General features: G+C 41.3%; 1 protein-coding gene and 2 long non-coding RNA genes across 3 annotated transcripts; 1 reads left to right on the forward strand and 2 right to left on the reverse strand.

Moving 5' to 3' along the window:
• Positions 1 to 11,956: 11,956 nt before the first annotated feature.
• On the reverse strand, positions 11,957 to 13,518 carry LOC116675974 (uncharacterized). Its single transcript, XR_004328571.1, has 3 exons — positions 13,452 to 13,518; positions 12,989 to 13,159; positions 11,957 to 12,465 (listed from the first exon to the last, which is right to left on the reverse strand). It is a non-coding gene; the product is annotated as an uncharacterized LOC116675974 (long non-coding RNA).
• Positions 13,519 to 14,672: 1,154 nt separating this feature from the next.
• On the forward strand, positions 14,673 to 30,501 carry LOC116675975 (uncharacterized). Its single transcript, XR_004328572.1, has 3 exons — positions 14,673 to 14,683; positions 26,725 to 26,728; positions 30,448 to 30,501. It is a non-coding gene; the product is annotated as an uncharacterized LOC116675975 (long non-coding RNA).
• On the reverse strand, positions 16,987 to 47,823 carry LOC116675973 (laminin subunit alpha-5). The gene is made up of 3 exons (XM_032507420.1): positions 47,249 to 47,823; positions 35,287 to 35,439; positions 16,987 to 17,615 (listed from the first exon to the last, which is right to left on the reverse strand). Exons 1-3 carry the CDS (start codon positions 47,552 to 47,554, stop codon positions 17,529 to 17,531), a joined length of 546 nt encoding a protein of 181 aa, XP_032363311.1. The 5' UTR covers positions 47,555 to 47,823; the 3' UTR covers positions 16,987 to 17,528.
• Positions 47,824 to 72,089: the final 24,266 nt, after the last annotated feature.

Raw genomic sequence — 72,089 nt, forward strand, 5'->3', positions numbered from 1 at the left:
TTCCTGTGCCTAAGAAAACGAGTGCCAATTGTATGAATGATTTTAAATGTAAATGTAAATGTGCTGTATTTATATAGCGCTTTTCCAGTCTAACAACTGCTCAAAGCGCTTTTTACATCTACAGGATACATTCACCATTCACACACATTCATACACTGTGGCCGGGGCTGCCGTACAAGGTTCCACCTGCACATCAGATAAACACCCATAGCATTGACTTCTGTGATGATAAAGTGTTTTGAACAACTTGTGAAAACATATATCAACAACAGCATACCTGTCTCTATTGATCCATTAAAATTTGCATATAGATCAAATAGGCTGTGGATGATGCTGTATCCTTGGCATTACATACTGTGTGTCAACATCTAGAGGGCAGGGATAAATATGTCAGGATGCTTTTTGTTGATTATAGTAAATGTAAATGTGCTGTATTTATATAGCGCTTTTCCAGTCTTAACAACTGCTCAAAGCGCTTTTACATCTACAGGAAACATTCACCATTCACACACATTCATACACTGTGGCCGGGGCTGCCGTACAAGGTGCCACCTGCTCATCAGATAAACATTCATACACATTCACACTCCGATGCGCAGCACCGGGGGCAACTCGGGGTTCAATGTCTTGCCCAAGGACACTTCGACAATGACTGCAGGGGCGGGGATCAAACCACCAACCTTCCAATTGGCAGGCAACCGCTCTACCACTGAGCCACAGCCACCCCTATAGTAGTGCTTTTAACACCATCAGACCCTCTATCTTAACATCTAAGCTGTTAGACCTGGGCCTCTGCAATTCCATCTGCAAGTGGATACAGGATTTTCTAACAGGTCGCCCCCAGATAGTTAGAGTTGGCACTACATACTCAGGCTGTATAGTGCTAAACACCGGAGCACCCCAAGGCTGCTGTCTCAGTCCCTTATTATATAGTCTGTACACTATGACTGTAGGGCAAAACATCCCACTAATAGTGTTGTGAAATTTGCAGACGACACTACTTTGATAGACTCATTGACAGCAATAATGAAACTGCCTACAGGGATGAGGTGTGTAATTTGATCAAGTGGTGCCGTAAAAATAATTTGTCCCTTAATGGGAGAAAACTAAGGAGGTCTTCATAGATTTTAGGAAGAACAAATCACACATACACAGGTCTATATTAACAACTCTCCTGTTGAAATTGTCAACACGTTTAAATTCTTAGGCATCCATATCTCAGACTCCTCACATGTTCGTTTCATATCAGATGTGCCATTAGAAGGCACATCAGAGGCTATATTTTTTGAGGTGTCTTAAGAAATATGGTATGTCTCTTAATATTCTACAGAAATTCTACCGTTGTACAATTGAGAGTATATTGACAGGTAACATTGTAGTGTGGTTTGGTAGGACTACTTCACATGATCGTAATCTTCTGACAAAGGTGGTCAAACTGCGTCTAAAATCATCGGCGTTCCACTTGAACCATTGCAACATATTTACTGGAAATAGTACTAAGAAGGCACGTAGTATTATGCAAGATTCTAATCATCCTGCACACAACCTCTTCTCCCACCTTCCATCAGGGAGACGGTTGCAGAGTATCCCAACGCGCACATCATGTTTTAGGGATAGTTTTATCCTCACGTAATCAGGTTGTGAATGATAGCGCAGCAGGAAGGAGGCTGGGGTCTGTATTTAGTTACTTAGCCACTGTTTATTGTGGTGGTTAAATGGTTTATGTTTTTAAACTATATTATTGTTATTGATTGTTACTGTTGACTGGTGCTGAGAGAGTGCATAGGGCATACTGTATTCATTGCTGTGGTACTTGTACTAAAGTGCATATGACAATAAATTTGAACTTGAACTTGAACTAGTCATTGATAAAGATAAAAAAATGAATAAATAATATCAACTCTAGTAAAAAGGATTAATGAAAAAAATCACAATTTAATTTGATTATGTATTTCTCCACCACTGATAAAAAACATGTCCTGTGGGACACGAGGTAGACTGGTCCGATGCATCCTGGAGTTTTTCTTCTTCTGTGGCATAATGCAGATTTTGCTATTGTTTGCATTCGGAATGCTACATTTCAGCCAGATCAGCACAAACTGCTACCAAAGTAGACAGTTTGAATACAGCCATTGTTGTGTTCAAGGCCAACACTGAGGCTGTCTAAGCAGCAGAGACACAGGTGTAACAGGGTCCTGGAACTAGCTAAACTAAATGGTATGCAACCTTCGTTAATGTTATTAATCACATCTTTGTGACACGTATAGATATCTGCTGGCAACAAGGTCTTGTACACCGGACAAATGTTGTATGTCAACTGAGGAAACATGTCATCTACTGAGGAAACAGTTATTACATTAGCGAGACATTTTCTCTGACATACGGTGTCCATCATGTAGACAGACAGAAATGTTCTCTACCACGCCAAATATTCCCAGTAGGTGTCCCAGGGTGAGGCTGGACGTTAATGGGGACTGGGAGGCCTGAGGCTGCCCAGCTGTTGGCTCTAATGGAGCCAGTCCCAGCTGCTGCAGCTCTCAGCTTGTTTCCCTAAGTAGCTAATGAACACCTGTCTGTCTGTCTGTCTGTCTGTCTGTCTTTCTGTATCACAGGGTAACAAGTTTAATCCCTGCTAGCCGCTGGATGTGTCCCATTAATGTTTCTAAGTTTGGTGCTTTTTAGAGAGATGTGTGACGATGTGGATAGAAATACACTCATATCTTCTGCCTCTCTATCTCAACATGCGCACACGTACACACATGCACACACACACACATACACACACACACACACACACACACACACACACAACACACACACACACACACACACACACACACACAACGCTCTCTTTCAAGCTGTCGCCTTGGTTTCTCAGTATGATGAGGTTTTAAATGTTGACTTTGCCCTGTGAAGCGTGTCAGTCACAGTCTTTCAACTCTGACTGAGCTTCATAAAGCCACTGTTGGCTGCTAGCTGTTGGCTGCTAGCTGTTGGCTGCTAGCTGTTGGCTGCTAGCTGTTGGCTGTTAGCTGCTAGCCGTTAGCTGAGCTGGACTCACACAAATGCACACATTTAGCTGATGTGCTTCTTTTACCGTAAGATATTCAAAGGAGATTTACATAATGCTTCTGAAATGAGCTTGTCAGGGTGTGATGAGTGAGTGCTGCAGTCCAAACTATTAGAAAGCCCTTTTCTGCTACCAATCCATATATACACACACACACACACACACACACACACACACACACACACACACAAACACACACACACACACACACAAACAATCTCAAACAAACACACACAATCACACACTCACACCAGATATGCACGCACGCACGCGCACGCACACACACAACCTGGCCTTCCCTCCTTCATGTCAAACACATCAACCCCCACAACACACAAACACACCTCCATTCCACTCCCATTCACCATTTTATGAGTTTACTATGGGAAAGCACTCTCTTGTGTTTGCTGTCCTCCCCTTCTTCTCTCTGTATCGACTCATCCCTTCATCCCCCACTTTCTACTCTCTCCCTGTTTGTACGAGGCATTCCTGCAGCTACACAACTGTAAAAGGCCAGATTCAAAAGGACAGCACTGCATCAAAAAACATGTTTCTCCTTCATTTCAAGGAGATCAATGCATTGGTACCAGGGATGACAGTTTTGATTTTTTTTCCTTTTTTGACTTTACACAGCACGCCCTTCTATACGTCTATATCGACATATTTTCAGCCAGATGTCCGTCCCCGTCCTCTGTCTCTGCATTGGCGTTCTAACCTCCGTCCCCATCCTCTGTCTCTGTGTCGCTGTTCTAACCTCTGGTGGATTTATGAAGACTATGGTTACCTGCGCCTCAGATCTCTGCAGGGTAAATCCAGACAGCTAGCTAGACTATCTGTCCAATCAGAGTTTTCTGTTGACGACTAAAACTATTTCTGAACGTACACATGTTACACCAAAACAACTTCCTTCCTGAGACTATTTAGCAGAGACACCGTGGCTCCGTCCGGAGCTTAGCCCCACCCACAATGATTGTGATTGGTTTAAAGAGATGCTAATAAACCAGAGCACGTTTTCCTCCCATCCTAGAATGCTGTGTGGACTAGCCAGACCCTCCTCCACAGGGACATCTGGCAGCACTTGAATAATCCTGGAAATGAAACGTAGTGGCTATAGACCAGTTACCAAAAAATGCAAAGAAGCGCACTAAACCAGCAAGTTCGTCTGTCTGAGTGAGACTCCCATACACAAAACATCTATCAACATCAGTCAAAGTAAAGGTATTTCGGTTTCCTCTGGTTCACCAGGCGTCAAGGTTTGAACAATGAGATCTTGAGCAGGACCTTGCCCTGGATTAAATCAAATCCCTGAAAATACCGTATGTGATATGTGATTTAGAAATGATGCTTAAAAGATGAATGTTGAACCTGCTGCTTATCATGATGTTGAACATGAACACATGGTGTTCATTAGGAATCATTAGAAATGTCAAATAAGATGAACTTTAACTCAGTGACCTATACTTCCTCTTATCTCCCCCCCCCCCCCCGCTCTTTTGTGCCATTGAAAAGCAAAGAAAGTCAAACAATCCGCCGGAGTCGACCTGCTTAAACCCAATATTTACTGTCCCATTAAGGGGAGCAAACCTGCCTCTTTGTCTCCTCCTCACACTCTGCTGCTTCCATGCCCTGTTTCTTCCCATTTTATCATATGTGTGCCTGCCACTCTTTTTCACTTCATGGAAAACGCTGATAAGTGAAGTCTGGGAAAATAACAGATAACTGAGTACTGAAGACAGTTTTGGCAAACTACATTCCTGCAACTTTTAACAAGAGACTAGGAGAGAGGGGAAGAGGAACTCTGGCTTAAACACAGTGCTAGGGAAAAGTAACAGGAATGATGGGGATAGACTGAGCTTCTTCAGGTTTCTCTTTGAGGTATTAAGCAAAGAAAACCACTATATAAACTTCATTAATTTATAAGATCCCCTGTAGTCACTGCTAATGATGAAGTTAAACTTACTGACTGCAAACTAAAACAAGATAGAAAACTGAACAACACTGCAGAATAAATGGCCAGCCTATGATTGGATCAGTGCCTTAAAGACAGACAAAGATGTAAAAATACCCGCTGGTATATTCAGTTTTGACATGAGATCCAAAATGCCTAAAAGACCCAGAATCTATTTCTCACTAACTTGTCAAATGCAGTTCTTCTATCACACTAAATGAGCTCATTGTTTGACAGCAGGCAGATATTAGCATCAAGCTATTCTTAGTCTGGCTTGGCAGAGAAGGGAGAAACTGGTGTCCTTCAGGGAGGACGAGGCTGGCACCCAAAGTGTTTTTCTGTCTGGGTTTTGTTTGAGGAGGAAGCTGCACACACTCCTCACACACTGCAGCTGGGCATCTTTCACATGAGCAATACAGGACTAACTTGATATTTACATGATGGTTGAAAATCTAGTCAGTTTCAATTCAATTTTATGTATAGTGTCAGATCATAACAGGAGTTATCTCAGGACACTTGACAGATAGAGCAGGTCTAGACTACACCCAAGAGAAAGCATTTATGGGACAGTGGCGGGGAAAAACTCCCTTTAAGCAGACAGAAACCTTTGGCAGAACCAGGCTCTGGTGGGCGGCCGTCTGTCACTGCCGGTTGGGAAACATACAGATATAAATCAGAAATCAGATTTTTCTATGTCCGTATCTGCGTTAAGAATTGAATAGTCTGAAATCTGTGGGGGGAAGCTTATTTGCTTTCACTTGTTAGATGACAACTTTGATATGAACATAATTAAAACTCGGTGGGGAGTGTGTTTAGCCTAGCTTAGCACAGAGACTGTAGGCAGGGGAAATTAAAAGCATAGCTCCAACTTTTCCAAAGCTGTCTAATTTACACATTGCATGTGGATATATAACACATTTAGCAATGTTTTGTTTTATCAAGCTAGTTTACACATTTCTTAGTCTTGCAACCTGCCCATAACACGATATAAAATGTAACTGAAACCATTTTTGAGCTACTGGAAGGAGTTCTTTTGCCTCTTTTGACGCAGACAAAACTGTCACAAAATGTCTTATCAGCCCTAACGTCACAACAACAATCCACACTGCTCCATCTCAACTCTAACCGCCAGCGGACTAAAAGTGGATTTAAGGCGTGTTTGTGTGAAGGACGATGGTCTGATATGGTTTGGCCCACTGAGAATGTGTCAAGAGCTCTTAAAAAGCTAAAACGTCATTAGAATACCATAAGACTGAGTTTGTACTTCTCCATGGAAAGATCACCTGTCCTTAAAAAGAAAGGGTCTCTTCCTTCCTCAGTGTAAGAGAACTGAATACATGGAGTCGAAATAAAGGTATGCTGTTTGTGTGAATGCACCTCAAGTGACAGATTAATTAATCTAATTTCCATTAATTAATTTCCTATTGAATCTCCTTTCCTCTGTCTGTAAAAGATCTAAGACACTTCAGTGGTATTCACAGCCAACTGTTTCCTCCATGTTTGTTCACCGAGCCAAACACTCTCAGTGACACAAAGGTGTGATAAAGAGCCCATTGAGAAGTATTCGGAATGCTAAGTCATTGGGAGGGTTCAGGACCACTGCTGCATCAAAAGGAGATTGTGAGGGCGTGCAAACACTGCAAGACAATGGGACGGCGCTGAATGGACGCTCGGCTGGGAGGAGACGGCCAACCTGTCTGAACCAGATTGCAGAGTAGATGTTTCCCTACAGCCTAGAATGTCTTGTGTTATCGAGTTTGAAACTGAATCAAAATACAGGGACACAAGATCAATTCCCTTATATCACTGATTAAACTGTGGATTCTTTTTAGATTTTTAGATTTTGCCTTCAGCTATCAGGCTCTTCTCCTGTGGAACCAGCTCCCAGTCTGGGTCTGGGGACCAGAGCCTTCAGCTATAAGGCTCCTCTCCTGTGGAACCAGCTCCCAGTCTGGGTTTGGGGGGCAGACACTGTCTCCACATTTGGGAGTAAGCTTAAAACTCTGCTTTAAAGCTCATAGTCTGGGCTGGCTCAGGTTCACCTTGGACCAACTCCAAGTTCTGCTGTTATAGGTTTATACTGCCGGGACACACACTCTGACTCACTGAGCTCCTCGCTACTCCCTTTTTCCATCTGCGTGTATTCATGTTCCAGTAATGCTTGTTTGTAACTACAACTGGATTGGAGTGGCACCTGGATCGTGGTTGCAGCTGCTGCTGTGGTCCTGCTCCATGCCCTGCTACGCCCTGCACTGCTACTATTATTGCTAGTCATACTTCTATTATCTTTATTGATACTGAAATTGCAACTGTGCGTCTTACCAACTGCTATAATTATTTATGCTATAGTTACTTAATTTGAAACTTTTTGTTAATTGATATTGGTCAAGAGCACCTTGGCAGCGCCCAGGAGGTGAACTGGCACCTCTGCAGCTACCAGTCTACACTTTGTACTTAGGTCTGTGTGGAGACTTGACATTGTAAATTTGAGTTTGGTCTAGACCTACTCTATCTGTAAGTAGTTTCATGGGGATATCTATTAGTCATGAAATACAAATATACTCTGTTTCTACAATACTTCGTATTGCAATGGGATTAACTGGGAGTAATAAGAAAATTGGCAAAAACAGATTTCTCTTTCTTGTTTTTTCAAACATTTACATCATTTGATTTCTTAGCATGTTTTCATTGAGTAGAGCCAGAGTTTTACCTCCTTCCATTACTGTTGTTCACTTTTCTTTACGAGTCCATCCATCTCAGTCAGTTTATCTGTCTTTTCACTCTTCACCCTCCAAGAGGAACCCAAGCTGTCTTTCTCAGTGATTACTGGGCTACAAGAAGAAGATATGGAAGGAAAGGAAAGAGGGGATGGATGGAAGGATGGGTAGCGCAGACAAGATAGAAGAAAGAATAGGTGGGTGGGAAATATGAGTGGACAAATAAAAGGGTGAGAGAAAGAAAGAGGAAATGAGGAGGGTTTAGTGAGAGACAAGGTGATATATGTTATATAAGATAAGTTGCAGGGCAGCGAACGGGTAAGACACAGCGAGGAAGCAATGTGTACAAATTGGGGCCAGTTAATGAGTTCAAAGTAGCGGGGAGGACCGAACTGGAGAGCCTGGTAATGACCTTTGACCTGTAACGGATCAACAGGTTGGAACAGACATCAAGCATGACGAGGGAGGGACACACAATGCACCAACATGACTATTAACTAATCAAATCAGATGCAACTGCTGTTGGAGGACTCACACTACAGAGTAAGCATTATTACAAATTTGAAGAACATGCACACACACACAAACACACAGACAAAAGCCAAACCACTAAAGGGCAGCAACAAATGTAAATGTGCTGTATTTATATAGCGCTTTTCTAGTCTTAACGACTACTCAAAGCTCTTTTAAATCATACAGGAAACATTCACCATTCACACACATTCATACACTGGGGCCGAGGTTGCCATACAAGGTGCCACCTGTTCATTAGATAAACACTCACACTCATTCACACTCCGATGTGCAGCATCGGGGGCAACTTGGGGTTCAGTGCCTTGCCCAAGGACACTTCGACATGGGACTGCAGGGCCAGGATTGAACCCCCAACCTTCCGATTGGCAGACAACCGCACAACCACTGAGCCACAGCCGCGAGGGAGGTGCCCTTTTATAATCACTTCCTTTGCTTTGATAATGGCTGGCACGCACGCGCACGCGCGCACACACGCACACGCACGCGCACGCGCACACGCGCACACGCACACGCACACGCACACGCACACGCACACGCACACGCACACACACATTGACATTTCAATCAAAGATATTATGAATGGCTTCTTTTTCTGTCATCCCCAGCTGGAGTCCTTTTCTAGTTTCCTCTCAACCTTCCTGTCCTCCTCTTCCTCTTCTTCCTCTTCTTCTTCCTTCTACATTTTTTTTTCTCGTTCACTCGCTCCCTAATTCTCATTTTAATCTCTCCAGTTATCTATTAAGTTAACTTTTTTTCTCTCTCTTTGCAAGAGGATGGAAAGTAGTTTTTTTATCAGAGTACCAGGACTGTATAAGCACTGCAGAATCTCATTTCAACACAATAGCGTAATACAGGGGAGTTTTGGAATTAAGTTTTACGCTACTATCATTGAAGACTGCTGTGCTGTCTTTTAGGGAATTTCGAATTAGTAAAATTAAGTTTTTAGGCTGGGATTTTAAAACAATATACAGTATTGGTTTTAGGCCACTATATGTGGGCTACAGCATCTATGTTTTGGGTCACTATACATTACTGTCCAGTTAGTATATTTGCATTTGAGGCAACTTTAAACTCTCGGGCTGGGAGCGCTGGTGAGCTACGACGTATGTGGGCATGTTTGTAAAGCTACTGAACTGGAACTGTTACCATATGTGAATTGGAGACACCTAAAGTACATTTCAGGGTAACTGTTCAGACGTTTAAGACTATTACACTGGACATTTTTGCATGCAACATTTTCTAACATTTAATAGAAAGTAAAGCTGCAGATGATTGACCATAATCACATTATGAAAAGCTGTAGTTCATTGTCAAAGTAAAAGTTAAGTCAAAGTTTTTGCATTGGGCAGAGGTGAAAACATGAAGTTGTTTAAATAATAGCTGAAAGAGAAGATATTTCAACAGTAAATTCATTATTAAGTATGAAGAAATCCTACAATGGATTAATAAACTCCAAAACAAGGCAGACATACGTATGTTCCATTTATTTCAGCATATTGAAGTGTGAAGTGTGTACAAGCTGATTAATAACGTGTTAAAGGGTAACTACGGATTTTTTCAAGTGTCTAAGTGACTGATGGGAACAACAATCTAGCAGCGGAGAAACAAGTAACAATGTAAGTTAATAGAGCAATTGTCCAGCTTGTATTTACCTTCACAAAAGTGCTGGTTTTTCAACTGAGAGTGTCTGACAACATTATGGAAAGGATTTCTAAGGAGGTCAACCTATTTAAGAGTAAGATCCATTTTTTTAAACTTAAAAACAGCTGCAAAATTGCATTTTCTATTCGCTAGAATGCATGTAAATTTGTCATTTTAGCATTGTAAAATGCACGTCATTCAAATTACAGAAACAAAATAAAACTATGAAAAGATGTTTTGGGTCATCTATCCACTTTTCCAATCATCACAACTCTAGCTGTGGTTGAAATAAACACAGTTTAGAGATTTACATGTGAAAATATGTTCTCTTTACACTCTAAATGTATTGCTATTGCATGGCATGTCCCAGGCAGAAGAATGAGAATATATTTAAGAAAATAAGATGCTACGTTTATCTTCATTTGTGAGGGAGTGTTAACTTTCGACATCAACACACTGATATCAGCTACAACAGCACACAGAAGCAGAAAGCACCTTGAAAATATCCGCCAACTATTTCATCCCTCCTTTATACATGGATGTCATCAACTTTATCCCTTTTGCCTCTTTCTTTCTCTTCATTCAAAGCTGAAGCACTCCTATTAAGGTCAGATTTGTCTCTCTCTCCACCTCTCTGTTCTCCCCCTCTCTTTGCTCATTTTCCTGCCCAGTACACACAATGAATGACTGAAAAATGTGCACTGTGTGTAAGCGTTTGTGTGTGTGTATGTGTGAGGACACAGTTTCAGAGGCAATGTTTAACCCTGAACAGACAGGGAGGAAAAAACAAGAAGATGAAGGCCAATGAGTAGATGGTGACAGAATTATGAGTAACAAGAGGAGGACAGAGGAGTGGAGGAATGGATGAATGACTCCAACTGTTGACCCTCAAAATTACAGCCAGGGAGCTAAAGAGGACAAAAGGATGTATATCAAGAAATAGAAAGAGGGCCACTATTAAAAAAGATGTGACCAAAACATGCAGTTGACTGAGTCATTGTGGAAAGCACAGCAACAGAAAGAGAAAGAAAAGAGCAAAATTGCCCACAGAAATAAATCAGTTTTTGGAAGACTTAATGATGATAACATATAATGCTCGGTGAGGCTCACAATGCAGTGCATTCACACTGGATAACTACAAAATGACAGAAGGAGCAACTCATAGCTACAAAAAAATACATCTTCGACCATGCCCCAGAAGATAATTCTCAATTTTAGGTAGTGAAGATGGCGGCGCGCACCTGTGGCAAGGAAGTGCCACCTGTGCCAACCCCAAGCTGACAGATGACAAACCTGTTCAAACCTGGTATCAAACTAACAAAACAAAGGTTCATATTCCAGCAAGAAAGTAAAAAGGTTTTAACCATAGATAAAGAGGTTAATCAACTAACTGGGAGTGAGATCTTGTCCACAGAGGACTTAGATCTTGCTTCTAGGAGCTTAATGACCAAGGTTAACAGTGTAAAAAGTGAGTTCAGTAAAAGTGTTACACATTCTAAATCTGGCATGGCTTAATGAACAAGTATGGAATCTAATGAAGCAGAGCCTCAGCCTCACCTCTCCAGCCTTGTGGTGCATTCAAAGTTATTGTAAATGACATACTATACATATATATATTGTACACTGTAACAAAATTTCCTGTTAAATTACAGTAAACTACTGGCAGCTATAATTGCCAGCTTGATACTGTTATTCTACAGTAAACCTACTGTGATCTACAACAACAGCACATTACTGTAAACATATTACAGTACTAAACTGTATGGCAAAGAAACATTACAGTATTATACTGTCAGCTTTGGTTTTAATTTTACTGTTATTTTACAGTTCCTACAGTATTCTCCATTAACTTATTACTGTAAAATATGATCTTCACATTGTTATAAACTACTGATTTAAAAGTTTTACAATTAAAAACAAAACCCCTAAAATAATAATAATAATAATAATAATAATAAAACATAGATGTCACAGAAACGGCTCAGACAAGAGATGGTCTTATAACTTTAGGCATTTATTAAAGTTAAACATGTTCAGTGTCTACAAAATTCATAAAAACACAAATTTAATTCAGAATGTGAACTATGACAAGTGATGGCTAAAATTACATCATTTGACTTTGTATTTTTGTCCCCAGGTCAAAATAGGTCTGGTTTGACTGTTTCTTGCATTCTATGCAAAGCACAGAGTACAAATTATCCGCCAATTCACATTAATTTAATCTTTCTGCTCATTTGGTTTTCCTTCCTTCACCAAAAGACAACAGTTCACTGCATCAAATGCATATAAAAGCTAACTAAATTACATCAATTCCATTAACAATAAAAATTAAACTGGCTCTCAACAATGGTGGGTTCAACAATGACCCTGGACATCTGAGACAGATGGACTGACCTATGCTGGCTAAATAAAGTCCATCACATTGTTTAGTAGCGTGGTCACATGGGGATTCACCGTTGTTTCCTTTTTGTGGACCAGCTTCCCCGTCTTCCTTTTCCACCACCTCCCCGTGGCTGGTCTTTCTTCCCCTCTCAGGATAAATCCCAATGAGACGCCTAAAATGTAATAGAGAAAGTATATAAGATATTAGGTATGGTAAGTAAAGATCATTTGCATTTAATATGGAACCCTATAACATTAATTGAATAAAAAATTAAGATGTATTTTTCTGATAATGACCCTTGTCTCATAATTATGAAAGAATGATCTCATTTTGATTAATTATTTATGAGAAACAAAACAATCCTGATTCATGATTACAACAGATCAGCTGTTGTCATTATTACAGTATTTATTACACTTTGATTTGAGGGTGGCATTAGGAAACACTGTTACAGTATATTTGGGAAAGGACACATTGCTCAATGATAGCACCACAGAGAGTGACATGGCCAGTCTGAACAGCCCCATTCCTTAATTAAGATGGGTGCCAAAAGGAAGCAGGGTACGCTTTAATGAGCAGGAGATGGGTACAACTACTTTAAAAGTTAATACACCAGCATGGCTTATAAAAAAATGACACTTCAATATTTCGGATCAGAGCTTGGAAGAGGGGTAACATACTCAAACAAAACTTACCTTTGAACAAACTCCAGTGTCCTTGCAGCTTCTTCTTGGTATAGTAGATTGAACACATAGCAAGTAGCAAGCCCTGTGATGGTGTGTGTGAGGTTTTATAGATGCCTTCACAAATGACCTGGCTTCCGATGCTGATCACCCAATGTTCCAATGTGACACCATCACCAGCAACTGATGCAGACAACAGAAATATGGGTATAAGGGCCTTTAATGAGGATTTGAAGTTCACAGAAAAAGCCACCACATTTAGATTGTTTTGTTTTTTTGGTTAACTGGTGTTTTCGGTCAATGAGTGTCCACAATTTGAGATAGAAAAGAACGATGAGACAACTACAAACATGACAGACAATGATACAACTTAAGTTTAGGAAACGGATACAGAAAGAGAAATCAGACAAATAGAGAAACATAGAGACAGACGGACTTTGTTCTCTACTCCACGACATGCTTTTATGACACTTACCCAGTAGAATCAGTTGTGGACTGTTGGGGGGGTCAGGCTCAACATCGGCTGCTGTGGCAGACATCTGTAGAACATGGACAACAGTATCCAAATTAAGAAAGGAATTGCATGTAAAGTCATTGTAGACACAATAAATATTGCTAAAGAAACCTTACACCAGCTGAGTCTGCATATGCCTGCATGTGCAAATGTATTCTTTCTGGTTTTACCACATATGTTGCAAGTTATCATGTTTTCACTACAGGCCTTCACAGCAAAATAATCTTTAAAATACTCTCTCAAGAAAAAATTAATCATTACAACAACAACTAATCAACTAACTTTTAGCTACTGCATGTTGCATTAGTGCATATTTGAAGCTACGTTTTAGCTTTTTGCATTAACCTGCATAACAAGCTAATCCCTATAAACTCCCATGCACCATTTCACTTGAAAAAGTAAAACAAATGGTAAAATAGAACCTTGTAACCCACCATAGTTAGATCTCACAACAAATCAGATATTAAAGCCAGTTTATGTTAATGTCAGTAATGCGCTTCAACAGAAAGCTCAACTTTTGTCCACATAGCTAGTTGCTAAATGAGAGTAGGCCTAACGTATGCTAGCGTGCGGCACGTACTTTTGACTCAATCTTTTTGGTAAAAAACAGTCAATAAAATGGTAATCCAACACAAAATCACATTAGCATTATGATGACTTTTGCAAGATTATATTTACCTTGTTAAGAAAGCCACGGAGACAGGATGCATGAGGAAGGGCTGAGGTTGACGAGAGAGCAGTGAGGAAAGCAGCCGGTGAAACATGTGCTCCATCCAGTTTGATGCGGTCAGTTTAAGAGTCCGGATGAAAACAAATTCTTCAACTTCTTGTTATCCTGTCCTCAATCACAAATAAAAACACTGATGTGTAGGCCTATTTTTAATTTAATTTAATTTTTGATTTTGCTCAGATGAACTATAAATCGGACCGAGGATGAAGTCTGATTTAAAGTTAACTGAAAAATAAAATAAAATACTGTATTATACCGTAAGATTATAGGTAGCTTGCTGTAAAAAATAAATAAATACTGCTTTTAACCGTAAGATTTTACAGGAGCTTGCCGTTAATATTTTTTTCCTCAAAGACATCAGAATTTACAGTATTCAACTGTATTAATGGAAAACGGTACATTACTGTGCAAAATATCCAGTATTTTTACAGCAATTTGTTACAGTGTATATACCATTTTAAAAGTATTGTATCATGTTGATAAGAGTATTAAAAACATGAAAACATGATGGGACAACAAGAAATCAAGGGACATTTTGAATAGATTAATTGATCGTGAGTAAACTATGACATTAATGTGATTAATTGCGATTAAATATTTGAATCGTTTGACAGCACTAAAAAACACGACTTATGAGCCTTTGACAGTTTTCTCTGTGCCTGATGTATAAATTGACCCATGATCTTGCACCATCACAACTCAAGCCATGTGGGTCATTTTACAGAGATAAGGTAAGGGTCTCCAGTGCTTCTGTAAGAGGGGACTGCTCCACTCAATGTAGGAAGACTACATTTGGTCAATCAGCTTTTTTTAGATACAGCAGTAGAAAAGTGGAACTTAATTCCACTTCACAATAGAGATTGTGTAAGTCTCAGCAGTTTTTAAATGTTCTTAAAGACTTGGCTGAAGGTGAATCAACTATGTGATCAATGATCTTTTTATAACATGGAATTTATATTTTATACACTGGTTTATATGGTATGTAATGTTTGTTAAAGTTGATCTATTCGTTCTGATTGTATTGTCTGTAGTGCCTATGGAGATTTTCCTTTTATCTCCCTTGCCCAGGGACCACAGATGTAAATTAGCTGTATAGCTATGGTATTAGCTGTATAGCTCTGGTACAGGGCTTGAACTGTGCATGGTCCCTAACAAATAAACTAATAACTACACTAATTTCAATCTATCTTTACTAACCAGACATTGAAATCTTTTACAGTGATAAACTCTAAACCCTACTTTAATTTTCACAGTGGGAAGAAAACATTGTCAAGTTTGTTCATGTATGAAGCCTTTTTTATCATATTATCATATTTTGCAGACTTGCAGGTCTTCCCAGACTAAGTTGTGATATATGTGGTTGCATGCATGCCAATGAATCCAACTATGTATAAATTGTTGTTATTGTGTGTCTTTTCTCTACATTTAAAATCTAAACATTACAGACTGCCCTTTTTCAATAAAATATGTTGCTAAAGAAAAAGATTTAAAATAAACGCAAAGTAAGGTATTTCTTAATTTTTGTCTCTGCCTTACTAAACTGGCACAGAACTGTTACTCCTGAACCAAGATATGAACCGGGTCGAGACTTTTGTCTCTGTCCTAATAATATCCTACTAGTGACTGCTTGCTGCTAACCTGCAATCCAAAAACTGATTTTAGCGATAAAAGCTGCCTTTGTTTTGGCCTGAGGGTTGCTGATTACTGTATACAGCTGCTGTCACCAGGTTTCATTTTGGACCCATTTCATTATTAGCTAACTCGTAGCCAATTGTGTAATTTATATGAGAGACTGGCTAAAAAAAAGAGACGTTTAATGTCCATCATATGTATTCTTGTCCCTTCTTTTTTTGTCTATCCATTATGTGATAAAAAGGTCTTTGTGGCTGGACAGAGTCAGAGAGAGATAATAGAGAGTAAAAACAGCAAATAAGAGATAACTTAAAAAGTCTCACACACTTTCAAAGAGCTTGACTAGATGTTGAACAGCAGATCACACACACACACATACACACAGCTTCACACCTTAAGAGTGCGTAAAAAAACAAAACCAGTGGACATGTCGTACGGAGCCAAACCACAGCCAGCAGGCAGAGTGTTCCCACAAAGATTATAATCAGCAAGACACATCACACACACACACACACACACACACACACACACACACAGACAAACACAGACAAACACCACACACACACACACACACACACCACACACACACCACACACCACACACACACACACCACACACACACACACACACACACACACACACACACACACACCCACACACACAGATTTCAGCCTCTTTCTGCTCCCCTACAGGCCAACAGGGAGGATACAGCTGCAACAATTTTGGGTACAATTAATTTGGGTACGATTAATTGTCTCAGAAATAATTTCGATTAACAATATATTTGTCTCTTTCAGTCAAATTAAAAAATATAATTACGTAGAATATTAAATAATAAATATTACTTTCTTTTTTAAACAAATTAAAGTTTTGAATTAATTCCAGGACACATCTTTTAGTTATTTATCCCTGTCAAAGGACCCAGATAATATAATAACACAAATACACAGTCTATGAAGTAAATCTCGCCTCTTTATTATTATAAAGACATGCTTTTTTCATTTTTGTTGCAATGATAGGGTCAAGTGCCAACAACTAAAATAATAATAATAATAATAAAATTATATAATCCGACCAATATATAATTACATTTTGGGATATCTTAACAAAATCAGCAATTACCACTCATACTCATTAAAGCCCTAAGCTAATGTTGGAAATGAATTGTGGTTAAACAGAGAAAAGATTAGACAATTAGACAGTTATGTAGTAATTGTTACAGGCCTAAGGATACCACGCTAATGTTACAGTGTGCCGGGTTGTAATCCAATAATTGTCTTTTTGTTCCACTCAGCCTTCTGAGTAAAGCCACTGCTGGATATCAGATAATTAAATCCATCTCCTAATACCCATGAGCTCCTTGTGTTAGGGGGAATTTCCTGCTGTTGGCTTTGATTATTCTGTATGGCATCACAGTTTATTGTGGTTGGACTTCTGACTATTGGGAGTATTATTGTGTCTGTATTATACAGATGGCTGCCTTCTTATGAACCTATGATTGGACTTGTGCTTATCTTGTATCTGCAGTTATTCCCTATCTCTGTCTCCTATGTGACCCCATCATTCCCAGGACGGCAACCCATCTGGATTACCTCACATTAGTCTTACATTCTGAGGAATTGTCAAGTTATTAACTGCCTTTTTTTATCCAACTGATTGAAACAATGTACATTGACTCAAACTGGAGGGGGGGCAGCTTGGACCGGGACAGGAGCAGACTCAGTAGACTGATCCGGAGAGCGAGCTCTGTCCTGGACTGTCCTCTGGAGAAAAGTAGAGAAAGTAGGGGAGAGGAAGATGTTAGCTAAGCTGACATCCATCATGGACAACACCTCTCACCCCCTACACAACACTGTGGGGTCCCTGAGCAGCTCCTTCAGCAACAACAATGATACACCCACAGTGTAAGGAGAGGTACTGCAGGTCGTTCATCCCGGCCGCTGTCAGACTCTACAACACCTGCACTACCTGATAATGTTGTAGTTTCTGTTCCTGTTTTTCATTTACTCCACACACTTTCTGTATATCTTTATTATCTATATTTATTAGGGATGAGCAAGTACAGCATTATCTGTATCTGTTTACCACATGAATTATCTGTATCCGTATCTGTACTCGGACTGGGTGGGGCCTAAACCGGAAGTGGTCAGATTTAACCAGGAAGTGGTTAACCGGTATGTTATTTAACCATGCAATTGATATGAGTTGATCAAAAATTGTTATATTTATTGCTGATTTGAAAACTATTTACATGACAGCATCAAGCTTCAGATCAATGGTGTTGTCATGGTAACATTTTCTATTTTTTCTATTTTTGTTATTGCCACTCTTCATTTTTAACCCCAACCGGCCCGTCAGACACCGCCTACCAAGAGCCTGGGTCTGACCGAGATTTCTTCCTAAAAGGAAGTTTTTCCTCGCCACTGTTGCTTGCTCTGGAGGAAACTACTAGAACTGTTGGGTCCTTGTAAATTTTGGAGTGTGGTCTATCTGTATAGTGTCTTGAGATAACTCTTGTTATGAATTGATACCATAAATAAAATTGAATTGAAAATTGAAATTAATAAACAAACTATATACAGAACGTTTTGCAACAATGAATACAACACATAAGGTTGCAATTATGAAGTAAAATGTAATGAACAAGAGTTTTCATACTCAGTATAACTTTCTTTTTTTAACTTTTTATTTTTTTGGGTTTTTTTTTTAATTTCTTTTATTTCCACACAAGGTATATGTGTGAGTGTGTGTGTGTGTGTGTGTGTGTGTGTGTGTGTGTGTGAGTGAGTGAGTAAGAGAGAGACACAGAGAGAGAGGGGGCGGGGGGGGCAGCTGACAGTAAAAAAATAAAATCTCTGATGGCAGAGACGCAACGGGAGTTGCATTTAAACCAAGCAGCATGTCTGAAACCCACGTTTACCAGAAATCTACTGGTTACTATGTAAGTACTACAAACCCCACGTTCACCAGAAATCTACTGGTTACTATGTAAGGACTACAAACCCCACGTTCACCAGAAATCTACTGGTTACTATGTGAGGACTACAAACCGAAGTTAAAAACAAACCTGGGGGGACGCAAGATGGCGGCGTAGCAAGCGGTCGACTTCGTTGAGCTGCGCACCATATATTTTATATCTGAGCAGAATACCACCCTCTTACTCCGACTATCCAACCAAATGTGGTAATACAACGCTGATAAACGCTCTTCCGACTCACTCCAGCACAATGCCGCCCAAAATCCTAAAGAAAACTAACAAAACCTGCGAAGTAGAGTCTCAACTGGATGACACAGGTAACATGGCTAACACGGAGCTAGCTGCTAAGCTGCCAGCGACTGGTGGAGCCACCACACTCGACCCTGCTCTCCGCCAAGTTATTGAGGAAATCACTGGGAACATTTCATTAGTTATTTCCCAGAAAGTAGACACTCTGACTGAAATGCTTAAGAGTCAGGCCACGGAGATAAAGGAGCTGGCCCGACGCACTACAGACGCAGAGGACAGGGTTGCAGCTCAGGAGAACGCCCTGGACCAGGCCACGGCCCGCATAATAAAGTTGGAGAAAGAGGCCCTCACTATGGCACAACGAATTGATGATATTGAAAACAGAGGCAGGAGAAAGAACATTCGGGTGCTTGGTTTAAAAGAGGGCATAGAAGCTGGCCCTGGAGCCTTAAAATTTCTTGAAAAATGGCTGCCCGAATTTTTACAAATCGAAACCAAGAACGGTCGGATCAAGCTCGAGAGGGCGCACCGCACACTGGCTCCACAGCCCGGGCCTACACAGAGACCAAGACCGTTGCTGCTCAGATTTCATAACTACCGAGATCAACAGCGGGTTCTCGAAGCCGCGCGGCGTGCGGGGAGCGGAGACCAGCCCCTGATGTATCAGAACTCTAAGATCATGTTCTTCCAGGATTTCTCGGCAGACACCATGCGCAGGCGGAAAGGATTCGATGCGGTAAAGCGACGGTTGCGGGAGGCAGGCATCCAGTACTCCCTTCTTTACCCGGCCAGATTGAGGATCGTACGCGATGGGGAAGCAAAGATTTTTGTCTTGCCGGAGAAAGCAATGGAGTTTGTGGACAGTCTAGGCTGAAATAACGCCAGCGGAAGATCATGGAGGCAAACGCTCTGGACCGGACGGTGTCAGAGCTCTGATTTCTAAGTACCGTATGTTCTGATTCTTTTTGTTCCCCTCTTCACGCATAAGGATAAGTGATGTGAGTAACTGTGATTATGACTCTTTCAATCTGATCTGCTCAGTTGTATTTTTTTTTTTTTTTTTTCTGTGATGTTTAGTGGTGCGCGGCAACGATGGATATGTGATGGACTTTCTCTTTTGGGTTTGTGTACCTGTGTGTGTTTTCACCAGGGAGATGAAACACATGTGCTTGGTTAAGGAAGGGATGGCCCCCTGCAGATTTAGGGGGAAAGCGCGCCCGGAGTGTGCATTTTTCTGTTTTATTTTGGTTCTAATTTGTTGGTTTTGGTTGGTTCCTGTTCAGCTCAGCAGATTGCAGTCCTTGTATGTAATCATTATTTGGGTGGCATTGCATTATGACTCTGGGTTATAAATGCTAAGATTATGTTCATGGAACATTAAGGGTAGTCACTCACCAATTAAAAGGAAGAAGGTCCTTTTAGCCCTTAAGAAGGAAAGCGTAGATATAGCGCTGCTGCAGGAGACACATTTAACTGACTCCGAACATTTAAAATTACAACAATGCGGTTTTGAACATGTTTTTTTCTCCTCTTTTACGACCAAAAGTAGAGGAGTCGCATTCTTATTAAAAAATCAGTGCCCTTTAAAGTCATAGAAAGTATTAAAGACACAAATGGGAGGTACGTACTTGTCAGAGCAATGATAAATGGGGAAGAATTTGCCATATTGAATGTTTATTTTCCACCGGGCCACCCCATTAACTTCTTAACGGAAATTATGGCAAAACTTGCAGGGCTCTCTCTCGAAAATGTTATTGTGGGAGGTGATTTTAATTGTCTTAAGAATCCACTGATTGATAGGCTCCCCATTAGCCCCCTTCCCATTTCAGGGAAATCAAAACAGATTTTGATCTTTTTGAGGAGGCGGGGTTTGTGGATGTATGGAGAAAACTCCATCCTGCTGGAAAGGAATATACTTTTTACTCCAACCCCCACAAATGCCACACACGTATTGATTATTTTTTTCTCCCTATAACTATTTTAAGACAAGTTGCTTCCTGCAAAATAGGACACATTGTCATATCTGACCATGCTGCAGTGTATCTAAATTATACTTTTAAAAATGCTAGGGTTCATTCAAATCATTGGAGAATAAATCCTTTAGTTTTAAAAGATGAAAAATTTGTGGAGTATTTTAGAACAGAATTCAAACAATTCCTCGCTGTCAATTCTCCTTCCGCTAACAGCCCCTCCTTGCTCTGGGACACAGCTAAGGCATTTAGTAGAGGATTAATAATATCATATACGTGTAGTAAAAAACGAAGAATTGCAGAACAACAAAACATTTTAGAAAGAAAGCTTAGACTCGCGGAAGGAGAATATATAAAAAACCCTTCGCGGACTAAGTTGGGGGAGCTCAATGCTATCCGGTGCTCACTGAATACATTACTGACGCAGAACGCTACAGACAAAGTCAAATTTGCTAAACAAAAATTGTTTGAATACGGGGATAAACCAGGTAGATACCTTTCCTATCTTGCAAAAACACGGAGGACTTCCCAAACAATTGCTTCAATTTCTGACCGGAGGGGTTTATGTTCTACAGACCCAGAGAAAATAAACGCAGCTTTCTGTGAATTTTACAAAAATTTGTACCAATCCGAACAATGTGACAACTCTCAATCTTTAATGGAAACATTTTTCTCAAAAATTAGGCTGCCCAATTTGCCAGAGGACAGAAAAAAAGATCTAAATGCAGAAATATCGGAGGCAGAGGTGGAAAGAGCCATCAGATCCCTACAGGGGGGGAAGGCACCGGGCCCGGATGGCCTCACTTCGGAATTCTACAAAACATTTATGGACCTGCTGTTAAAGCCCTATCTATCCATGCTGAATGACTCATTTGGTAACGGTGTACTTCCCCCTTCCCTCCGGGAAGCAAATATATCCTTAATTCTTAAGAAATCAAAACCTCCAGAAAACTGTGGCTCTTACAGACCGATTTCATTACTTAATGTAGATTTGAAAATACTGTCCAAAATTCTAGCAATACGCTTGGAAAACATTCTACCCCTTTTGATAGGGATAGATCAAACGGGTTTTATCAAGGGTCGTAATTCCTGCAATAACCTCAGACGTCTTTTGAATGTGATTCAGCTGTGTCATCAGCGGGCAGTGGATGGTCTTGTAGTGTCCTTAGACGCAGAGAAAGCGTTTGACCGCGTGGAGTGGTCATATCTTTTTCATACTCTGCATCAATTTGGACTGGGCCCCAACTTTATCAGCTGGATTAAAGTCCTCTACAGTCGTCCCTTAGCAGCAGTTATTACAAATGGGGTTAGGTCTAGAAATTTTGAGGTAGGAAGGGGTAACAGGCAGGGCTGCCCCCTTTCACCTCTTTTATTCACTCTTGCAATCGAACCGCTGGCTGAAGCAATTCGTCGTGACCCCACTGTATTCGGTATCAACACTGATCGGGGGACCCATAAAATATCTTTATATGCCGATGATGTTCTGTTGTTTCTCTCTAGACCTACCACTTCAGTCGAAAGAGTCATTGCAGTCATTAATCAGTTCGGGTCATTCTCGGGATACAAAATAAACTTCTCCAAATCCGAGGCCATGCCCTTGGGTAAACAACTCTATGTCCCTAACTCCCCTTTTAAGTGGTCCCCAGCGGGATTTAAATATCTCGGCATATTCGTCACACCTCTTTTCGATCAGATGTTCAAAACAAACTTTGTCCCATTATTTGAAAAAATTAAGCTAGACCTTGAACGCTGGAATTATCTTCCCATATCTTGGTTGGGCAGAGTCTCGCTTCTTAAGATGAACATTCTCCCTCGCTTGCTGTACCCAATTAGGATGATTCCTATTTTGTTTACCCAGAGATGGATCCAAAAGTTGAAGAGTTGGTTTGGTTCCTTTATTTGGGCCAAAAGAAGGGCATTCATAAAAATGTCAACACTACAGCTACCAAGATCCATGGGCGGCTTAGATCTTCCAGACCTCAGAGAATACCAATTGAGTTCTCTTATTTATATGCCCGAGAGTGGGTATCTGGAAACTCGTCCACAGTGTGGCTGGATATAGAAGCCTCGTTATGTGACTGTCCTCTTAAAAGCCTGCTTTTTTTGAAAAATATAAAAACAATAAACAAATACTGTTACAATCCAATCACTGTGAATACGGTCAAAGCCTGGAGGGCGGTTCAACACATTGAGGGAAGAACTGGGAAGACATCCCCATTTACACCCTTTGTCCAGAACCCTGACTTTCTTCCGGGTATGTCGGATGCAGGTTTTGGGGAATGGGTGGCTAAGGGTGTTTCCTCTCTGGGCTGTCTTTTTAAGGAGGGATCCTCATGTCTTTTGATCAAGTTATGGAAGCCTTTGGAGTAGGGAAAAATAACCTCTTCCGTTTCTTCCAGCTAAGAGACTTTATTAAAAAGAAACAACTCTAATCAGGGACACTGAGATTGTGGGCATCGAAAAATTGTTCTTTGGAACTCGTGATGTGTCACTCAGCATGTGCTACAAAACATTAAAATGCTATAAACGTCACATACCAACTCTGGCCCAGGCCTGGGGAGGAGAGCTGAATATCGAGATCACTGATGAAATGTGGAGCAGTATTTGGAATTCTGCCAAAAAAATTACTATTTGTAACCGCTCCTGGGCATTGTAACTTAAATTAATACATAGAGCTCACCTGGCCCCAAACAGAGTGTCTAAATTTAAACCGGGGTCCTCTTCATTGTGTCCAAAATGCAAAATAAATGAAGGCAGCCTCACACACTGTCTTTGGTCATGCCCCAAGATCCAGATATACTGGAAATCTATTCTGGCTGAGATTAAGAAAATTTTTAAAACTAACACTGATCTTGATCCAGTGTCTCTTCTCCTTGGTCTACCAAATAAACATATCCAAAATCAAAATAAGAGTAAGTTGTACAATGTTCTAATTTTCTGTGCCCGAAAGAATATTTTATTACAATGGATTTCTGATAAATCTCCTACAATTTTTGGGTGGAAGAAGCTCGTTCTGGAATATATCCCTCTGGACTTTCTAACATGCCTCGTCCACTCTAAGACTGACGTTTTTGGACGCATATGGAAGCCCTTCTTGGACTATGCTGAAGACCACGTGTCTACCATCCTGTCTCGAGCATTTATGAATGTTTAGATGTGTACTTTACAATGATGGAAATATGTATGGCCCCCATCTTATATTTCTTTTTATCTCTGGACTGCACTGCTGAGCCTTTTTTTTTTTCCTTATGTTGTTGTTGTTGTTGTTAAACAAAAAAAAAAAAAAAAAAAATCAATAAACATATCTACAAAAAAAACAAAAAAAAACAAACCTGAAGCTGAAGAAACCCTAAACGTTAGCGGAACAGATCCGCGGACCCGATTGACTGACGGAGCGGGAGCAGGAGCGGGAGCAGGAGCGAGCGCGAGCGAGCGAGCGAGAGCGAGCAAGAGAGAGAGAGAGAGAGAGAGAGCGAGTGAGAGAGAGAGCGCATTTCTCCATGTTCTGTGTGTGTGTGTGATTGATCCGAGCGTGTTTGTAGGCGGGGGGGGGGGGGGGGGGGGGGGGGGGGGGGGGGGGGCTGTGATTATCACAGAACGCAGCGCGGCCAGTTGAGGAGTTTTATTCAATCCGAGCACGGATATTGACTCATATTACTCGTATAATACTTGTACTCGGCAAAAGTGCTTTATACGTACAGGATACTCGTTTCAGCCGGGTACTCGGATCACCCCTAATATTTATATTTTTCCATTACAAGTACTTTTTCAATATTATTTATGGTCACAGGTGAACATAACTTATATTATATTCAATTTACTTTACAATACCTTTATTTGACGCCACTTTACTTCAATCTATCTTCTGCTCATTGTCGATTGTTTGCCTGTTTTTCTTGTGTGTTTACCTGTTTTTTTGTTTGTTTTTTGCTTTTATTGTAGAAAATGCTACTGTAACAAGGGAATTTCCCCGCTGTGGGATGAATAAAGTATTCTCTAATCTAGTCTAATCTTAACCCTTTGTTAATTTGTACTTGAACACACCACAGAGACTAGCTGACAAGCAACATGCACACGTACAACACAATTTGTTGCCTACATGTGGAACAAAATACTGCTCTGTATTAATAGTCCAAAAAAAACATCATGAAAGACAAAGAAAAGACCAGTGTCGGTGAAAACACTTTCCGGGCAAACCGGCCCCTTACAGATCAACTTGAGTTCCCAATAGATTTTTGCCCGCCTAGTTGTATTCCAAAACAAAAGCACAAGAAATTGTATTTTAAGCTACAATTATGTGACATTCAAAGAAAGAATTTGGCAGATTTTTACAACACTGAAACTCTGAAACAGGTTGTTGTAAAAAAAAAATCTCATCATTGTTTTGCTTGAGTTGAGTTATGATGGCTAAGCAACTTTTTTGCTGACTTTTGTAGGGCTTGTTTTTGACAAAAATGCAACAAAAAGCGGTAAAAAATGTCTGAAAAGTGACAATTAAAAAAAAAAAAGTCAGAAAAAACAACAAATGACAAAAGAATTGGCATGCAGTAAAACAAAAGCATATCATATGTTACATGTCTTGCCCAGAGTGGCCCTTAGTGAAAATGATTTTGACCCCTCTTCTGTAAAAACTCAGCCTGGACACGACAACTGTTGCTCATGTTGACCTGTTCAGTTCACCGAGACCGTGCATGTCATATTAAGCTTCACTTGAAGTTAAATTGCTTTGAACATGTTTGGTGTAAACTCAGGTTTCATTGCAAAAAGTGTGTCAGTTATTGTGGGGATTTCCCAATTATAAGCCTCCCCTCTGCATCTCAGTGCCGGCTGGCACTTTAATAAACGTAACTCGGACATTCAAACCACATCAACAGCAGGAAGCATTCAATCGGGAGCAGTTGGCACCGTGCTCGCTCTTGCGCACTACGAACAATAGAGCTACCTCAACGGTGTATGTGAGTGTGTCTGTGTATGAATGTGCCTTTGTCCGGTAAGGAAACTTGCCAACACACAAGGAAAGTAAGGGCCCATGACGGTGAGAAACATTTCAATCTCTCTAGTAGGAAACTGCCGTCCAGCTCCAGTAAAGTTCATCTTTAATCTACTTAAAGGGTAACTACTGTTTTTTCAACCTATTTTTCTGTGTTTTTGTGTCTAAGTGACAGATGGGAACAACAATCTTTGACATTGCTCCAGTATTAAGAGATATTGCTGCAGTCAGCAGCATAGAAACAAGCTACATTTGGATTTACCTTCACAAAAGTGCTTGTTTTTCAACTGACAGGCTCAGATATTCTACGTGTCTCACAAAATTATGGAAAGGATTTTCTAAGGAGGGTAACCTATTAAAGAGTAAGATCCATTTTTTAAACATAAAAACATCTGTGAAATTGTGCAAGCTAAACCCACCAGACTCCATGTAAATAAACAGTCATTTTAGCATCGTAAAATATGCGTCATTCAAAGTCGACAGAAACAAGATAAATGTATGAAAAGTAGTTTTTCGTCTTTCCACTTTTCCAACCATCAAAACTGTAGTTGTGGTTGAAATAAACACAGTTTACAGATTTACATGTGAAAATATGTTGGCTCTATATGCGCTAAAAGTATTGTAATTCTAAATGGAGTCTGGTGGGTTTAATGCTAGCAACTTCAGAGCTGTTTCTGGTTCAACAGAAAGGTCTGAAAGAGGTTTTTAAAATGTCTATCTCTGTAAGGATCCTTTCCATAATGTTGTCAGACACTTAGAATATTAATCTGAATCTGTCAATGGCAAAAACCTTGCAAAACCTGGAGGAACTAAAAAAAACGCACATAACTGAGATTGCAATTTGGATGATCTGAAGACAAATGCTCATGTATTCTATCAGGAAGACGTTAAAGGAAGCTACTCAAATGTCGTTTTTCTGCTATATTGACCTGTTTTTGCATATACTTCATTCTGAGGAAGATTCATAAAATTCCTAATCAGATGGCTCCATCAGAGTTATGACTGTGATGCCTTCCACGCTTTCATTAACTCTTTAAGTGTCTTCTACAACAAGCTAAAAACACATCAACTCACTGGAACTGCAGACAGCTCAGAGCAGCTCCCTGCAAGTCCAAAGACTGGGACAAGTTTCTTAACTCAAGGTGGGGGGGTTATGGAAAAGAAATGAACTCACCTAAAGAACATGCGCACACACACACACACACACACACACACACACACACACACACACACAAACACACACACTAGGGCTGCACAATATGAAAAAAATATGCAATAATAATGTTCAATATCGCGATAACAATATTACTTATAATATTACTTACAATATTTAAGTGTTCTTAGTTCTGCTTTTCTGCTGCTTTCAGTATTCTGCTAAAATACAACAAATTGTTTTTTGAATTTAAAAATGAATGAAAGTAATTCATTTCCAACATTCTTTAACTGAACAAATTGAACACTGAATGGTAGGCACAACTAAAAATCTGACCGTTAACTCTTAAAGTTCAGTTTTCACTGATGTTTTTTTTCAACTGACACAAAAAATTTCTGAGTGTCATTTAGAGATGTGATTTATGCACCAGTAGATATCGCTATGGCAATAAAAAAAAAGATATATGTGCAGCCCTAAATGACAGGAAACACTTTTTCTTTACTCAAGATGGGAGGATTATGGAAAAGGGAAGACCTCACCTGAAGAGCATGCACGCACACACACACACCACACACACACACACACACACACACACACACACATTCCCTAGTGAAGTCTATATTGTGCTCTAATAATAGGCTGCTGAAACAAACATCCCCTGTTCTGTCGTCTCGTCCTCCTCCTCCTCGTCCTCGTCCTCCTCCTCTTTCCATTCCCTCACCCAGCTTCCTCTTCTTCACCTCCGTTCTCTTCTCCACTTAAAACCTCCTTCCTGTCTTTCTTTTTCCATGTTCTAGCCCTCCTCCCTCTATTCCTGGGAGTTTTGTTCCACTTGCCTTCATATAGGATTTCTCCCTCCTTCCTGATCTGTTGCAGCTCTCTGTGTTACCTGGGATAACAGAACCCTTCCGCTATCACATACCTGAACACACACACACACCACACACACACACACACACACACACACACACACACACACACACACACACACACACAGGCACACTTCCAACATTCAGTTAAAGTACTAATACCACACTGCAAAAATACTCAGTAACAAGAAAACATCCTGCATTGAAAATGTTACTTAAGTAAAAGTCTGTAAGTATCATCAGGAAAATGTACTTTAAGTATTAAAATAAGAAGTACTGAATGCAGAACTCTCCTCCCTTTGTAGAAAGAGTAAAGGACCCAACCAGCTGTGTGTTTAAGGAAATCATCACCTCAGCTGTGTGTTTAATGACATCATTATCTCAGCTGTGTGTTTAATGATATCATCATCTCAGCTGGACCTGGCGCCGTTATATTGTTGCTAGGTTACTTTATAATAAAACATCAGATTGTTATCTACATGTGATTAGTAAGCAGGGATCTTAATGGGGAAAGTAACTAGTAACTAAAGTAACCAGTAACTAAAGCTGTCAGATGAATGTAGTGGAGTAACTAAAGTAACTAGTAACTAAAGTAACTAGTAACTAAAGCTGTCAGATGAATGTAGTGGAGTAACTAAAGTAACTAAAGTAACTAGTAAGTAAAGCTGTTAGATGAATGTAGTGGAGTAACTAAAGTAACTAAAGTTGAATGTAGTGGAGTCTTCTTCTCCTACACCCAACTGTCCCGTTCTTCTTCTCCTAAACCCAACTGTCCCGTTCTTCTTCTCCTAAACCCAACTGTCCCGTCTTCTTCTCCTAAACCCAACTGTCCCGTTCTTCTTCTCCTAAACCCAACTGTCCCATTCTTCTCCTAAACCCAACTGTCCTGTTCTTCTTTTCCTAAACCCAACTGTCCCGTTCTTCTTCTCCTAAACCCAACTGTCCCGTTCTTCTTCTCCTAAACCCAACTGTCCCGTTCTTCTTCTCCTAAACCCAACTGTCCCGTTCTTCTTCTCCTAAACCCAACTGTCCCGTTCTTCTTCTCCTAAACCCAACTGTCCCGTTCTTCTTCTCCTAAACCCAACTCTCCCGTTCTTCTTCTCCTAAACCCAACTGTCCTGTTCTTCTTTTCCTAAACCCAACTGTCCTGTTCTTCTTTTCCTAAACCCAACTTTCCTGTTCTTCTTTTCCTAAACCCAACTTTCCTGTTCTTCCTTTCCTAAACCCAACTGTCCCGTTATTCTTCTCCTAAACCCAACTGTCCTGTTCTTCTTTTCCTAAACCCAACTGTCCCGTTCTCGTCCCACATGTCACATAAACGTACCCACACACATAAACCTTACTGCCTCAAAAGTGACACCCATAGTCCCGACCCAGCGCGTTTAGATATAATGATAAAGGAGCGTGAGAATGTGTTGATATGAGGGCAATATGTGATAGATAGGGGTGTAAATCACAATATTTATCATAATACTATTATATTGATTCTTTGCACAACAATATGATATTTGCTGATGTCTTATAGTCTGACAGGATACGATTTAGATTGTAATCAGTTCCGGGCCTGCGACTGATACGAGACGATACATAAGCCCATTTAACACAGAAACATTTACAGCAACTCAAAAATGTTACTATTATATTTTTTTTAATGAGCTCTTTCAGAAATTACAATTAAAAACAAACTATTCTTTTGATTAAAAATAATAAAGTGGGAATCTAAAATAAACGGGAATCTTATAGAGTATATTTATCGATATGTTCACTTTGTACCAATAATAGTGCACCATGGCTCATTCAATCGATACATCGATCCAGTTCAATATATCATTACACCCCCAGCAACAACGTTGTTAAATATCGCTATAACAATTTTACTTGCAATAAATAAAAAAAGATATTACAGTGTACTGCCATCTTCCTTTATGCTGATTTCAGTATTCTGCTAAAATTCAACAAATTGTTTTTTATTGCTCCAGTTGATAACAGAATGACGATGAAAAAAAGGTTTATTGTGCAGCCTTGATTTCAACATGCATTTTAAGACTAAAACGAGTGAAATGTTCCAGAGATCTGACAGTTTACATAGGGACTACTTCTTCAGCGCTTTATAGCTCCAATTAAACCTGAGGTCAGTGGACCATACAATGTTCTAAGAGATACTGTCAAAGGTTGAGCTTTAAAATGTCATTTCAGCTGTAGTGTGTGTGCAGCAAAAAGCGCTTTCTGAGTTGCAGTAAATAAGCTTGGATATGAAAGAGATTCTGAGAGAACTTAACTTACTAAAAGGTGTGCAAGCAAGAAGCTTACTGTACATATGTATTGCTCCAGGTTAATGTTTCTATTAAAGACTGACCCTCAAAAAGTGTTTTCTGGACAACATTAAGAAATTGCAAGATTACACATTATGGCAGAAATCTTGTTATTTATGTTTCTCCTACCTTTATCCTGTGAGCCAATCACAGACAATATTAACCAGCCTGCTGACTGGCTCACTGACACCAAATACATTTACTCCTTAGGTACTGAAACTAGGTACTGAATGATGAGGCATTTGTAGACGCAATTCAGTTGGTGCCTAACAAGTATTGAATTCGTTACCCAGCCTTACACACAAGTTATTAGAAAACAAAAATAGAATCAGGAGAAGAAAGATGAAACAAGAGTTGGAAAAATGAGGACATGTAGGAGAAGAAGCTGGAGGAGAAGACCAAAGTGACTCAGGCAGAGTAAAAAGAGAAATAAAACTGCAGGGGAGAAGAAGGCAGAGTGGGTTCTTACTAGGGATGATCCGAGTACTCGGCTGAAACGAGTATCCGGTACGGATAAAGCACTTTTGCCGAGTACAAGTATTATATGAGTAATACGAGTCAATATCCGTGCTCGGATTGAATACAACTCCTCAACTAGCCGCGCTGCGTTCTGTGATAGTCACGCTCAGCTCAATCACACACACAGAACACGGAGAACTGCGGTCCCTCGGCCTCTCTCTCTCTCTCTCCCTCTCTCTCTCTCCCGCTCCGTCAGTCAGGTCTGCGGGTCTGTTCCGCTAACGTTTAGGGTTTCTTCAGCTTCAGGTTTGTTTTTAACTTCGGTTTGTAGTACTTACATAGTAACCAGTAGATTTCTGGTGAACGTGGGTTTCAGACATGCTGCTTGGTTTAAATGCAACTCCCGTTGCATCTCTGCCATCGGAGATTTTTTTTTTTAAACTGTCAGCTGCCCCCCCCGCCCCCTCTCTCTCTTTCTCTCTCTCTCTCTGTGTCTCTCTCTTACTCACACACACACACACACACACACACACACACACACACACACACACACACACACATACCTGGTGTGGAAATAAAAACATTAAAAAAGAACCAAAAACAAAACAAAAAAATCACACTGATCATAAAAAAATTAAAAGTTAAAAAAGAAAGTTATACTGAGTATGAAAACTCTTGTTCATTACATTTTACTTTATTATTGCAACTGCATGTGTTGTATTCATTGTTGCAAAACGTTCTGTATATTGTTTGTTTGTTACCATGACAACACCATTGTTCTGAAGCTCAATGCTGTCATGTAAATAGTTTTCTAATCAGCAATAAATATAACAATTTCTGATCAACCCATATCAATTGCATGCTTAAAATAACATACCGGTTAAAGCCCCGCCCATTTCAAGACAACCTGATCCACTTTCGGGTTAAATATGACCACTTCCGGGTTAGGCCCCGCCCAGTCCGAGTACGGATACAGATACAGATAATTCATGTGGTAAACAGAGACAGATACAGATACAGATAATGCTGTACTCGCTCATCCCTAGTTCTTACTTCTAAGAAGGATGACTATAAGAGGAGAATAAGGAGCAGAGAAAATGAGGGAGAGGATAAGGGTGAAAAGGAATGAGAGAAGGAGATAGCAGAAGAAAGACAACAGGAAGGTAGAGGAGATAGAAACAGTCTATTACGGGCTGTGTGCAATCTGCAAAAGATAGGCAGAATGGGTGGGACACATATAGCAAGAGTGTGTGAGAACTCTTTATTGAAAAGCCCAAGACAAGAAAAGAAAGAAAGACGCAAGAGGAACTGGAGGACCGGGAGAAAGAATTAAGAGCTGGAACAACATTGAAGAATTATGTGTAAAAGTCATTTTAGGTGCAGCATTCTTGGAAGTCCTGAATATCCCATTCTGAAGAGGACCTCTCCTTCAGATTCCTGGGAAATGGGTTTAACTAACGGAGTGCTGGATGGGTGCAGTCCGTACTTGGCACCTGCTGGAGGCAGGCTCTGATTACACTCTGATTATACATTGTATTTAACCAACTAAGAATTTCATTGGACAAATCTAACCTAAAACCTTTTAGCTGCTTTAGATTATGAACCCAGCCAACAACACCTCAAAGCATATAACTCTGTAGAGAGGAAGAGGAAGACGCTACAAATATTAAGATACACTACATGCACACAAACACATCAACTGAACATCTTATCGTGCACCCACGGGCATTAAACTGCTGCAAGAGCAGCCTCTCATCTTTTTCTCAGCACATGCTGAAGCTGCTGCAGGGATTTGATCCCATTCAGCCACAAGAGCATCAGTGAGTACAACACAAAGCTGGGCCTTCCACCAACTCTTACGGAACAGTTGCAGCTACACTATTGTCTTAAATATCATCAATATCGTCAATATCGTCTTGTTTAAGGGTGACCCCGAATATTCAATGCTTCGATCAAAGGAGCTTGATTTGACTGCCAGGTCCAATAAGCCCAGTTCAGACCAAAGATTCTGGACGAGACAAGTATACTTAGTTCTGAAAAATGGCAGTTAAACCAATGAGACGAGATGCTGTATCATCTTCACTGCACAACGACTCTTTGGACTCCCGTCCTACCTTTCGACTTTCAGGCTTTTTTGTGAATGGATGTTAAATAGGAATGAGGATAATGTTAGTGATAGTGAGATGCTTGCTGCAGCTGCCTTTTGCTCGCTCTCTCCAGTCACTCTCTAGGTTCATTGGCCATATGTTGTGCTTGCGGGCGCTTGTTGAGCCTCCGGGCCGGTGCAACTTTCTGAATCAGTTTCATCTTGTTGCAAAATGTTTGAAGCTTTTAATGAATCTTTTTAAAGTGGGTGAATAAATCCAACTGTCCCGTGACTTCATGATTTAAGTTTAACTTAAATCATGAAGTCCCGTATCAGTGACATGTCAGGTTGCCCTGTCCTGGTATCAAGTGTATTTTCTTTTTAAGTGAAATTGGTAAAGCTGAGAGGAAAAAGTGATAGAGGTGATTCCAGAGAAAGAGAGGAGTTTGAGGTCATTTAATAAGCCTCCCCTCTGCAGGTTGAGACAGGTTAACAGGCATTCCAATCTCTCTTTCATTCAGCAAGAGGTATAGGGGGTTAGGTGTGTGTGTGTGTGTGTGTGTGTTTTTGTGTGTGTGCGTGTGTGTGTGGGTGAAAGGGCTCAGACAGCCCACCTACATTCTTTTTAGACAAAACCGCAACTTGCAAACCCCTCCTCTCTCTCCCTCTCTCTCCTCAGAATTATGACTTTAAACTCAGAAGAACTCAATACATTTTTCACGTGGCCCTACTCCTCCCACAACATCGTAGTTTGTTTTTACTTTGCTACGCACTTAAAGCCCCAGCGAAATACCACTACGTTGCCATGGCTACGCATCACTGACTACATTTACATGCAGTTAATATTGGAAGTACATATGTATATATGTGTATGTGTATGTATATGTATATATATAAGTTTTACACCTGGGGCGCACTGGGGCACACGTGTCAACACAGTCTTCCCTTCAATATTCCTTCAACCAGCTTCTTGGAAGAGACTACGTTGCAATGAAACACACACACACACACACACACACACACACACACACACACACACACACACACACACACACACACACACACACACACACACACACACACACACACACACACACACACACACACACACACACACACACACACACACACACACACACACACACACACAGTGGCAGCTCCCTGCTTCTCTATTGACTTTCAACTCTGAGAGAGAGAAAGAGGAAAAAAAGTAAAGAGAGTAAGGAAAAAAGGGACAATAGATGGAAGAGAGAAGGGAATGAATGCCATGACAGAAAACACTCTTGTCAAGGACACAAGTACACACACACACAACACACACACACACACACACACACACACACACACAGGGAATGTCTCAGTGCTGATGAATGAGGCGGGCACTCGGGCAGGAGAGCTTGGCACAAAAGAGCTGCATTCAGAAACATAATGGTTGTTCAAGAGAGACGTTCAGGAACTCACAAAGGTTGACTTGGACTTTTTCTGTATGCGCGAGTGCCTGCGTGTGTCCCTGTGTGTGTGTGCTATACATCTAACTGTGAGTGTGTGTCATTCTGATGGATTCCTACACTAGCAGCTAGAACAAACAGAAGCTCCTGCTAAGAACATCTGTTAATTTAAGTGAAAGATGTGTTGGGGGTCACTGAGCTTTAAGAGAATGATTTAGTTAATGTGCTCCAATCATTTACTTCAATCAGCCTTTTTGGTAGTTAAATAAAACATTAATAAAGATTAGTGCAGTGCCCGTTGAAAATGTGCCTGAGAGAGACAAAGAGAGAGAGAGAGAGCGACAGAGAGAGAGAGAGACAGAGAGAGAGAGTTGTCTCCTGTTGTATCATTAATGAATGTAATACTTAAGCAGAGGTGTTCATTTCCATACAGGTTTAGTGGCTTGCCCGTTAACGGTGAAGTGGGGATTTCATTGACGAGGGTGTTCAGGCGACGGTAATGTAGACTTAATTAACTCTGATAAACAGTGCTGAGTCAGCCCGGTTCAGCTCTGAGATTGTCTCTCATTGCTCAGCGCTGTGAAGGAATAAACGCCGATATGACTTTATGGTCAGAAGAGGTGAAAGGAAGTTGCAGCTCGCAGCAACCTAACACCACACAGTGTCTGGGGGGAGGGGGGGTAAAAGTTGTTGTTCAGGTAAAATACTAGGAACTTAACAAATGAGGATATCAAGATAAAACGAAACTAAAACGGTCTACAACTGCAAACGTTGTGGTGTTCTTTCAAATTTGCACCTTTGGACAGAAGAAGAGTGAGAGGAGAACAGAGCAGAGCACAGATCTGGATACAGACAACCAGCACCACAACACGTGTGCACGTGTGTGTGTGTGTGTGTTTCAGTATATTTAAGGAGTCCTACCTGTCCAAGGTCCAGGGTGACGTTGACCTGGTTGAAGTCAGTGTTGCGGGACAGAGGCGGGCTCTGCCACCATCGCTCCGTGCCGTCAATGGCGTTGGTGATGGGGTGGGCGCGGTCGCTGTCGCCATGGCTGCAGATATCACAGTATTGGCCCTGAGGAAGACAGACACAGAAGAATTGAAAGGCTTGGAAACATTATTCCATTTACTCTCCAGCTGATTCAACCCCATTGTCGCCACAGACTATGATGCTGTGTGATGCATCCTCCTTTCATTTCATCTTGAGGATTCAATTAAATTCACCACGCCATGTGTCTAACATATGTTTATGTATTTACTGTAAGGGGTGGGGGAAAAAAATCAATACAGCATAGTATCACAATATTTTCAGTGGCAATGCTGTATCGATACACAGGCGCCAAGTATGGATCTTTTATTATTTATTATATATTATATATGTGTTGGTCCGTTTGTCCCATTTTGCAGCACTAAAATTGAAGTGATATGAACATACAGAGAAATGTTTCTTTTTAGATGAAACAGATGTTGACAAAGTTTCCTTTTGGGGACATCATTTGAAATTAGGAAAAATAAGAAGGAAAAAAGGTTAGGTGTATATTATAATATAAAAGGTTATAAAATTGCAATGTATTGCAGAACATTGCAATATGTTTAAAATCGCAATAATATTGTATTGTGGCAAGTATCGTATCGGGAGGAGTCTGGTGTTCTCTACCTCAGTTAACTCCAATTTTAATAGGTGTAAGATGTTTACATGGCGTTTGAGAAAGTTGGGTATTGCATTAATCCAAATATATCTTTAATATATCTTTTTTTTTTTAACTGCATGTAAACGCAGTGAGTCAGACACACTGGTTGGGATTAGTCCCAACAGTCTTACAGACTTCTCTAACCACCATGTTTCAGTAAACTACTATGAATAGGAGAGATTTGTCCCTACAGCTACCTGGGTCAGGTTTCTTATATTCCAGGAGATTGGTGACTCCACTCTGGTTTCCATAACAGTCAGGCTCTGGCTTCTGTTGTTTTTCTACTAGCAGGTTTTAATGTGTCATCAGTGTCGTCTCTCTGTGCCTCAGTCTTACTGTTTGGACAGCATAGTGTACCATATGAAAAAAGGAAATTCATCTCTCTATCACTTCAGCTAAAATGAACATATCTCACTAGTATTTAAAAAAAAAAAAATTCACTTCTTCAAGGATATCAAGGGTAAATGATTGTATTTCATGAACCATCTCAACATTCTCTTCTTTTATGTTTTTAATGCTATATGTAAAGCACTTTGTGTATGAAATGTGGTACACAAATAAATCTTGCCTTATTGCAAACCACATATACTTTACATTCTTGCTGACAATTTTCCAGTTCGTACCATTGTGTTCCAGATTTTAAGTGCCTGTTCCAAGCATCAAAGCAGCCATTGATTTCCATTGATTTCCATTGATTTCTGCGCCACACAATGACAACCTAACTTGAACTAGAATAGATAGGTCATTTTCATACCAAAGTAAACTGAATGGAATCAAATGGCTGCATGGAGGTTAGAAAGACAGACAGACAGACAGACAGACAGGTAGAGAGACAGATAGATATGTATTGTACCGTGAGGGAGACTTGTTTTCAGTCTGGTTCATTCACATGGCAATATACACAGACAAATACATCCAACATAAAGACCACATTTACGACGACGAATCCAAATCTATACAAAGTCCGCAAGATAGTTTGTTCAGCAGTGTTATGGTAGAGGTAACAAGACTTCTGCCAGAGTGAGTCCTTCTACACCTCAGTCCTGTATCTGAGGCAAGATAACAGCAGCAGTGTAAAGTGTGGATATAGAGGATGTAGAAGGGAGATAAACATGTTACACCATCCAAAACATGGCATGCTTTAATAATGTCTGATCAGGCAGAGGTAGACGTGGCCTCTCCACCTCTTTGCATTCTAAAGCCTCTCCTCATTCTCAGTTAATCCAGTATGGTTTGTCAGAGCGTTTGACCCGACCACCGCCGGCTGTGGAAGTGTTAGCATAAACTAAACAAGTGTGGACGTGAACAAAAGCCCAGGTCAGGAGATGTAATTGTTGCAGGTCACTGAGGTCAGACAATTTAAAAACAGTGCCTGAAAACATTTTCATAAGACAAGGGTTAACTGAGCCATGTGCCTATACTACAAATGTAGGGGCACTCAGTAAATCAACACGCATTCTTTCGTAGTGTCACAAAGATACGTTCCTTTATTGCATAACAGCAACATGAATAAAACTGATCTTAAACAGAAAGAAAACCGTTTGCGGTTGATAAATAGTTTGCCCTTCAGCTCTCTAGTCAAACACACCTCTTCACCTGTCCCAGGGGACGTCTACATATAGAGTTAACACCCCCTAACGTCATCATTGTGTCATCATCATCATCAATATCACGTCAACATGATCAACAGTAATTATGATTGAAATCATTTGATATATAGGTGTCAGCGTAACTATAAATTACATGAATGTGATGAAGTATGAAACACAAATCAACAAGTGTAATGGCTTCAACAACGAACAATGGCTGTTAAAGACGCAGACCCAGATTAAGTTCATCTCAGAGCAAGATGTAGCAAAATGTGAAGTGAATAAATATGTATGAATGACTCATTTGTAGGGCTGTCCTCACTTAAAGGAATTCTTAGGCAACTAACATTTGATTGTGTCAACTAATCAATTAGTTGATTTGTTTAATCAACAGATTTATAAAACTGAGTTTCTCCACAAAGAATCATGCAAAAAAACTTCAAGTTTTGTTGTTGAGATGAGATGTGTTCATAGGTTTCTTGGAAATATGTCATTGAGCATGACAAATGCCTGAAAACTAAACTGACTAGGACCAATATGATCGACTAATCGACTTAGAGGGGGCAGCCCAAGTCATTTGAGGGAATAACTGATGGAGTATTCCCCTTAGTGACACCTTTTGGGCATCCAATTATATTTAAGTACTGACATTTGTTTCTGTGTTGCAGGTTCTTTCGTTTTAAAAAATAATTGTGACGCGTTACTATAATCAAAGTTGTTTTTTTTCTTCAGACCAACTAGATCTTTGAGCCGAGAGGCAAAGACTTCTTTTCTTCCTTGGTTAGTGGGCCGTGCACGAGACAAGCGCATAAATGCTGACGATTGGCTGGGGTTGAGTAAAATCTCATGTCAAGCCAATCAGAGGTAGAGTTGGGTGGGTGTTCATAAGCACGCATTATAGGAGACACACTGAACAACATAAGCGAGTCAGTCAACAAGAGACAGGTATGGTGTTATGAAATCGGGGGGGGGGGCAATAAATATCAAAAGTTCCAAAACATCTATGTTGTTATTAGTAACACTAAGTCCACTAGACATAATATGTACATACATGGCATCTGATTGGAGGCTAGTCTCACTTTGTCCCACAGCAACATTAGGAGTTAAATGTTGGTACAGTTTATGTTAATAATGTATTGTATTAAGTGTCCATTTTGTTATAATATTCAGATTTAGCACAAATAATTGAACATGCACATGTATGTTATGTTCCGTTAGGGGGGGGGGGATGGGGTCACATTTGAGCATTTAAAAATGTACTTGAAAGTAACGCATTAGTTACTTTTTTAAGTAACTAGTTACTTTTATAATTTGTAACTGAGTATCTAATTTAGTTACTTTTTGGAAGAAGTAACTAGTTACTGTAACTTATAACTTTTTAAAAGTAACTTGCCCAACACTGGTAATAAACTCCTTATCTCATTCAATACTAAGTGTGATGTTGTCTTTCAAATCTGGGACCACAGAGAAGACGCCTGGCTTAAAATGTTGTCATTTATACATGTGTTTCTTTGGTTTATTGTCTATTTCTTTGGTTTATTGTGTTTGAGGAATTGAAGCCTGTTTCTCTGTCGCTGCTCACTGAGGTTGTACAACACTTGAAACCTACCAATTGTGTTTTAGACATCATTCCTGCCAGGATGGTGAAGGAGGTTTTTAGCACCATTGGGTCGAGTCTACTTACCTTTTTTAACTGTTGTCTAAGTTCTGGTTCTGTCCCAGAAGCTTTTAAACATGCTTTGGTTAGGCCACTACTTAAAAACCCTAATCTTGATCCCAATGTGTTGTCCAATTTTAGACCAGTCTCACATCTGCCCTTTCTTTCGAATTGTTTTTAATCAGTTACAAGTCTTTCTACAACAGAACTCAGTGTGAGAAAAATTTCAGTCTGGTTTTAAAACGCGCCATAGCACTGAGTCGGCGCTACTAAGAGTTCACAGTGATATAGCTTTGTCTGTAGATGCTGGGGATCCTACTGTGCTAGTGATGTTGGACTTGACAGCAGCTTTTGATACGGTGGACCATGTAGTCCTTCTTGCACGCCTTGAGCATTTTGTAGGCATTCAAGGCACTGCACTTAAATGGTTTAGCTCTTATTTGACAAGTAGGACTTTCTCTGTCACAATGGGTGATTTCTCCTCCTCATCTGCTCCTCTCTATTGTGGGGTGCCCCAGGGTCCAATTCTTGGCCCTATCTTGTTCTCTTTATGTATGTTGCCATTAGGGGCTATAATCGACAAGCACAACCTGTCATTTCATTGTTATGCAGATGACCTGCAAATTTATTTGCCTATACAACCCAATGACAGTGTTGCACTAAACTGCCTCCTAAATGGCATTAATGATATCAAGTTGTGGCTATCTCGGAATTTCCTGACCCTGAATGAGTACAAGACCGAATGTATTATCTTCAGTATCTTCAGGGAGCTCTGACTTCATGCGCCAAGCAAACTGTAAAAAATCTGGGTGTGACATTTGATTGTAGCATGAAATTTGACAAACAGATAAGCAATGTTGTCAAAACAAGCTTTTTCCAACTTCGTCTCCTGGCTAAAGTAAAGCCTTTTCTTAACAGGCACGATTTGGAAAGGGCTATTCATGCCTTTATTAGTTCACGTCTCGATTATTGCAACGCTCTTTATGGTGGCCTAAATCAAAAATCCATCGCACGTCTGCAGCTTGTGCAAAATGCCGCTGCTCGCTTTCTCACAAATACTTCTCGGAGTGCACACATTACTCCCGTTCTTTTTACTCTACACTGGCTTCCGGTGCGTTTTAGAATTGATTTTAAAATTGCATTGTTTGTTTTTAAAGCCCTAAATGGCCTTGCCCCAAAGTATTTGTCCGAGCTTTTAACTTTGGGTGGGCAAAATCGGTTGTTGCGGTCTTCCGATCTACGGACTCTAGAAGTCCCGAGGTCGAGGTACAAGCAGTGGGGCGATCGGGCTTTCGCTGTTGCTGGCCCAAAACTCTGGAACAAGCTCCCACCAGACATTCGCACTATAACGGATGTTGTTCATTTTAAATCAAAACTTAAAACTTATTTATTTAGAATGGCTTTTAATACACAGTAGTGGTGTAACAACTCTTCTTCTGATGATTATAGATTACTTAATCTGTCTTACTGTTTTTTATGCTTTGTCTGTTTGTTTGTTTTGTTTGTTTTTCTTTCACGTGAATGTTGTTTGTTTTCTTGATGATGTAAAGCACTTTGGACACCTGCTGGTGCTGTAAAGTGCTATCTAAATAAATGTTGATTGATTGATTGATTGATTTCGTTACTATTTTGTTAAATGATTTTAAATATTGTAGTTGCTGTGTCATCTTTTCTTGATTTTTTGTGGGTGGTATGTTCATGTTGTGAGTGGTATGTTTTGTATGTTGGTTACAAAATCAAATTGTTATTATGTAATTTTTAATCACAAAAAAAGGATCAGGCAGGTGTTTCATTAGCAGAACGCTAATGCTGTTTACCTAATGCAGGTCCTGTAAACAGCATGTTCTGGTTGTATATTCCCAATAAGGACTTTTCCTGAATATAGCATTTTCTGATTAAGATGTGGGATATGCTGTTATTATTTAGGTTTTAGAGGCATTCTTCGGAGAGCACATTTGGAATATGCGTCTCAATCTGTTTTTCTGCAGCAGTTTATGGTCTCTCGCCTGTTTATGGCTTACGGTCAGCTCTGTGCGTTGCTATGGTTACTGTACACAAACCAACCAGCCGACAGCCCTGCGGACCCGATAAGAAGGACAAATAGCTACATTTAAACATGATCAAAGACTTGGATATCAACAGGTTTTTGGAAATGTTCACACATCGCAATGACGACCTTTTCAAGAAGCTGGCTAAAGGAATGAAAGAGGGACGCTGTGTCCCCACGGTCAAAAAAGTCCTCCACCGCCGGAAAACTATGAAAAATGCACGGCTATGTGAAAACAGGAATATTAGATGAATGTTCCCTTTCATTAGCCATTGAAACGGGAATATTAGACAAATATTCCCTTTCATTAGCCAAGGAAACGGGATTATTAGATGAATATTCCCTTTCATTAGCCATGGAAACAGCTTAGTCGGAAAAACAAAAATAGCTTCCTAAACAGTTTGCTCCAGAGCTGTAGCGGAGCCAAAGCAGAGCACCTTTTAATTAATTCACTTTGTTGTTTATCAGTCAATTAAAACACAGGTAATCTGCAAATTGCAAAATACCAGCCCCCAATAATTGGCCAGGACCATAATTAGTCAATCCCTGCAATAAACTGCTGGCCAACCTTAAGAAGTATTTCCTAAACCGCAGCCCTAAACTCATCATCCTAGCCTCAACAAAAAGCAGCTCATCCTCGTCACCACATCCACCCTCAGGAGAGGACAATTGGATAGTGACTCTATGTACCGAGCATTAAACAGATATGACGGGCTAGTCTCAAATAAAACAGCATCTTTGGTGCTGGTAAACAAAGTTTATCTTGGCCAGATTACAAGATTTCTGGGTAATGAAGTCCTCAAAATTCAAATATGTACTTCTTCTTGTCATCTGGGCCCACTATGGGCTACAACAACACCAATATGTTTTTGAATGGATATCTTTTGCTACGTTTATGCATTGCGTCCACACTACTGCTGTGTTTCTGAGTCCCTGAAACGGAGACATTTGGAAACCATTCTGGTTTGAAATCTCCAGGTGTCATGTTTTGCATCCCTGCCAAGAATTGAATCCACAAGGAAAAAATTGATTTTTAAGTTAAGTTTATCATTTAATGACAAAGTAACCGGAGGATATATTTTAGAACATTTAGAGTCATCTAAAGTGACTCACAAACATTGATGACCAACAGGGTACCAGACTCCACTATCTAGCTGCCAGGCCTGCTAGCCACCTGAGCCAATGCTGCCCTGTCAGGTAAGACTGGAGGAGGTGGGCTGTGTTACCACGGACACGGATTGGTGCAGACATGGGGGGGGGGAGGGCTTTTATCCAACTACTGCTAACCGCTGGTGGAATTTGGGACTGTTAGATGGCGACCAGTCTACATTCCACGCACATTCACGGCTGTGTTTATATTCAGGGTTTACACCACCATCTCCAAGCACTAATGCTATCGTTACATAATGTGTGTGCACTAAATGTTGCCTGTTTTGTATGTCGTTGTTATATAATGTCGTTTTTATATATCTTAAATGTGTAACACCACGGTTAAATGTTGTTTCATGTATATAGTTGAAATGACAATAAAACACACTAGAGTTGAGTTTAATACCTCAATGTCTGTCTGTCATTGAGGGGACTCGTAGAGCAGCAAGCAAGTGCATTCTGGGATTTGGGGGTCTTTTATCCACTTAAGCCAAAAACACATTTTCTGGCTTTTTTCTCGGCCTAGAAGGCCCCAACATTTTAAAAATAATTCACATTTCTACTACATAAGTGACCAAATTTTAAGATACATTCATCTTTCCAGTTTTTTTAAACACTGTTTTATCATGAAAACACAGTGCTGTGGATGTAGCCTTTACGGCATTTACATGCTGCTGTTTAGCAGATATAATGTTTAACATGTTCAACTTAGTTTAGCATGTTAGCATTTACTTAGTTTAGCATGTTAGCATTTGCTAATTACCAGTAAACAAAGCGGAGGCAGATACAGTAGGAATGTCATTAGTATTGCTTCACACGCACGCGCGCACACACACCACACACACACACACACACACACACACACACACACACACACACACACACACCCCTCCTACTGCTTTTAATTAATAAAACACTCTCACGTCTGGCTGTCAAATCAAAACAGGATTAACCTCAGCACAGAGGTGTGTGTGTGTGTGTGTGTGTGTGTGTGTGTGTGTGTGTGTGTGTGTGTGTGTGTGTGTGTGTGTGTGTGTGTGTTGTTCAGTGGGTGCAGCAACCCCACAAAGTGAGCTGAGCTAAAATAGCCCAGCAAAGTTGGCAAAACCTCTTAGCTCAAACCCCTAATGCACCATTCCTGGAGCTAATGACCAGATTTCTTGGCTTCATTTTGAGCTAATTATGCACCACTTCAACCAAACTGCCCTGAGCAGGCAGATCAGAGAGAGACTGAAGGAAAACTCTGATGAGAGAATAGTCACTCTAATCCTCAGTGTGGAGAAGCTGAAGTGGCTGAAATGTGCCCGGGATCAAGTACTGCAGAGAATCTAACACCAGCAACTTACCAATTGAACTCAACATAATTACTCATAACAATTTCTTTCTTTCTCCCATCTACACTCTAAGAAATATCTGTTACAGCTGTGTGACTGCATATGTGAACAGAAAGTGTCCGTAGAAAGTAATTTTTTCCATTTTAGCGGTAAGTATTTGGATTACTGAGCATCAAAATGATGAGAGCGTTAAAAAAGCGACAAAAAGGGTAAAACAAAAGTGTGTAAAAAAGAACAGATTTAAGAACAGAAGTTTACTGAATGCCGCTTTTGCCTGAGAGAAAATGTGTAGCTACACACAAAATGTTCAGTTATCCGAGAATAGGTGACAGCGTGCCAAGTACAAAGCACCACAAGCTGCTGGTCTTTTCAGCAAAGACTACGGTTGAGTTTAGGCAAGAAAAATTTTGTGTTATGCGGCGACAAAAGTTAAGTTTAAGGCACCAAAACGACTAGTTAAGTTTAGAAAAAAGATTGTGGTTTGTATTACAACGCCCCCAAGGAACATGCATTTCCTGGGTTTTGTTTTTGCCGGGAAGCGAACTATTTACTGCATGTCACGCCCCCCCCCCCCTTTCCTTTCTTCAGCTGTCCTGTAAATAAAGATATAAAATTGCCCCAAAAATATTTAAAAAATAAGTATATACAACAGCACTCAATGTGTAACCTGGATGCCAGCCAAACTTAGCCCCGCCCACCACATTTGAGGTTGGGATATTTGGTCTGGACTTTGTCCGATGTGGAGCAACTATGCTACAACCAGACCTTTTTGGACCACTCAGATTGTCAGGGCGGGCTTTATACGATGACGGACAGATGATTAACAATGATGTTATAATGAGGCTAAACACACACCACAAACTCACGGTACTCTCTTCCCAACGTACAGCTCCCCCCCTCTCTCACCGCTTTCGGCTATGGCCACTGAACATTGTACACGTTGTGAACAGTTGTGGCCGCTTGCCTTGTCCTGAGGGGTTATTACGTCTCTGGTGACGCAACTGTTAGAGACATGCCGTTTTTTTTTAGGTCAGGTAGAATCTGTCTCTGCTGATCCTGTTTGTTTGTTTGCTGCTCTCATGGCTGTGCTAACGTTACAGCTGTAGTGCCCTGGGTTTACCTGATACAAAAACACAAACAGACATTGCGTCACGGAACGCAAATTTAAAAAGAAGAAAATACTGGCATTAGCATTGTTGTCAGAAAAGTAAAGAAAAGTTTTATATATTTCCTTAATTTCTGATGATGCATTATTAGTTCTATTTACAAGTTGGACTTTTCATTGTGTTTATTAGCTTTAGCCACGTTAGCCATTGTTAGCAATGGCAGTTTATAATAATGCAATAGGCTGTCCACAGATAGAAGTTGGACAGGACTGCATGTATGAACATTTAGTGACACAAATAAGACAGAAGTGCTAATAACTGTATGTTACTACAGCTTTCACAACTGTTGATGCACGGGGCAGACATGTTGGATTTTGAGCTTGGGGTACTGTAAGGTTGTCACTGTTCCAAGCTTGGAAATCCAGAAAAAACAACTTCCAAGTAAAAATGGATCACACTATTACGGTTACTCCAAAGCCTTCATTCCTTCTGTATTTAGTTGCTGAATGTGTAGTAACTGTCTTTAATGAAATTTATTATGCACAAAATTATGTGCAATACACAAGGCACTTTATTGATTTCTGTTACTTAATTTTGTCTCTCTTTATCTCTTTAAAATGTTTTTTTTGTTGTTGTATAGACTTAGACTTAGACTTAGCTTTATTTATACTTCTGGATCTTCTACTTTCCACCTCTGTCATTGTTGACTGGCATTATGAATGTGTGTATATGCTTTCGGTGGACTGTAAAAACTGAATTGTTCTTCCAGGATACATAAAGCTATCTGTAGCTGAATCTGTAATAAGGGCCATCCCTAGCGGAGGAAACAGCGCTCGGGTCTGGATAATCTCGCGGTAACGGAGCGGATAAATCTCGGTCTGATTGGAGGACACGGGTCAATCACCGTGAGGAATGTGGAGAACAGGTGGGAGAGAGAGAGAAGAAGACAGAGGGAGGGAGGAACCAATAAGCCTGCATGTTATTGCTCACAGGGTTGCTTTAATGGTTAACCCATGAAACGGCAACAATCCCTTTTGTGTGTTAATTAGTGACGCCTGGAGGCTTGAACATCAAACACAATGGTTTTCATCATCACATTAAAAACTTGTCATAAAAACACACACATAAAGCATGATGTGGAAACCTAATGAGTAGCTGTATGTCTGTGAAGTCCCCTCTAAGGGAATGGCTGCCTGTCCTTATAAAAGTGGTCTGTGGTAAGTCCTACAAAGGAAGCAGTGCATGAAATAATTACTTGGCAGAGCAAAGACTCATGCACACTGCTGACCCCCTCTGTTCAGCTCTCTAATCTGAAAGCAGTGACGTGGTTGGCATCCAGCAGCAGCAGCAGCAGCTCAAACATAATCAAACCGGAACAGTTTTGGAGATCGGAAAACTTTTGCAAAACAACAGTAGAAACAGCAACAGGGACTAGTACGGTACACTCTAGGATATATCTGTTCTAACAGCTGTATGACTGAATATTTTAACACAAAGTGTCCACAGAATATGATTCATAGTTGTATTTTAGTTTTTACATTTGGAACTGCATCATCTGCGCGCCACGGGGAGATTAAAGTCCACATTGTCACTTTTTTGAGATATTTGATGCTTTTTATGACATTATTGATGTTTTATGATCGCTTTTTTCAGCCTTTGTGACGCTTTTCCACTTTCGTTGTTGGTTTTTTTCAGCTGCTTTTTTGTGACATTTTAGATTTTTTTTGTGAAGACCACTGTTACACCACAGAAGATGTAAAATTACAAACGCTATCGTAAATTTGATGTAATCATGTCCGTAGAGTAAACTGATATGTAGTACTGTATAACACTCAAAGTTGCAAATTCAATAAGATAAGATCATTCTTTAAAGGCTCATTAAGGAATGCAACCTGAGTGTGTAATGCAGGGCTGTACAATATGAAAAAAATATCGAATTGCGACTATTTTGACTGATTTAGCAATTGCGATACGATTCATTATCTGTAACGGATCATTTTAAATATAATATAAATAAATATATAAAAGTTGTGATTAATTGTGCAGCTCTCCCATACAGACAGACTGTAGGAAAATCAGTAAGCTAACTATTAAACTAAACTGGAGCACGCACCACAAACATACACCTGAAATAGGCTGCTGTAGTATCAGGGTATTATGGCTGATAAAACTGCATTTAACCCTGACTATAACCCTACGGCGAAAAACATTTAAGGAAATCAAAACTTTGAATCTAACAAAGTTTCTGATTCACTATTGTGCTGCAATAGCACGTACGAACAATATTTTTCTGAAGTGTTTCCCCGCTCACCTGGATGGTCTGGCTCGGGTCTCCGGAAACCGGGCCTCCGACCAGCTTGCAGTACAGGTCCTGCACGCTGCGGCCGGTGTCGTCCTCCCCGCAGGTTGCCGTGGCGGTGATTTTGGTACTCTCGGCCAGGTTGAAGTACGGCGGGTGTAGGCTGTATCCGTGCACCCCGTTGGTCGGCAGCTCCTGCGCCAACACCGAGTGGGAGCAGCAGGTCACTAGCAGCGGCCACAGCAGCAGCGTGAACCGCTTCTGGGTGCGCCGAGCCGGGAAGAGGGCAGCGCCGAGCGCCGCTCCGCTCGACATCATCTCCACCTGTTCTCTCGATCCGCTCCAACAGGGGAAAAGTTTGAGATATGAATCAATTTGAGTGTAAGAAGAGATGAGCCCTTAACTATTGTAGGAGAGAAGCATTTAGAAGGAAAAGTGCGGGAGATGTGTTGCTAAAAAAGAAAATAAGGAGAGTGCAGAGCGGTGCGTCGAAGTTTGCGTCCTTTCTCTCTCTCTCTCCTCTCTCTCTCTCTCTCTCTCTCTCTCTCTCCCACTCTCCGTGTCGCTCCACCAGGCACCTATTCCAACTCAATCTGCAGTTACCCTCCCTCCTTCCTTCCCTCTCCCTCCCTCTCTCCCCCTCCCTCTCTGTTGGCCCGTCCCCAGTGGTTGGAGGAGAGCACAGCTCGATAAATGTGTGATGTTTGAAAGGTAAAGGCATGATGGACAGTTTGGATCCATTGGAGTTTTGTGTTACAATGTAGCTGTGGGGCTAACAATGTCAACCTGTCGGCATAACCAGCAAGGATACTGCCACTTTAATTATACGTTTATGTGTATATATATATATAATATATATATATATATATATATATATATATATATATATATATATATATATATATATATCCCCCTAACCATCACAAGAATACGGCCCCTGTAATGATACATATACTGTAATGATACATATACATGTTCCCCCCTAACCATCACAAGTACACACAACTCAATGTTTAAATGACAAGATGAACTCAAGGTGCATTTCTGAGGGTTTTTGGGACCTTTCAACCAGATCACACACTCTTCATCAGCATGTGTGACATTTTCCCTCTCCTCCTCCTGTTTTTACGTAACGTAATCTTTTTATGTTGTTTTATTCCTGTCCTTGATAAAGCACTTTGGATACCTGCTGGTTGCTGTAAAGCGCTATATTAATACTTGTTGATTGATTGATTGATTGATTGATTGATTGATTGATTGATTGATTTGATAGGCTTACAGTTTTTTCAGAATGTAAAACACCCTTTCCACGTGTCCTTCTTTCCTCAATCACTTTAATCCTCCATAACCATAACCCTTTGAACTTTTCATTCTCATATCTTTCCCTTTCCTCCTCCCTCCTTTCTCTTATTCTTCCTCTATTTTGCTTCCAGATTCCTTCATTCTCTAGTCTTATATCTTTCATCCTTCTCTCTCATTAATTTGACATTCCTGCATCGCTGCACCCAAAACAACACATAGAAAAACAACACATGGGAAACAAACACAGAGAGAATCCATGCTGCCCCACACACACACACACACACACACACACACACACACACAACATACACACACGTACACACACACACAAACACACACAGAGACACACACAGACACACCACACACAGACACACACACACACAGACACACACACACACACACACACACACAGACAGATGACAAACATGCAAAGAAACACAAGCCACACACACACACAGACAGGTGACAAACATGCAAACACACACACACACACACGCACACACACAGACACACAGACAGGTGACAAACACGCAAACACACACAAACACGTGCACACACGCAAACACACACACACTTGCACACACACAAACACACACACAGACACACACACACACACACACAAACACTCACAGACACACGCACACACATACACACAGACAGGTGACAACCATGCAAACACACACACACACACACACAGACAGGTGACAAACATGCAAACAAACACAGACGACCACACACACAGATCATTCTACAAACTTGTTGGAGGAAACAGAAGAACATTTAGAACTATTAGGGTTTAAATTTGAAATATGCAAGACAGACGTCAACAGACTAAAGAGGACAGACATCAACAGACTTAATAAGACAGACATCAACAGACAAAAGAAGACAGACACCAACAGACTAAAGAGGACAGACATCAACAGACTTAAGAAGACAGACATCAACAGACAAAAGAAGACAGACATCAACAGACTAAAAAAGACAGACACCAACAGACTAAAGGAGACAGACGTCAACAGACTAAAGAGGACAGACATCAACAGACTAAAAAAGACAGACCTCAACAGACTAAAGAAGACAGACACCAACAGACTAAAAACGACAGACACCAAAAGACTAAAAAAGACAGACACCAACAGACTAAAGAAGACAGATGTCAACAGACTAAAGAAGACAGACGTCAACAGACTAAAGAGGACAGACATCAACAGACTAAATAAGACAGACACCAACAGACTAAAGAAGACAGACATCAACAGACTAAAGAAGACAGTCACCAACAGACTAAAGAAGACAGACACCAACAGACTAAAAACGACAGACACCAACAGAATAAAAAAGACAGACACCAACAGACAAAAGAAGACAGACATCAACAGACTAAAAAAGACAGATACCAACAGACTAAAGAGGACAGACATCAACAGACTTAAGAAGACAGACATCAACAGACAAAAGAAGACAGACATCAACAGACTAAAAAAGACAGACACCAACAGACTAAAGGAGACAGACGTCAACAGACTAAAGAGGACAGACATCAACAGACTTAATAAGACAGACATCAACAGACAAAAGATGACAGACATCAACAGACTAAAAAAAGACAGACACCAACAGACTAAGGAGGACAGACATCAACAGACTTAAGAAGACAGACACCAACAGACAAAAGAAGACAGACATCAACAGACTAAAAAAGACAGACACCAACAGACGTCAACAGACTAAAGAGGACAGACATCAACAGACTAAAAAAGACAGACCTCAACAGACTAAAGAAGACAGACACCAACAGACTAAAAACGACAGACACCAACAGACTAAAAACGACAGACACCAACAGACTAAAGAAGACAGATGTCAACAGACTAAAGAAGACAGACGTCAACAGACTAAAGAGGACAGACATCAACAGACTAAATAAGACAGACACCAACAGACTAAAGAAGACAGACATCAACAGACTAAAGAAGACACTTACCAACAGACTAAAGAAGACAGACACCAACAGACTAAAGAAGACAGACATCAACAGACTAAATAAGACAGACACCAACAGACTAAAGAAGACAGACATCAACAGACTAAAGAAGACAGACATCAACAGACTAAAGAAGACACTTACCAACAGACTAAAGAAGACAGACACCAACAGACTAAAGAAGACAGACGTCAACAGGCTAAAGGAGACAGATGTCAACAGACTAAAGAAGACAGATGTCAACAGACAAAAGAAGACAGACAACAACAGACTAAAGAAGACAGACATCAACAGACTAAAGGAGACAGACATCAACAGACTAAAGAAGACAGACATCAACAGACTAAAGAAGACACTTACCAACAGACTAAAGAAGACAGACACCAACCGACTAAAGAAGACAGACATCAACAGACTAAATAAGACAGACACCAACAGACTAAAGAAGACAGACATCAACAGACTAAAGAAGACAGACATCAACAGACTAAAGAAGACACTTACCAACAGACTAAAGAAGACAGACACCAACAGACTAAAGAAGACAGACGTCAACAGGCTAAAGGAGACAGATGTCAACAGACTAAAGAAGACAGATGTCAACAGACAAAAGAAGACAGACAACAACAGACTAAAGAAGACAGACATCAACAGACTAAAGGAGACAGACATCAACAGGTGGTTTTAGCTTTGGTTCCAGTAAAGTGGTGAACTTGTTGAAGTCAATCAACACACACCGTTGTGCCGACATCCCAGTATTGATCCACATATTAACCCGCCCCATCCCAGTATTATATTAATATTAATTCACAAATTAGCCCCCCATTCCAGTGTTATATTGATATTAATTCACATATTAACCCCTATCCCAGTATTAATCTACATATATTAACCCCCACCCCATCCCAGTATTAATCCACATATTAACAACCTATCCCAGTATTAATCCCCATATTAACCCCCCCATCCCAGTATTAATCCCCATATTAACCCCCGTTCCCCCATCCCAGTATTAATCCACATATTAAACCCACGTTCCCCCCATCCCAGTATTAATCCACATGTTAACCCCCATCCCAGTATTGTATAATATTAATTTACATATTAACCCCCCCATCCCAGTATTAATCCCCATATTAACCCCCGTTCCCCCCATCCCAGTATTAATCCACATATTAACCCACGTTCCCCCCCATCCCAGTATTAATCCACATATCAACCCACGTTCCCCCATCCCAGTATTAATCCACATGTTAACCCCCCATCCCAGTATTGTATTAATATTAATTTACATATTAACCCCCCCATCCCAGTATTAATCCCCATATTAACCCCCATTCCCCCATCCCAGTATTAATCCACATATTAACCCACGTTCCCCCCCATCCCAGTATTAATCCACATATTAACCCACGTTCCCTCATCCCAGTATTAATCCACATGTTAACCCCCCATCCCAGTATTGTATTAATATTAATTTACACATTAACCCCCCCCATCCCAGTATTAATCCCCATATTGCCTCCCCCATCCCAGTATTAATCCCCATATTAACCCTCGTCCCCCCTTTTTTTGGTGTTCCTGTGTATTTACCAACCAGCTATCAGGTCACCGGTGAAAGCAGCCTGTAGTGTTCTCTGTACTGCTTTAGTCAGTCTTTCTAATCCGTGGGATGTTTCCTGTAATACACTGTCCACTATTTGACCATTTTCAACTGCAAGGCTCTTGCTTTTGTCTGACACAGTCATAATCAAACAGGACTCTGCTGCTTTCTTCTGACTTTGGTACTGCCATGGGAAACTATATATGTCTATGGCATAGGAAATGTTAACTCTGAAAGAGAGAAGATTTAGTTAGTCTTGCAAACAGACATAACTGTTTCAGTTAGTTAGGCCTATGGTTTTTTTTGTTTAATTTTTACATCAGTTATTGACAATGTTTTTTCCCACCTAGTTTTGTTTTTTACCTTGCTTCCTAGGCCTAAATGACAACTTCATCATAGGCGTGTGTGTGTTTTTCCATCTTGGTAGCTCAGTTTCCATATAGCACATCTGAAGAGAAACACACACAATGTTACCCACAGTGAAATACAACAGGTTCAGGCACATTTTCTAGTGATTGTTGAATTACAAAGAGTCATCACAAGAAACCTGTTGAATGCATGGAAAATCAAAAAAGTAGACTACATGAGGGAGCACCTGAGAAGCTGTGTGTGTGTTTTCTCATGGACTTTGGAGCACCACCATCTAATCACTCTACAGGAACCACTTTAGAAGATTAAAGGGTTTCTCTGCCACACACACACACACAAACACACACACACACACACACACACACACACACACACACACACACACACACACACAGACAGAGAACAGCTGCTCAGGTGAGTCAAAGTAATATTTACAGGTTTGGTTTGAAAGGATGTTCATATCAGAAACAAATTATTCATTGCTAGACCTTCAGATAGTAAAAAGAAACAAGAAAGAAAGAAAGAAAGAAAGTAAATATAACTTGGTCAGGCAGATGAAATTGTTGCCATGTTTGTGCCTAGTCTACACTGTCCAGAGTCCAGAAACCTCACACATCTACTTCCTCCATCGTCTGTCAAACACATGCTGAACTCTGACCACACACACACACCACACACACACACACACACACACACACACACACACACACACACACACACACACACACACAGGCAGGAGTCACTGACCTCCCGTGTTTTAAAGGAGTCTAGAGACAGTGTGTTAATGCAGCAGAGCTTCATTCACTGGCACACTAGAACATTCCACAGGCTGTTGGAGGCTCACAGGTCACGCTGGAGACTCTTTTGTGGTTCCTGGGCTCCAGGGTAAGACTGCAATTTTCATTAACAATGAATCTATGGATTATTTCATTTAGTTGACAAAATGTAAGATGCCTGTGACCGTTTCCAAGAGCGTAAGGTGATTTCTTTAAATGTCTTGTTTTTCTCCTCCACGTAGCTGTTGTTACACTTCTGGGATTGCTCAGTTGCTGGCCAAAGGTCCGTCATCGTCCTCTGTCTCTGTGTTGGCGTTCTAACCTCCGTCCCCGTCCTCTGTCTCTGTGTTGGCGTTCTAACCTCCGGCGGATTTCTGTGGACTATGGTTACCTGGTCCTCAGATCTCTGCAGGGTAAATCCAGACAGCTAGCTAGACTATCTGTCCAATCTGAGTTTTCTGTTGACGACTAAAAATAACTCTGAATGTACACATGTTCTTCCAAAACAACTTCTTTAGCACCAACCATGACTATTGTGATTGGTTTAAAGAAATGCCAATAAACCAGAGCCAGACCTTCCTGTGCAGCGTTGTGGAGGATGGTCTGGCAATGCATGACTATTCCCCACATAACAATCGAAAACGTAACCTAAAATACAGCGATAAAGAATCAGGTGGAGGAGCTGTCAATGGAACAGCTTTGTGTTGAAACAGCACAGCCGCGTTTCACCAGTATCACTGACTGAAATAAGCTGTTCCCCCCCATACTAATCATCTCTCTGCTCTTGGTAAAGGGATAGTTCAGATGTTTTGAATTGTGGTTGTATGAGCTACTTTTCCATAGTCAGTGTGTTAGCTACAGTAGATGGGGGGTCGGCACGCCCCCAGTTTGGAGAAGCAGGCAGGAGTACCAACACAGAAGCTAAGTAATGTCCTGCTGTGGACGGGGGCAGCAGTTCAATACATATTAGACACTAAAAACATCAATATCATTTTAAGTGGACACTATACTTAGAATATTTTCAGCCCTTAACCTTGCTGTCAGAGAGCTTTTCATTTAACTGTGATTATAGAATAGAGGAACAGAGAGCTTTGAAATGGAGTCCTGCCTTCTTCCAACACAGTGAAGAGAAAACCCAGGGAAGGGAAAAAGGATGAGAAGAGATAGTCAAAGAAAAGAGAGGTAGAAAGAGAAGAGGGCTTGTTGTTTCACCTCACTAATTCTCTGTCTTTTTTCCTCAACACTATAACTAATTGACTTCCTGGATACCAAAGAGACAAAAGGAGGGGTGAGGGATAGGCCACTCGTTGTCGTGGCAACTGCTAACTGCTCCATCAATTGAACCACATTACCCCTTGCTGGGGGATACAAATGAAGAGGATGGAATTTGAAAGAAAGAATGAATGGGAGGGAGAGCAAAAGAAGAGAAGGACGTATGATACAAAGTAAGAAAGTAAAAAGTAAATAAAAGTTATGAAAGTAATTTTGGCTAAGAAATGCAAACAGCAAAAATACAACCAGTCATCGCATTGGATTCTTTGCAGCCTTTGGCATCCCATAATCCATTGTGATTGTGAAGGCTTAATATAAAATGTAAGTGAAGCAAATGTACAAACACGGACCTGCTGCTTTATCCAAAAGCCAATACAGGGGCTGCACTGGGTTGCACCAGCTATGTGTGCTAAATGTGTAAGTTCCATCAACACATGGTCTCTCCTGGACACGTGGAACGGGTCTGTCTCACTACTGTTGTCTCTCTACATACTACTCTCTACTGTTGTCTCTTTACATACTATTTTCAATTCAATTCAGTTTTATTTATAGTATCAATTCATAACAAGCGTTATCTCAAGACACTTTACAGATAGAGTAGGTCTAGACCACACTCCAGAATTTACAAGGACCCAACAGTTCTAGTAGTTTCCTACAGAGCAAGCAACAGTGCGACAGTGGCGAGGAAAAACTTCCTTTTAGGCAGAAACCTCGGCCAGACCCAGGCTCTTGGTAGGCGGCACTTGGTAAACACTACTCTCTACTGTTGTCTCTCTACATACTACTCTCTTCTGTTGTCTCTACATACTACTCTCTACTCTTGTCTCTCTACATACTAATCTCTACTGTTGTCTCTCTTCATACTACGTCATCTTACGCGGCGCGATCAAGCTGCTGCTCTGCTCGGTGCGGTCCTTACAGATGCTTAAGGGGGATTCTTGATATCTGAAACTGAGAGCCACTGACCAAGCGTCCGTATTTGAAGAGTTGGGAGGTTCTTACTTACATTAAGGAATAGCTCAGTGTGTACGTGGGATTGGCTATCAGAGCAGAGAATAAGTCTGCAGTTTACTTGTTATGTGGTAGTAAATGTACAGTTTAGGTTTCATGCTGCAGCTCCTCAAAACCAAAGTAAAGCTCCCATGTATTGCATCAAAACAGAAAGAGTTGCAGCAGCATGGGGAGAGCAGCAGTCAGCTGAAAAACTCACAAAAACCAGAGGAGGATGCACTTTGTTAGGTGTCTGGTGGCAACTTTTGGTAGACACTGATGGAGATTTTAACAATTTGACAAGCGAGCGCTTAACTCACCAGAGTCCATTTAGTGTGTTTAGAGCAAATGTATTTTCACATGTAAATCAGTAAACTATGTGTTAATTTCAACTAAAACTACAGTTGCAATGGTTGGGAAAGTGGAAAAACAACCCCAAATGCCTTTTTCACAGATGTTTTTATCTTTAAAAACAGGATCTGACTCCTTAAGAGAAAGGTCACCCTCAACAATTTAAATACCTGGGGGTGGATATTTTTCCTTCATCCATCCATCCATCCATCTTCATCCGCTTATCCGGTATCGGGTCGCGGGGGCAGCAGCTCCAGTAGGGGACCCCAAACTTCCCTTTCCCAAGCCACATCAACCAGCTCCGACTGGGGATCCCGAGGCGTTCCCAGGCCAGGTTGGAGATATAATCTCTCCACTAGTCCTGGGTCTTCCCCGAGGCCTCCTCCCAGCTGGACGTGCCTGGAACACCTCCCTAGGGAGCGCCCAGGAGGTATCCTTACCAGATGCCCGAACCACCTCAACTGGCTCCTTTCGACGCGAAGGAGCAGCGGCTCTACTCCGAGCTCCTCTCGGATGACTGAGCTTCTCACCTATCTCTAAGGGAGACGCCAGCCACCCTCCTGAGGAAACCCATTTCGGCCGCTTGTACCCTGGATCTTGTTCTTTCGGTCATGACCCAGCCTTCATGACCATAGGTGAGGGTAGGAACGAAAATTGCCCGGTAGATCGAGAGCTTTGCCTTCTGGCTCAGCTCTCTTTTCGTCACAACGGTGCGATAAACGGAATGTAATACCGCACCGGCTGCTCCGATTCTCCGACCAATCTCACGCTCCATGGTCCCCTCACTCGCGAACAAGACCCAAGGTACTTAAACTCCTTCACTTGGGGTAAGGACTCACTCCCCACCCAAAGAAAGCACTCCATCGGTTTTCCTGCTGAGAACCATGGCCTCAGATTTAGAGTGCTGATCCTCATCCCAGCCGCTTCACACTCGGCTGCGAACCGATCCAGTGAGTGCTGAAGGTCACAGACCGATGATGCCATCAGGACCACATCATCCGCAAAAAGCAGCGATGAGATCCCGAGCCCACCGAACTGCAACCCCTCCCCGCCACGACTACGCCTCAATATCCTGTCCTAAATATTACAAACAGGATTGGTGACAAAGCGCAGCCCTGGCGGAGGCCAACCCTCACCTGCAACGAGTCCGACTTACTGCCGAGAACCCGGACACAGCTCTCGCTTTGGTCATACAGAGATTGGATGGCCCTAAGAAGGGACCCCCTCACCCCATATTCCCGCAGCACCTCCCACAAATTCTCCCGGGGGACCCGGTCATACGCCTTCTCCAGATCCACAAAACACATGTAGACTGGTTGGGCATACTCCCAGGCCCCCTCCAAGATCCTTGCGAGAGTAAAGATCTGATCCATTGTTCCACGACCAGGACGGAATCCGCATTGTTCCTCTTCAATCCGAGGTTCGACTATCGGCCGAACCCTCCTTCCAGCACCTTGGAGTAGACTTTACCAGGGAGGCTGAGAAGTGTGATACCCCTGTAATTGGCACACACCCTCTGATCCCCCTTTTTGAAGAGGGGAACCACCACCCCGGTCTGCCACTCCTTAGGCACCGTCCCAGACTTCCACGCAATGTTGAAGAGGCGTGTCAACCAAGACAGCCCCTCCACACCCAGAGCCTTCAGCATTTCTGGACGGATCTCATCAATCCCTGGGGCTTTGCCGCTGTGGAGTTGTTTGACTACCTCAGCGACTTCCACCAGGGAAATTGACGACAATCCCCCATCATCCTCCAGCTCTGCCTCCACCAAAGAGGGCGTGTCAGCTGGATTTAGGAGTTCCTCAAAGTGCTTCTTCCACCGCCCTATTACCTCGTCAGTTGAGGTCAACAAGGTCCCACCCTTACTGTATACAGCTTGGATGATTCCTCGCTTCCCCCTCCTGAGGTGGCGAACGGTTTTCCAGAAGCACCTTGGTGCCGACCGAAAGTCCTTCTCCATATCTTCTCTGAACTTCTCCCACACCTGCTGCTTTGCCTCTGTCACAGCAGAGGCTGCAGCCCTTCGGGCCCGTCGGTACCCTGCAACTGCCTCCGGAGTCCTCCGAGACAACATATCCCGGAAAGACTCCTTCTTCAGTCGGACGGCTTCCCTGACCACCGGTGTCCACCAGGGTGTTCGTGGGTTACCGCCCCTTGAGGCACCTAAAACCCTAAGACCACAGCTCGCCGCCGCAGCTTTAGCAATGGAAGCTTTGAACATTGTCCACTCAGGTTCAATGCCCCCAGCCTCCACAGGGATGTCCGAAAAGCTCCGCCGGAGGTGTGAGTTGAAAGTCCGTCGGACAGGGACCTCCTCCAGACGTTCCCAGTTTACCCGCACTACCCGTTTGGGCTTACCAGGTCTATCCAGAGTCTTCCCCCACCCCCTGACCCAACTCACCACCAGATGGTGATCAGTTGACAGCTCTGCCCCTCTCTTCACCCGAGTGTCCAAAACATACGGCCTCAGATCAGATGAAACGATTATAAAATCGATCATTGACCTTTGGCCTAGGGTGCTCTGGTACCAAGTACACTTATGAATATCCCTATGTTCGAACATGGTGTTTGTGATGGACAATCCATGACTAGCACAGAAGTCCAACAACAGACAACCACTCTGGTTTAGATCAGGGAGGCCGTTCCTCCCAATCACGCCTCTCCAAGTATCTCCATCATTGCCCACGTGTGCATTGAAGTCCCCCAGCAGAACTATGGAGTCCCCTACTGGAGCCCCATACAGGACTCCATTCAAGGTCTCCAAGAAGGCCGAATACTCCGAACTCTTGTTTGGTGCATATGCACAAACAACAGTCAGAGTTTTCCCCCCCATCACCCGCAGGCGTAGGGAGGCGACCCTCTCGTCCACCGGGGTAAACTCCAACGCAGCGGCACTCAACCGGGGCCTTGTGAGTATCCCCACACCCGCCTGGCGCCTCACACCATGGGCAACTCCGGAGTAGGACAGAGTCCAACCTCTATCCAGGAGAACGGTTCCAGAAGCGAGACTGTGCGTAGAGGTAAGCCCCACCAGATCTAACCGGTAGTGCTCCACCTCCCGCACAAGTTCCGGCTCCTTCCCCCACAGAGAGGTGACATTCCAAGTCCCCAGAGCCAGCCTCTGCCGCCCGGTTCTGGTCCGTCGAAGCCCCCAGAGATGGGAAAAGTACTCACTTTCCGTACTTAAGTAGAAGTACAGATACTTGTGTTAAAAAATACTCTGGTAAAAGTCAAAGTACTGATTAAACTTCTTTACTCAAGTAAAAGTAACAAAGTACAGGCTTGGAAATTTACTTAAAGTATAAAAGTAAAAGTAGCCTTAGAATGACAACAATATTTTTTGCAAAGCTACCTGGAGCACACAAATGTTACTAGAGAGACGCTGAGGAACTTCAGTGGACATGGAGGGTACGTCTTTATATGGCAATGGCTACATTTTAAATGGCTGTCTGCCAATAGGCCTAAAACATAACATATATGATTATTATTATGACAGACACTGGGACTCCAGGTTAATAAGATTCTGACTCATTAGCAAGATATGAATTCAGTTGTTATCTGTAAGAATTCACAGATCCAGTTTCTATTTTTAATCTCCCCCTAACATGTAAATGAATCTACATGTATGTGCGTGTGCTCAAATATGGCTTCTGGAAAGAAAATAAAGGATTAAATATGAATAAACAAACTGACATTAATGAGGAAGTTCCCCAGCACATTGGCCAGGAGTCTTTCTTGATGCCTACTGTTTACATCTCTTTCAGATAAGGTCGAGGATGATGGGAATGTATTGCTGCTTGTCTGCCCTTTTTTCTTCATTTTCAATCATGTTGCCATCCGTACTACCATGTGCTAACGTTAGCGCCATCCATACTACCATGTGCTAACGTTAGCGCCATCCATACTACCATGTGCTAACGTTAGCGCCATCCATACTACTATGTGCTAACGTTAGCGCCATCAAGCCTCAATGATTTGCTGTGAATGAATGCAGAATCTGTTGAGTTGTCTTAGTCGTGCGTCAAATGCAACGTACAGTAGATATATTCCCATCCATTTAGATTGAATATGGTATTGATGACATAAACAATAATAACAAAAACTCCAGTGAAATGATGTGAAAGTTGAGGACTAGATTAGGACTGGAAAGCTGATTCTGGTGTCCAACTTGGCCCCAGGTGTATCTGTTAAAACAGACGGAGACAACTTCTCTCTAGCTAAGGTTCCATCCACTTGTCAATTGAATTACAGAATCTGAAGTTTGGTAAAAAAAATAAAATAAAAAAAAACTCATGCGAATAGAGCTGGTAACGTGTAACCCAGCTAACATGTGAAGACCACACCAAAACCACGAGCTAACAGGTGAAGAGCACACCAGAACCACTAGCTAACTTACTTTAAATGTGCAAGAACTATAGTCCAGTAACAGGCTTAAGTGAACTGACAACATGAGTTATACGACTTACAGTTCTCAAAGACTCACACACACAATCTCAGCTGGTTATCCTCCGGACAGCTTGTCTCTTTTTCTTTTCTCTCACTTTTTTCTCCGTGTGGCGCGCGCACCCGCTCGCGGTGTGTGGCGCGTGTCCGCGCTATTCTCCGAAAAGACGACCACTTGTACAAAACTAAAGTAACGAGCCAATTTTGTAAAATGTAAGGAGTAGAAAGTACCGATATTTGTGTTAAAATGTAAGGAGTAGAAGTAAAAAGTCGCCACAAAAATAAGTAGTAAAGTAAAGTAAAAATATCAGAAAAATCTACTTGAGTACAGTAACGAAGTATTTGTACTCCGTTACTTCCCATCTCTGGAAGCCCCTGACCTTCGCTGCCACCCATATACCAGCGCACCGGACCCCTTTGGATCCTCCCACAGGTGGTGGGCCCATGGGCTGGAGGGAGAGGTGCCACGTTGCTTGTTCGGGCTGTGCCCGACCGGGCTCCGTGGCAAACCCGGCCACCAGACGCTCGCTCACGAGCCCACCGTCTGGGCCTGGCTCCAGACGGTGGCCCCGGGCTTCCTCCGGGCGGGGTCTCTCTATCCCTTCCTTGCTCAACCATCGAAGTCTTTGAACCATTCTTTGTCTGGCCCCTCCCCTGAGACCTCTTTGCCATGGGAGACCCTACCAGGAGCACAAAGCTCCAGACAACACAGCCCTCAGGTTCATAGGGACACACAAACCTCTCCACCACGATAAGGTGATGGTTCCCGGAGAGGATTTTTTTTTTTTTTTTTTTTTCCTCATTAGCTAATAAAAAAATTGTCAGGGTGTCTATAATAAAACTGAGACGGATCTCAATAGATGGTATCACTTGCCAATATCATTGCAAGCTTGTGTGTCAAATGTTAAAATGGATATTTTACCACACATGTCTTTTCTTTAATGTTGCCCTTACCACCCCAAATTGGTTAATGGAAAAGGGTCCACTCTTTGGTCTCTAAATTTATTTGGGGATGGGAAACAACAACATAACAACATAAAACAGAGGGTGGTCTTTCTATGTCTAACTTTAAATATTACTGTCATTTGTATTGAGACCAATCACAGATAGGCTTAAGCCCAATTCTGATCCCTGCTGGAAACCTGTAGAACAGAACCTAGCACACAGACTGGAGGATTGGATTTACTCCGCTGTCCCATAATGAGTAACATGTAAATGGCACCTGAATAGTCCACTCCCTAACAAATATTCCCTACTCACTGGGGGGTGGGGGGGCTACATATATGGTACATATACAGTATATGTTTTAGCTGATGTATATGATGGAAAAAAGGCTTTGTGACTTTAATGATCTGAGACTTCTTCATTCTGTACTTTCAACTACGATCATCTATGAAAGCATATGGAGTACCATGGGGTTCTCCTCTTACTATCCACCCTTTGCACTCCATTCTGTACAACAAAGGCCAGAAAAGAAGTTTGGTCTCCCAAATACATTCACTTACGTGAGGCTTTTTTTGGGGTAAGGTCTGTGCTATGTTATCTAATCTAATCTAATCTAATAATACTGGATGTCACTGTACCTTGTTCTCCTGCTTTGCTACTCTTGAATGATACCTCCCCACTAAAGATGACATGTTGGTGAAGACGTATGCTCTTAACAAGCATCACTGCTGCCAAGAAGATGCTGGTTTTACGCTGGAAACCTCCACATATAATCACTAAATCCCAATGGATTGACACATACATTGGCATGGTTATTCATTATATACTGTACATCGGTGGTTCACTCTAGATCCTCTTTAAATTTTTTGATTGTAATATTATAATTTTAAAATAATAAATTGTTGTTCACAAAAAAAAGAAAGCTTGAGCTCCTTAGAAATCCTTTCCATAATGTTGTCAGACACTTAGAATATTAATCTGAGCCTTTCAGTTGAAAAACAAGCACGTCAGTGAAGGTAAATACAAGCTGGACTGTTGTCCTATTAACTTACATTGTAGGTTGTTTCTCCGCTGCTGACTGCAGCGATCTCGCTTAATAATGGACCAATGTCAAAGATTGTTGTTCCCATGTGTCACTTAGACACAAAAACATACACATACATGTACTGCCTACACATGATCAGAGGTTAAACCGCCAGGTAGGCCGCAGAGCAAGTTGCAGAAAGGCAAAAGCGCAGCGCAAGTATCAATGGATTACATCTTAAAAGGTCAGTAGCAATAAACTGAACTTTGATCATGTTTTGGTGGCTTTAGTATCGTTGTGAGCCAGGAGCAGCTCTGTAGCTCCCAACTTCCTGTCCTCACCTTCAGAGTGAAAACCAGACGCTTCTATCTAAATCCATCTGTTAGTATCTGCCCTCAGTCAAAACTAAATGCTTAATGCTCTTATCCCATGCCACACACACACACACACACACACACACACACACACTGTGGTACAGCGGTTGCTTGCCAATCGGAAGGTTGGTGGTTCGATCCCTGAATCTGCAGTCCCATGTCAAAGTGTCCTTGGGCAAGACACTGAAACCCAAGTTGCCCCCAATGCTGCCCCATCATGAGTGTTAGTGTGTATCTGATGAGCAGGTGGCACCTTGTACGGCAGCCTCGGCCACAGTGTATGACTGTGTGTGATTGGTGAATGATTCCTGCACTATGTTACAGAGCTTTGAGTAGTCGTTAAGACTAGAAAAGCTCTAAGTAAAAACAGTCCATTTACACACACACACACACACACAATTAATTTCCCCTTCCTTCTCTTTCACAGAAGAGGCTTCTCTAAGAGGCTCCGACAGCTTCGATGCCGCACGGACCGCTACAGAAAATCATTCATTCCACAAGCAATAACACTCTTTAACATGTCATCTCTGGGTGGTAGATGAGACTTTTGGACACCACACTACTGCACTAATGCAACCTGGACATTTGGTTTATTTACATTTACATTTTAGCATATTATTTAAGCATTTGCACATTTTTGTTCCCCCATCCTGTACATATTCAAATATTTGTTATTTTTACTTTATTCGTATTATTATTTCATGTATATTGTATGTATGTATATTTTTCCTAGTATTTCATTTATATTTATATTTTGTGCTTTGTGACTGTTTTTGCTGCTGTAACACAGGAATTTCCCATTTTTCTTGGGATCAATAAACATCTATCTATCTATCTATCTATCTATCTATCTATCTATCTATCTATCTATCTATCTATCTATCTATCAGTCATTACTTCAGTATATTCAGATAACTGTATTGAGTAAATACTGTTTTTCTTTTCTCAGCATTCCACAGATTTTCGGTCTTATATTGCGCATCAGATAGGCCTTTGAGGCCCACACACACACACACACAGACACACATGTGTCACACACAGTGCTGAGGGCGGATATGTTTGAAGTGCTGTGGGCCGGGGAGGGGATGTTTGGGGTTGACAGCGGACTAAACTGTGTGTGTGTGTAGGGGGGCAGGTACCAACATGCCCTTCTCTTTGTCTCCTCCAACAATCTCCCTCTTTTGTTCCCCATGAGTTCTGCTTTTACAGCCCTAAAGAAAGGATCCTGATGGTATTGATGCCTGTGGGTCGATTGGTCCAACCGTCCATCCAACACTGAGACCAGTCAGAGTAAGGTGGCGACCCCCCATCTGGCCCAAATGTTGTACAAAATGTTGGACACATTTATGCTCCTCGGAGCGCCATAGGCTTTTCTCCAGTGCCACCCCCATCACACAATCTTGCCATTAAATTTACTGACCACGTTCATGCTCCTCAGAGGATGAACCCATTTAACGTTTTCTTGAAAAAGAGCAATAAGTCATGCTATACATGATATTGTTTCTAGCAGTCACACAATATTACTTTACTGAAATGTTTTTAATTGTACAATGTTGAAGATAATGTGTTTGTGCAGTTACAATGGTAAATGAGGATTTGTTTGACTTTAAATCTTATAACTTATATTAACTTATATCTTATATCTTAATTTTACATTAAACAAGGTTTAAGAAATTGAACAGGAAATAAAAGGATTATAGAAAAACCCACATCCACCTCTCCCTATACCACAACCAAGGGCACAGTGCTGGCCCTGGTTGAGGTACTAGGGACACTGGTTGATCAGAACTTGACAACTCTTTTAATGTGAATAAGACTTTGACGGTTTCAGATCTTATATTGAGTCCATTTTTGTTTGATTTCAGTCTGTGCAAGGATCTTCAACAGGTGGGCCTCAGAGTCAACGTTAATTTTTGAAAGTGTTTTACAAAAATAAAAAGAACACGAATCCAACATCACCAACAGCCATCCACAGATCCAGTTCATCCTATACACTGTGTCACATGTATGTTTATTATTAAAACATGATTTACAAAATCATGCCATCAATTAGTAGCCTATTTTTATAGCTTAGTATTCTATGCACTATAAATGTATGTACACCGGCTTTAGGCTGCCATACACGTTATTGTAGGCCCAGTTTAATATGCAACTTTATTTTACAATTTATGTAATGGGGGTCCCTGCTCCATCTCTCTTTTAGTTAAAGGGTCCTTGGCTTTAAAAACATGAAAGACCCCTGTTCTATGGGAACCTTACAATACAGAAGCTAGTTGTCCACAACTGTAACAGAGGCCTGGCATACAACAGCTCTCTCTTACAAAGACTATTAACAGTCTAGTCTATATCCAGAATGTTCCACTTACAGGATTGCTCTGCAGATGGAAATTCTGCCGTATTCAATTCATTTCAGCCGGACATGCGTCCCCGTCCTCTGTCTCTGTGTTGGCGTTCGAACCTGCGGCTGATTTCTGAGGACTATGGTTACCTGGTCCTCAGATCTCTGCAGGGTAAATCCAGACAGATAGCTAGACTATCTGTCCAATCCAGAGGTGGGTAATAACGAGTTACATTTACTCCGTTACATTTACTTGAGTAAGTTTTTGAAAAAATTGTACTTCTAGGAGTAGTTTTAAATCACCATACATTTACTTGTACTTGAGTAGATTAGTGAAGAAGAAACTGTACTCTTACTCCGCTACATTAGGCTACAAGGAGCTCGTTACTTTTCTTTTTACCTGTTCGGTATTCTATTCAATTCAATTCAATTCAATTTTAAGTAGTTTCCTCCAGAGCAAGCAACAGTGCGACAGTGGCGAGGAAAAACTTCCTTTTTAGGCAGAAACCTCGGACAGACCCAGGCTCTTGGTAGGCGGCGTCTAGCGGGTCAGTTGGGGTTAGTGGAAATAACAAAAATAGAAAAAATAGTAGTTTGTGGCAGTTCTTTGTAGTAGTTCATGGCATAGCAGGGCACTGTGCAGCATTGCAAGGCACAGCAGGATGTAGCTGGGCACCGCAGAGTGTAGCAGATGAACATGGCACCGCAGAACGTGTAGCGGGACCATGGCGACAGCTGCTACCATGATTTTGGAGCATCCCTGATCCGAGGGAACATGCTGGGGAAAAAAGAACATAAGGACTCCGGGGAATGATTCCCCAGAGCTAGGTTAGTAACACGCATTTCTGGGACATGGATGCACATAAATGAAAAGATAGGAAGATAGAGGAGAGAGGAACTCAATGTGTCAAAGGAAGTCCCCAGCTGTCTAAAACTATTACAGCAAAACCAAGAGAGACAGGGTAAAGAGAGGAGCCCGGTCGGGCTAGAACTCTCCCCAACCGGATCGGGCTGTATGCCAAGTTTCCCTTTAGTTTATTATACGCTTGATTATATGATAGATAAATCAGACAAGTATGACGAGAAGCAGGTGGGCCGGGTTAGGCAGACGCTGCGACTCCTCACTCCCCAACAACATTCAATTCTATGCCCTAACTATAAGCTTTATCAAAGCATAACCAAGAGAGACAGGGTAAAGAGAGGGGCCTGGTCAGGCTAGAACTCTCCCCAACCGGATCGGGCTGTATGCCAAGTTTCCCTTTAGTTTATTATACGCTTGATTATATGATAGATAAATCAGACAACTATGACGAGAAGCAGGTGGGCCGGGTTAGGCGGACGCTGCGGATCCTCACTCCCTAACAATATTCAATTTTATGCCCTAACAATAAGCTTTATCAAAGAGGAAAGTCTTAAGCCTACTCTTAAATATGGAGACGGTGTCTGCCTCCCGAACCCCAACTGGAACCTGGTTCCACAGGAGAGGAGCCTGATAACTGAACGCTCTGGCTCCCGTTCTACTTTTAGAGACTCGAGGAACCACAAGTAACCCTGTATTCTGGGAGTGTAGTGCTCTTGTAGGGTTGTAAGGTACTATGAGCTCTTTAAGATAAGATGGTGCTTGACCATGAAGACCTTTGTAGGTGAGAAGAAGGATTTTAAATTCTATTCTAGATTTTACAGGAAGCCAATGCAGAGAAGCTAAAACAGGAGAGATGTGGTCTCTTTTCCTGGTTCCTGTCAGAACACGTGCTGCAGCATTCTGGATCAGCTGTAGAGTCTTTATGGATTTTTTCGAGCAGCCTGATAACAAAGAATTGCAGTGCATTCTGCGCGTCATTGTTTTTACCCCAGCGTACGCCTTATTTTAATGTTTTATTTTGACAGAGAGAGAGAGTCTTCCGCTTAAGGCACTACCACGTAACTGTGTTCGACCAATCAAACGGCGTTGTGCAGTCACGTGACCATACTCGTTCTCAGCAGCGGGACCATAGACTGTATATATCTATGGGCGGGACGTGTTAGCTTACAGTCGTAGCAAAACAAATTTAATGTGACAAGTCTCTCACTTAAGCTATTTTGTAATTAATAAATACATTTTAATTGATTGGATGAACAATAGTTTGCCTAAATATGATTATTTTGTATTTTTGTCTGTCTGATTGATGCTTGTGTTAAGAAATAAATCAGACGTTACTCAACAGTTACTCACTACTTGAGTAGTTTTTTCATCAAGTACTTTTTTACTCTTACTCAAGTAATTATTTGGATGACTACTTTTACTTTTACTTGAGTCATATTATTCTGAAGTAACAGTACTTTTACTTGAGTACAATTTTTGGCTACTCTACCCACCTCTGGTCCAATCTGAGGACTATGGTTACCTGGTCCTCGGATCTCTGCAGGATAAATCCAGACAGCTTTCTAGACCATCTGTCCAATCAGAGTTTTCTGTTGACGACTAAAACTTCTGAACGTACACATGTTCCACCAAAACCAGTTCCTTCCTGAGACTATTTAGCAGAGGCTCCGTCCGGAGCTTAGCCCCGCCCAAGACGATTGTGATTAGTTTGAAGAAATTGCATTAAACCAGAGCACGTTTTTCTCCCTTCCCAGAATGCTCTGTGGGCTAGCAGTCTGACTATACTTTGACTGATGACTGATTGATGACTTAAGCCCTATTTTGAAAACAGGGTTCAAAACACTACACCCAATGATCAGAAGACCTCAGACCCTTCGCAAAGTAAAACACTCTTGAAAAAACTATACACTAATTTATAAAAGTCATATTTTGTTACCATATGAAACACACTTGTTTCATATGACAGAAAGTGCAAATAAATATTCAGTTTACCAAACATTACACAACACCAATACTGCAGTCTGAGGAAAATCATTTATTTCTCTCCATATTCCCAAATCAGTCAACATGTAGAATCACAACAACATGTCACAGTTTTCATAACACTGTTAGCTCGGCAAACAACAGACACACATACAATACTCCGGTACAGGTTACAATTACAGTAAAAAAATTAAATTTAAAAAAAGATCTAAAAAAAACCTGAAAATATATCAAAAAAATACTAGACTTTTCTGCCACAATTTTATAATGCTTAAACCTGATGGTGTTTATACAATTAAGCAATCATGTGTTTACGCACCTAATGGCTGTGTTTCACAGATTGACTTATAGCAAGGAAGTGACATCATGATATACTTCTGTGTCTAATGTCTACAAGTAGGTTTGAAGTGTGAGGCTGACATTATGCTTATGGTGGTGCACATCTGGGCCAATGTTTTGCTCCTTTAGTGTAAGCTTTTGATAATTGTATAATACTTTAGTTTTAAGTGTGTGAGCAATCGGAAAAAACAGACAGGTTTTGCAGAAGGCACGGTTAGTCTTATCAAGCTCCATCCATGTGTGTGAATGGTTCCTGTACTATGTTACAGAGCTTTGAATAGTCATTGAGACTAGAAAAGCTCTATATGAGAACAGTCCATTTACATTTACATTTTATCCACTTTTTCATTCCTACTCCCTCTGGACAACAAAAATAAAAAGATACACATTTTCTTTTGTCCTTTTTGCAATTAAAGCTGTTAACTTGCACAACTCCTGAATGCACAGTTTTTGTCAGTGTCACTTTGGGCCTTCTCAGGAACACTTTTACAAATCACTTCTCCAGACAATCTCAAGTGATTTCATCCGACTGTTTTCTTTTAAGTGATAGAACTGTGGATTTTGTTGATTGATTTGTTGTTGTTTTTTGTACCACCTACAGCAGATCCTATTACCCCTTGAGGGCCTGTAAAGAACTCGGAACTCCTCTCCCTCTCTCTCTATCCAGCATGCTTTCCTTCTGTCTTTCTCTTTCACCAGTGGCTCTTTTACCTCTTCTCCTGTCACGGATCTCGCCTACTTTGAAGTCTGCTAGCATCTGAAAGAGGACAAAGAGACACAAAGAAACAAGCTGGGAGGTTTCTAAAGACGGACAAAAGGACGAGCGAGAGATGGAAAGTTAGAAAGAGGAAGAGAAAGAGAGAGGTACGACAAGCGACAGAACTGAAGTGAGGAGTAGTTATGGCGTGGAGAACTGGACAAACACAAAGCAGGACGGGAAGAGAAACTGTAAGATAATAAATAGTTTCACATGGCCAGACTTTCCTCCACAGCGCTGCAAACAAGAGGGTTTAGTGAGTCCACACAGCATTCTGGGATGGGAGGAAAACGTCCTCTGGTTTATTGGTATTTCTTTAAACCAATCACAATCATCTTGGTCGATGCTCAGCTCTGGATGGAAACACGGTGCCTATGCTAAAAATTCTCAGGAAGGAAGATGTTTTGGACGAACATGTGTACGTTCAGCAGTAGTTTTAGTTGTCAACAGAAAACTCAGATTGGACAGAAACATATAGCTAGCTGTCTGGATTTACCCTGCAATTTTTGGCCAATTTTGACAGCCCTTTAAAGGAACTACTGGTGTATTGAGGGGGGCACATACATCCCGATTTCAACATGCAGCCCTGGTTGCTGCCATGGGGTTGCTGCTTGTACTTCTTCCTCCTAAACTCACCTGGATCAGTGCTGTGATGCATTGATCAGGGACATGATCTTCTTTTGAAATGAGCTTCAGTCAGTAAACAAAGCTGCTTTGCGGACTGACCCAGAAACCTGTTGATAGAAGTTAGAACGCATAAAGTGTAACAATATATTAGCACAGTCAAAGTCTATTAAGGATAGACTTTGGCATGGTTCTGCTGTAGAACCCTATCAGGTCCCTGTCCCTCATAACAAGGCTGAAACAGTGTTCTTTGTGTGTGTGTGTCAAAGGTATATAGGGGGCCAGGTGAGGGGGTTTGGGGGGAGTATTATGAGCTTCCATCCCTTCATGTTGGATCATTGTTTGGCAAGCTGTGACTCGCCGGGCGCTCCCTACCAAAGGCTGAGAAAAATGTTATGTTTTGCATTTAATTCAGATTAAGAGTTTGACTCCAATAGAATGTACACTGCGTTTGTACTTACAGATGCTTAAATATAGCCATAGCAGAAAAAATGAAGAATAAAATAAAAGGAGCCTTTTTAGAGACATCACCAAGTTGGCCTTTACTCAACAACTAAACAGCCTGAGACTGTGGATGGTTGTATGTGTGACATCATCATCTCTCTCTCTCCTTTGATTGCTCTCTGTCAGCTGATCATTGTTCGCCATCTTCTAGAATATTAGAAACACTGAAGCAGAACCATAAAACCAAAGATGTTATAAATTTGATGTTGCTCCATAGTTTTGTCCAATAAACAAGCAAACGCAAACTGAACCAAATGAAAAATGCAAATTAATTGCAAGCGCCCTTAAAATATTTCTGCTCCAGGGCGGCCTCTAGCTCCCCCCAGTCAGAGCGTGCGCCCCAGGTAGGCTGAGTCCTGCAACGGTTTGAGTCCAACCTGCTGCCCTTTGCTACGTGTTTAACCAGTTGTTTACTTTCATTTTGTAAAGAGCATTAGCACAGGCCAACTTGTTACATATATTTTAGGTTCATACTTCAACTACCGTATGACCTTTTAGCATGGTTTTTAAAACAAACATTGTTACTCATCTGAGTCTCCGCACACACCAGTGCATCTTGTCAAGAGCTTTTCTCATGCCAGACAGTTTGAGGCAGTTAACAGTGTGTCATTTGTCCATTAACAGGAAGTAATGCAATGAAAAGGCTGAACAGCAGAGCACACTCAATGGAGTCTGTCATTTCACCTGAGAGAGAGAGAGAGAGAGAGAGAGAGAGAGAGGGGAGAAAGGTGAGAGCTCTATACCTAGTACAGTGGTTCTCAACCTGTGGGACCGGACCCACAATAGGGTTGCAAGAAAAATTCTGTGGATCGTCAGATGGTTGGGGAAAAGAAAAAAAACATATTCAAGACTGGGGTATGGTTTTTACATTACTGTTGCGGTAATATACATTGTCGAGTGGTGGGGTTGTGAACACCAACTTTATCGTATTGGGGGGGGGGGTCGCAACTCGAAAAGCTTGAGAACCACTGACGTAGTGTTGCAAGCATATCCATATCCAATGATTAAATCATTATCTGCATGATGATTGAGAAAGGCAACAGGCTTTGCTGCATCTTTTCTTCAGTTTTTTCTTCTTTTGAGCATTTTTGTGCAAAATAGTAAGATTACACTAGAGTCACATCCAATGTGGATTCTTGCACAGTGAGCAACTGTTTCCATTGGCTGGATTTGCAGATTTACAGGTCTGTGTATTTGAACTGGATTTTGTAAGAGTGCTTTGCAACACTTGCCATTTGAGTGAGTTTTAGTGGAGGTAAATGGGAGGTAAAGCAAATATTCACATATCTTGGTCCCCATCCAACCAGGCCTTCTGGGAAAAAGCCAGGGAAAGAGAGAGGAGGGGGAGGGGGAAGGAATGAAAGCAATGATGACATACATCTCATCTGCGCAGTCACTCACCTGAAGAGAAAAGAGAGAGAGACTGTGTGGGAACAAAGCAGTAAAGCAGCAGTTAATGACAGCTATCATTGGAGGCTGTGTGGTATTAAAGATGCCCTGAAACGGCTCTCACACACCACTGAAGACCACTGGAACCTCCCTTCCGTCACCTTGCCCTGTTATTCCCATGTTGACAATGCTTGTTACTAACTTAGTTCTGGGGAGCTTATTCTACGGAGTCCCTAAATCATTGTTGCAGGTGTTGCCGTGGTCCTGCTCCGCGCCTCGCTACACCCTGCTATCCCCTTCAATGCCCTGCTCTGTCATGAACTACTACAAATACTATTTCTAGTCACTGTTCCATTATCTTTTATTGTGACTGTTATTGCCACTGTTTATCATCCCCCCCCCCAACCGGCCCGTCAGACACCTAACCCTAACCCTACCAAGAGCCTGGGTCTGTCTTAGTTTTTCATCGCCACTGTCACATCATGCTTGTTCTTAGGGGAATTACTAGAATTGTTGGGACTTTATAAATTATAGAGTGTGGTCTAGAGCTTCTTTATCTGTAAAGTGTCTCGAGATAACTCTAGTTATGATTCTACAATTTAAATCAAGCCATAATCAGGT

Source organism: Etheostoma spectabile, unplaced genomic scaffold, assembly GCF_008692095.1.
Source record: "Etheostoma spectabile isolate EspeVRDwgs_2016 unplaced genomic scaffold, UIUC_Espe_1.0 scaffold00002529, whole genome shotgun sequence".
Taxonomy (NCBI): domain Eukaryota; kingdom Metazoa; phylum Chordata; class Actinopteri; order Perciformes; family Percidae; genus Etheostoma; species Etheostoma spectabile.

What these genes read in the sequence shown, in the direction of transcription:
- LOC116675973 (XM_032507420.1), bottom strand. Translation starts at nt 47,554, where the DNA reads ATGATGTCGAGCGGAGCGGCGCTCGGCGCTGCCCTCTTCCCGGCTCGG. An exon ending in ACCCGAGCCAGACCATCCAG is followed by an intron (nt 35,440 to 47,248) that starts GTGAGCGGGGAA and finishes TGTCTTCCTCAG; the next exon opens with GGCCAATACTGTGATATCTG. An exon ending in TCACCCTGGACCTTGGACAG is followed by an intron (nt 17,616 to 35,286) that starts GTAGGACTCCTT and finishes ACTTTTCTCCAG; the next exon opens with AGGACAGTCCAGGACAGAGC.